At 34.7% G+C, this 72089-nt stretch overlaps 2 protein-coding genes and 1 long non-coding RNA gene across 8 annotated transcripts; all 3 read left to right on the plus strand.

Annotated features, from left to right (window-relative positions):
- The first annotated feature begins 18509 nt into the window (after window positions 1–18509).
- LOC139885963 (uncharacterized) lies at window positions 18510–21784 on the plus strand. Of its 6 annotated transcripts, none has more exons than XR_011772178.1 (9): window positions 18510–18751; window positions 18834–19458; window positions 19531–19618; window positions 19790–20595; window positions 20757–20821; window positions 21029–21105; window positions 21222–21264; window positions 21348–21461; window positions 21669–21784. It is a non-coding gene; the product is annotated as an uncharacterized lncRNA (long non-coding RNA). The 6 variants fall into 6 exon arrangements; XR_011772177.1 differs by lacking the exon at window positions 21669–21784 and having other exon boundaries at window positions 19790–19974; window positions 20048–20595; window positions 21348–21659; XR_011772180.1 differs by lacking the exon at window positions 21669–21784 and having other exon boundaries at window positions 19790–19974; window positions 20091–20595; window positions 21348–21659.
- Window positions 21785–24391: 2607 nt separating this feature from the next.
- Window positions 24392–25028, plus strand: LOC139851405 (transcription factor TGA2.1-like). The gene is made up of 3 exons (XM_071840438.1): window positions 24392–24424; window positions 24537–24782; window positions 24882–25028. Exons 1-3 carry the CDS (start codon window positions 24392–24394, stop codon window positions 25026–25028), a joined length of 426 nt encoding a protein of 141 aa, XP_071696539.1.
- A 4789-nt stretch (window positions 25029–29817) lies between these two features.
- On the plus strand, window positions 29818–31380 carry LOC139851415 (serine/threonine-protein phosphatase 7 long form homolog). Its single transcript, XM_071840447.1, has one exon. It carries the CDS (start codon window positions 29818–29820, stop codon window positions 31378–31380), a length of 1563 nt encoding a protein of 520 aa, XP_071696548.1.
- The last annotated feature ends 40709 nt before the right edge of the window (window positions 31381–72089 follow it).

A 72089-nucleotide genomic window follows, 5' to 3' on the forward strand; every position in this document is an offset into this window, starting at 1 on the left:
GGGTAAAACAAGATTGGATAATTTTTCTCATTTTAGCTACGTGAAAATTGGTAACAAATCTATTCCAACCATAACTTAATCAACTTGTATTGTATATTATGTAATCTTGAGATACCATAGACACGTATACAATGTTTCGACCTATCATGTCGACACATCTATATATATTTCGGAACAACCATAGACACTCTATATGTGAATGTTGGAGTTAGCTATACAGGGTTGAGGTTGATTCCAAAATATATATAGTTTGAGTTGTGATCAATACTGAGATACGTATACACTGGGTCGTGGATTGATTCAAGATAATATTTATTGATTTATTTCTATACATCTAACTGTGGACAACTAGTTGTAGGTTACTAACGAGGACAGCTGACTTAATAAACTTAAAACATCAAAATATATTAAAAGTGTTGTAAATATATTTTGAACATACTTTGATATATATGTATATATTGTTATAGGTTCGTGAATCAACCAGTGGCCAAGTCTTACTTCCCGACGAAGTAAAAATCTGTGAAAGTGAGTTATAGTCCCACTTTTAAAATCTAATATTTTTGGGATGAGAATACATGCAGGTTTTATAAATGATTTACAAAATAGACACAAGTACGTGAAACTACATTCTATGGTTGAATTATCGAAATCGAATATGCCCCTTTTTATTAAGTCTGGTAATCTAAGAATTAGGGAACAGACACCCTAATTGACGCGAATCCTAAAGATAGATCTATCGGGCCCAACAAGCCCCATCCAAAGTACCGGATGCTTTAGTACTTCGAAATTTATATCATATCCGAAGGGTGTCCCGGAATGATGGGGATATTCTTATATATGCATCTTGTTAATGTCGGTTACCAGGTGTTCACCATATGAATGATTTTTATCTCTATGTATGGGATGTGTATTGAAATATGAAATCTTGTGGTCTATTATTATGATTTGATATATATAGGTTAAACCTATAACTCACCAACATTTTTGTTGACGTTTTAAGCATGTTTATTCTCAGGTGATTATTAAGAGCTTCCGCTGTCGCATACTTAAATAAGGACGAGATTTGGAGTCCATACTTGTATGATATTGTGTAAAAACTGCATTCAAGAAACTTATTTTGTTGTAACATATTTGTATTGTAAACCATTATGTAATGGTCGTGTGTAAACAGGATATTTTAGATTATCATTATTTGATAATCTACGTAAAGCTTTTTAAAACCTTTATCTATGAAATAAAGGTTATGGTTTGTTTTAAAAATGAATGCAGTCTTTGAAAAACGTCTCATATAGAGGTCAAAACCTCGCAACGAAATCAATTAATATGGAACGTTTTTAATCAATAAGAACGGGACATTTCAGTTGGTATCCGAGCGTTGGTCTTAGAGAACCAGAAAATTTGCATTAGTGTGTCTTATCGAGTTTGTTAGGATGCATTAGTGAGTCTAGACTTCGACCGTGTTTACTTTAAAAATGATTGCTTAACATTTTTGTTGGAAACTATATATTTTTAACATATGAATATTATGTGATATATTAATCTCTTAACGTGTTTGATATTATGTGATAGATGTCTACCTCTAGAACAAGTCCCATTGACTCACCTAATAATAATGAAGAGTCAAATGTAAATTGGAATGATTTGTGGACTGATTCACAAGTTCCCGAAGAGGAACCGGAAGAAGAGTCGGAACCGGAAGAAGAATCGGAACCGGAAGAAGAATCGGAACCGGATGAAGAAATAGAACCGGTGGGGGAAATAATAAAACGGTTAAGTAAAAGAAAATCCTCAACCAACCGACCAAAGTTAATTATGGTCAATGGTGTTTCCGCCAAGGAAGCAAAATATTGGGAGGATTACCAATTCTCCGATGAATCGGATTCCGACGAGAATTCCGATGATGTTATAGAAATTACCCCAACTGAATTTAAAAAGGCAAAAGAAAATAATAAGGGAAAGGGCATAAAAATAGAGAAATCTAATTCCAACCCCGATGAACTTTATATGTATCGTCAACCCCCGAAGTCCTTACGTTGTAACAATGACCCGGGAACCTCTAAACCACCAGGTTTTTCTAAACCAATGTGGACAACGACGGCTCGTATTAGGGGAACATCATATATCCCTAGAAACTTGGCAAAACGAACCAAAACCGAAGAAGAAGAAACGAGCGAGTCGGAATAAGATAGTTGTATTCGTGTGGTGTAATATATGTAATATAGTGTTCTTATGCTTTATGATATATGTAAAAATTGCTTGTATTAATAAGTATTTTTTTATGAATCTAACTCTTGTCTATTTTACAGTTTAAAAACACAAAATGGATAGACAACCCAATATTTTAAGAGACCTACCCGAAGACATGATTGATGAAATCTTGTCTAGAGTCGGCCAGAATTCTTCGGCACAACTATTTAAGGCGAGATCAGTTTGTAAGACATTCGAAGAACGTTCCAAGAATGTCTTGGTTTATAAGAGACTTTCGTTTGAAAGATGGGGGATATCACATTGGGAAACCCATAAGTTACGATGTGTTTACTTTAACGCATATATTGCGGGGAACCCAAATGCTATTTTACGCAACGGGTTAAGAAATTATTTTGACTCAATATATCCGAATATTGGACTTCGTGATTTAGAAAAAGCGGCTAACATGCAACATAAAGAAGCATGTTATGCTTACGGATTAGTAATGTTCGCTTCTCACCAAAGTGAGAACAAGAACATCGGGCTACAACTATTAAACAAAACGTTCCCACAAGTGACGGAGTCGGTAATTGGGGTAAGAAATGAGGTTTTTAGATTGTTACGGGACTGTTGGACATTACGTAACCCTCGTCCCTTTGACGACGTTACAACACGCTGTCTTATCAACGGCCATAACGGTTATGTTCCACAAGACCAAGGATGGGAAGTAATCCTAGTAAAACCAGAATGCATGACTTGTTTCTGGACGTATGAATTACGTGTCTTTATTGCCTTTGCTGAACGACTTGTGTACTAGCTAGAATTATCTTCACAACCATCTTGTATCAAATTTATTGTGTGCTATATTTCATGCTATATGTAAAATAAGCGGTATTGTAAGTTTGTAAAATATTGTGTAAAAGTTTGAACGCAAAATATTATTATAATCAGTTTTTCATATAGAATTGTAGTAGTTGAATTGTATATTAGCTACTAAGTATGAACTTAACGGGTAGGTACTACCCGAATTTAAACTTATAAAACGCTAATATGAAGAAAAAGCTTTTATAAATGAGTTCATATTATGCTACGAAATACTATTAACTACTCTTAATATTCTGTATGATTAACTTGTTCCATTTAACTATTTTGAAGGAAATGGCACCGACTACTCGACACACCGTGAATATGAATGAAGAGGAATTCCGTACTTTTCTAGCTTCAAACATAGCCGCAGTACAGGCTGCGCTACATACCAACAATAACCTTGGAACTAGCAATACAGGAAATCGTGTAGGATGCACCTACAAAGAATTCACTGCCTGCAAACCTTTGGAATTTGATGGAATCGAAGGACCGATCGGATTGAAACGGTGGACCGAGAAGGTCGAATCGGTGTTTGCCATAAGTAAGTGTACTGAAGAGGACAAAGTGAAGTACGCTACGCATACCTTCACAGGTTCTGCGTTAACATGGTGGAATACCTATCTAGAGCAAGTGGGACAAGACGATGCGTACGCACTACCGTGGTCAGCATTCAAGCACTTGATGAACGAGAAGTACCGTCCCAGAACCGAGGTCAATAAGCTCAAGACAGAACTTAGAGGGTTACGAACCCAAGGATTTGATATTACCACGTATGAAAGACGATTCACAGAATTGTGCCTATTGTGTCCGGGAGCATTCGAAGATGAGGAAGAGAAGATCGACGCGTTCGTGAAAGGATTACCGGAAAGAATCCAAGAAGATATAAGTTCACACGAGCCCGCCTCCATACAACAGGCATGTAGAATGGCTCACAAACTAGTGAACCAGATTGAAGAAAGAATTAAAGAACAGACTGCTGAAGAGGCCAATGTGAAGCAAGTCAAAAGAAAGTGGGAGGAAAATGGTGATAAGAATCACCAATACAACAACAACAGCAATCGCAACAATTATCCCAACAATCGCAACATCAATCGCAACTACAACAAACGGCCCAACAACAACAACAACAACAACAACAACAACAACAACAGCAACTACAACAATCATCCCAACAACAATAATAACCGCAGCAACAACAATAATCAGAAGCAGCTATGCCAAAGGTGTGAAAAGTATCACTCGGGGTTCTGCACCAAATTTTGCAACAAGTGTAAAAGAAATGGTCATAGCGCGGCGAAGTGTGAGGTCTACGAACCAGGGGTTAATAGAACGAAAGGAACAAATGGTGTCGGAACGAGTAATGGCGGAGCAAGTAGTGTCGGAGCAAGCTATGCCAATGTAGTTTGTTATAAATGTGGAAAACCGGGCCACATTATTAGAAATTGCCCGAACCAGGAGAACACGAATGGACAAGGCCGCGGAAGAGTTTTCAATATTAATGCGGCAGAGGCACAGGAAGACCCGGAGCTTGTTACGGGTACGTTTCTTATTGACAATAAACCTGCTTACGTTTATTTGATTCGGGTGCGGATAGAAGCTATATGAGTAGAGATTTTTGTGCTAAATTAAGTTGCCCATTGACGCCTTTGGATAGTAAATTTTTACTCGAATTAGCAAATGGTAAATTAATTTCAGCAGATAATATATGTCGGAATCGAGAAATTAAACTGGTTAGCGAAACATTTAAGATTGATTTAATACCAGTAGAGTTAGGGAGTTTTGATGTGATAATCGGTATGGACTGGTTGAAAGAAGTGAAAGAAGAGATCGTTTGTTACAAAAATGCAATTCGCATTATACGAGAAAAAGGAAAACCCTTAATGGTGTACGGAGAAAAGGGCAACACGAAGCTACATCTTATTAGTAATTTGAAGGCACAAAAACTAATAAGAAAAGGTTGCTATGCTGTTCTAGCACACGTCGAGAAAGTACAAACTGAAGAAAAGAGCATCAATGATGTTCCCATTGCAAAAGAATTTCCCGATGTATTTCCGAAAGAATTACCGGGATTACCCCCACATCGATCCGTTGAATTTCAAATAGATCTTGTACCAGGAGCTGCACCAATAGCTCGTGCTCCTTACAGACTCGCACCCAGCGAGATGAAAGAACTGCAAAGCCAATTACAAGAACTTTTAGAGCGTGGTTTCATTCGACCAAGCACATCACCGTGGGGAGCTCCTGTTTTGTTTGTCAAGAAGAAAGATGGTACATTCAGGTTGTGTATCGACTACCGAGAGTTGAACAAACTTACCATCAAGAACCGCTACCCACTACCGAGAATCGACGACTTATTTGATCAACTACAAGGCTCGTCTGTTTATTCAAAGATTGACTTACGTTCCAGGTATCATCAAATGCGGGTGAAGGAAGATGATATTCCAAAGACTGCTTTCAGAACACGTTACGGTCATTACGAGTTTATGGTCATGCCGTTTGGTTTAACTAATGCACCAGCTGTGTTCATGGACCTTATGAACCGAGTGTGTGGACCATACCTTGACAAGTTTGTCATTGTTTTCATTGATGACATACTTATTTACTCAAAGAATGACCAAGAACACGGTGAACATTTGAGAAAGGTGTTAGAAGTATTGAGGAAAGAAGAATTGTACGCTAAGTTTTCAAAGTGTGCATTTTGGTTGGAAGAAGTTCAATTCCTCGGTCACATAGTGAACAAAGAAGGTATTAAGGTGGATCCGGCAAAGATAGAAACTGTTGAAAAGTGGAAAACCCCGAAAACTCCGAAACACATACGCCAGTTTTTAGGACTAGCCGGTTACTACAGAAGGTTCATCCAAGACTTTTCCAGAATAGCAAAACCCTTGACTGTATTAACGCATAAAGGGAAGAAATTTGAATGGAATGATGAACAAGAGAAAGCGTTTCAGTTATTGAAGAAAAAGCTAACTACGGCACCTATATTGTCATTGCCTGAAGGGAATGATGATTTTGTGATTTATTGTGACGCATCAAAGCAAGGTCTTGGTTGTGTATTAATGCAACGAACGAAGGTGATTGCTTATGCGTCTAGACAATTGAAGATTCACGAACAAAATTATACGACGCATGATTTGGAATTAGGCGCGGTTGTTTTTGCATTAAAGACTTGGAGGCACTACTTATATGGGGTCAAAAGTATTATATATACCGACCACAAAAGTCTTCAACACATATTTAATCAGAAACAACTGAATATGAGGCAGCGTAGGTGGATTGAATTATTGAATGATTACGACTTTGAGATTCGTTACCACCCGGGGAAGGCAAATGTGGTAGCCGATGCCTTGAGCAGGAAGGACAGAGAACCCATTCGAGTAAAATCTATAAATATAATGATTCATAATAACCTTACTACTCAAATAAAGGAGGCGCAACAAGGAGTTTTAAAAGAGGGAAATTTAAAGGATGAAATACCCAAAGGATCGGAGAAGCATCTTAATATTCGGGAAGATGGAACCCGGTATAGGGCTGAAAGGATTTGGGTACCAAAATTTGGAGATATGAGAGAAATGGTACTTAGAGAAGCTCATAAAACCAGATACTCAATACATCCTGGAACGGGGAATATGTACAAGGATCTCAAGAAACATTTTTGGTGGCCGGGTATGAAAGCCGATGTTGCTAAATACGTAGGAGAATGTTTGACGTGTTCTAAGGTCAAAGCTGAGCATCAGAAACCATCAGGTCTACTTCAATAACCCGAAATCCCAGAATGGAAATGGGAAAACATTACCATGGATTTCATCACTAAATTGCAAAGGACTACAAGTGGTTTTGATACTATTTGGGTAATAGTTGATCGTCTCACCAAATCAGCACACTTCCTGCCAATAAGAGAAGATGACAAGATGGAGAAGTTAGCACGACTGTATTTGAAGGAAGTCGTCTCCAGACATGGAATACCAATCTCTATTATCTCTGATAGGGATGGCAGATTTATTTCAAGATTCTGGCAGACATTACAGCAAGCATTAGGAACTCGTCTAGACATGAGTACTGCCTATCATCCACAAACTGATGGGCAGAGCGAAAGGACGATACAAACGCTTGAAGACATGCTACGAGCATGTGTTATTGATTTCGGAAACAGTTGGGATCGACGTCTACCGTTAGCAGAATTTTCCTACAAAAACAGCTACCATTCAAGCATTGAGATGGCGCCGTTTGAAGCACTTTATGGTAGAAAGTGCAGGTCTCCGATTTGTTGGAGTGAAGTGGGGGATAGACAGATTACGGGTCCGGAGATTATACAAGAAACTACCGAGAAGATCATCCAAATTCAACAACGGTTAAAAACCGCCCAAAGTCAATAAAAGAGCTACGCTGACATTAAAAGAAAAGATATAGAATTTGAAATTGGAGAGATGGTCATGCTTAAAGTTGCACCTTGGAAAGGCGTTGTTCGATTTGGTAAACGAGAGAAATTAAATCCAAGGTATATTGGACCATTCAAGATTATTGATCGTGTCGGACCAGTAGCTTACCGACTTGAGTTACCGCAACAACTCGCTGCTGTACATAACACTTTCCACGTCTCGAATTTGAAGAAATGTTTTGCTAAAGAAGATCTCACTATTCCGTTAGATGAAATCCAAATCAACGAAAAACTTCAATTCATCGAAGAACCCGTCGAAATAATGGATCGTGAGGTTAAAAGACTTAAGCAAAACAAGATACCAATTGTTAAGGTTCGATGTAATGCTCGTAGAGGACCCGAGTTCACCTGGGAGCGTGAAGATCAGATGAAGAAGAAATACCCGCATCTATTTCCAGAAGATTCGTCAACACCTTCAACAGCTTAAAATTTCGGGACGAAATTTATTTAACGGGTAGGTACTGTAGTGACCCGAACTTTTCCATGTTTATATATATTAATTAAGATTGATATTTACATGATTAAATGTTTCCAACATGTTAAGCAATCAAACTTATTAAGATTTGATTAATTGAAATATGTTTCATATAGAAAATTGACCACCCAAGTTGACCGGCGATTCACGAACGTTAAAACTTATAAAAACTATATGATGACATATATATGGTTATATATATAGTTAACATTATATTATGATAAGTAAACATATCATTAAGTATATTAACAATGAACTACATATGTAAAAACAAGACTACTAACTTAATGATTTTGAAGCGAGACATATATGTAACGATTATCGTTGTAACGACATTTAATGTATATATATCATATTAAGAGATATTTCTACATCATAATATCATGATAATATAATAATTTAAAATCTCTTTTGATATTATAAACATTGGGTTAACAACATTTAACAAGATCGTTAACCTAAAGGTTTCAAAACAACACTTACATGTAACGACTAACGATGACTTAACGACTCAGTTAAAATGTATATACATGTAGTGTTTTAATATGTATTTATACACTTTTGAAAGACTTCAATACACTTATCAAAATACTTCTACTTAACAAAAATGCTTACAATTACATCCTCGTTCAGTTTCATCAACAATTCTACTCGTATGCACCCGTATTCGTACTCGTACAATACACAGCTTTTAGATGTATGTACTATTGGTATATACACTCCAATTATCAGCTATTATCAGCCCATGTGAGTCACCTAACACATGTGGGAACCATCATTTGGCAACTAGCATGAAATATCTCATAAAATTACAAAAATATGAGTAATCATTCATGACTTATTTACATGAAAACAAAATTACATATCCTTTATATCTAATCCATACACCAACGACCAAAAACACCTACAAACACTTTCATTCTTCAATTTTCTTCATCTAATTGATCTCTCTCAAGTTCTATCTTCAAGTTCTAAGTGTTCTTCATAAATTCCAAAAGTTCTAGTTTCATAAAATCAAGAATACTTTCAAGTTTGCTAGCTCACTTCCAATCTTGTAAGGTGATCATCCAACCTCAAGAAATATTTGTTTCTTACAGTAGGTTATCATTCTAATACAAGGTAATAATCATATTCAAACTTTGGTTCAATTTCTATAACTATAACAATCTTATTTCAAGTGATGATCTTACTTGAACTTGTTTTCGTGTCATGATTCTGCTTCAAGAACTTCGAGCCATCCAAGGATCCATTGAAGCTAGATCCATTTTTCTCTTTTCCAGTAGGTTTATCCAAGGAAATTAAGGTAGTAATGATGTTCATAACATCATTCGATTCATACATATAAAGCTATCTTATTCGAAGGTTTAAACTTGTAATCACTAGAACATAGTTTAGTTAATTCTAAACTTGTTCGCAAACAAAAGTTAATCCTTCTAACTTGACTTTTAAAATCAACTAAACACATGTTCTATATCTATATGATATGCTAACTTAATGATTTAAAACCTGGAAACACGAAAAAACACCGTAAAACCGGATTTACGCCGTCATAGTAACACCGCGGGCTGTTTTGGGTTAGTTAATTAAAAACTATGATAAACTTTGATTTAAAAGTTGTTATTCAGAGAAAATGATTTTTATTATGAACATGAAACTATATCCAAAAATTATGGTTAAACTCAAAGTGGAAGTATGTTTTCTAAAATGGTCATCTAGACGTCGTTCTTTCGACTGAAATGACTACCTTTACAAAAACGACTTGTAACTTATTTTTCCGACTATAAACCTATATTTTTTCTGTTTAGATTCATAAAATAGAGTTCAATATGAAACCATAGCAATTTGATTCACTCAAAACGGATTTAAAATGAAGAAGTTATGGGTAAAACAAGATTGGATAATTTTTCTCATTTTAGCTACGTGAAAATTGGTAACAAATCTATTCCAACCATAACTTAATCAACTTGTATTGTATATTATGTAATCTTGAGATACCATAGACACGTATACAATGTTTCGACCTATCATGTCGACACATCTATATATATTTCGGAACAACCATAGACACTCTATATGTGAATGTTGGAGTTAGCTATACAGGGTTGAGGTTGATTCCAAAATATATATAGTTTGAGTTGTGATCAATACTGAGATACGTATACACTGGGTCGTGGATTGATTCAAGATAATATTTATCGATTTATTTCTATACATCTAACTGTGGACAACTAGTTGTAGGTTACTAACGAGGACAGCTGACTTAATAAACTTAAAACATCAAAATATATTAAAAGTGTTGTAAATATATTTTGAACATACTTTGATATATATGTATATATTGTTATAGGTTCGTGAATCAACCAGTGGCCAAGTCTTACTTCCCGACGAAGTAAAAATCTGTGAAAGTGAGTTATAGTCCCACTTTTAAAATCTAATATTTTTGGGATGAGAATACATGCAGGTTTTATAAATGATTTACAAAATAGACACAAGTACGTGAAACTACATTCTATGGTTGAATTATCGAAATCGAATATGCCCCTTTTTATTAAGTCTGGTAATCTAAGAATTAGGGAACAGACACCCTAATTGACGCGAATCCTAAAGATAGATCTATCGGGCCCAACAAGCCCCATCCAAAGTACCGGATGCTTTAGTACTTCGAAATTTATATCATATCCGAAGGGTGTCCCAGAATGATGGGGATATTCTTATATATGCATCTTGTTAATGTCGGTTACCAGGTGTTCACCATATGAATGATTTTTATCTCTATGTATGGGATGTGTATTGAAATATGAAATCTTGTGGTCTATTATTATGATTTGATATATATAGGTTAAACCTATAACTCACCAACATTTTTGTTGACGTTTTAAGCATGTTTATTCTCAGGTGATTATTAAGAGCTTCCGCTGTCGCATACTTAAATAAGGACGAGATTTGGAGTCCATACTTGTATGATATTGTGTAAAAACTGCATTCAAGAAACTTATTTTGTTGTAACATATTTGTATTGTAAACCATTATGTAATGGTCGTGTGTAAACAGGATATTTTAGATTATCATTATTTGATAATCTACGTAAAGCTTTTTAAAACCTTTATCTATGAAATAAAGGTTATGGTTTGTTTTAAAAATGAATGCAGTCTTTGAAAAACGTCTCATATAGAGGTCAAAACCTCGCAACGAAATCAATTAATATGGAACGTTTTTAATCAATAAGAACGGGACATTTCACAAAAGGTACTCAACATCCTATACAAGTACTATATGCATTAAGTGTATGATTTTCCTTAGTTGTATTCTTTTGATAGTGACTTGTCATAACCAAAGACAGAAGTCCAACATTCTTGGATACAAGTCTTGATAACCAATTGAGGTAATCTCAGATTTGTCATAACTTTTGTTTGTTTTTAACACACTTGCTTAATTCCTATTGGTTGGTCAACATGTCATTGATGACAAAAATCCAATTAATCACTAAGCATGTTATTATTCATCTTTTAAGCTTACAAATGGATTAATTAGATGTGTTAATGATGTCTTACCTAGTGAAACAAATAAGTTCAATTAAGCATGTTGTAAGACATCATGTTAATCAAGACTAAAGCATTCTTAGACATGTTACTAAACTTAAACATGTATCTTTAAATATCTCAATATGTGTGTTAATAATTCTTTAAGCACTTAAGACTATTTGATTATGACAAATCAATTGTTATCAACCAAGTTACACTTAATGCATTTGGGTAGGCTAAGTATACATTTGTAATTCCCTAACTTATGACTTATAGCAAGACAAAGTTCACACACACACACACACACACACACACACACACACACACACACACACACACACACACACACACACACATATATATATATATATATATATATATATATATATATATATATATATATATATATATATAAAGTAACTACTAGCAATTTGGCATTTAGCACATGGTCAAATAATACTCATATAATAATATCAAGTACTCAAATAATACTTATGTAATGACTAACAAGAGATCACGTAGTAATTAATCTAGAATTAAACACATAGTGATGACATAGCACTATACCAAGGCTATGTAAGTTTGCTTGCAATGTGACATTTGCAAGATTAATGTATAATAATCTCCAACACATGTACAAAGAATGAGCAACTCTTGGTTGGAACTTGATGACCATCCTAAGTATGTCTATATACACTTTAGGTGCACAAGTTATCATGTAACACTTATGTGTTATCCTTAATCAAGGCTAAAACGTCATTAAGGTGTCATTAGGTGTGATTAACCAAGATTAGCGTTCTAGCAACCAAAACTCTTTTGGATATGAAAAGGGCGACTTTTCTAAGCATGTTGAAACATGTTTCATGAATTATAGATGCCCCAAAGTAGTCAAACTTTATTTGATCAAGAGATTTGGACAGAACATTATGCGGTCGATCCACGATCAGCCTTGGAGTCCACCGTGTACTTGGTTTCATAAACCAAGGTACATGAATCCCACGGTCTGACATGCAGTCGACCGTGGACCAAATCGTGTGGCAACTGTTTTTATTTTAAGCTTCATTTGGTTTGGTATTTTGCTAGATTAAGTGTGGATTAGTGAACTTGTATATTTATGTCAAGATGTCTACCATCACTTTTGGTTATATGCATGTGTCATCATCAAAACACTTAGTATCGTTGGTTAAGATTAACAGTATCGTTAAGCATAAACCAACATCCTTCCCCAACAGAACAGTTTAGGCACTTACATGATTTGGTGGTTGTTAAATTAGATGGTTAAGTGTGCTTGTCACAAAATATTTAGGTAAACGAGGTTAGGTACTCTACGGACTTTCGTTTGATTGATGATTATTAAGGTTAAGGATTTTTTGATTTGTTGTAATGTCTCGGTATCACATATTAGTACTATGGCTTGTTTGGGTGTGTCGTAGTTTGTTCCGATTATGTGAGTTTTAATAGGATCTTGACGGTTGCAAACTGTGCGGATGAGTTTGTTTTGATTTCTCCTTTTGAAGGGCATGCCGAGTGTTTTTCTCGTTTTGTTTGGATTGAATTAAGGGGGCAAAGTTTGTCTCGGCTATGAACATTAATAAAGTGGCCGGTTTATTTGGGGAGGATCTTGCAGTGGCCAGTTCTTCCACTCACTTGGGCAACTTTAGATCCTTATTCGCGTTTATAAAATCTAATTGGGGGAAGCACCTACATGATCCGCACAACTTAAGGACCAACCACCACTTGAAAACCATACTGCTTAAGGAAACCCCAAACGGTATATTTCAAAATTTTTAAAAAAGTTAATAAAAAGTCAATATCGAATTATGCAAAGCGCCTTAAAAGACATGAGGCAACAAGTGAAGGAAAGGGTTGATCTATGAAAACCTATGGGAGAAAGGTTTTCCAGATATAGGCTTTCACAAAGAGGCACATTTTCATAACTAGAAAGTTTTAATTAACGATCTTTCAATAGAGTTCCCATATTTCACAAGCTATCAACTAGGAAAAAATGAATGATGCCCTAAATTAGGGAAGTTCATGTCAATGAGGGGGAGATTAATAGGCCTAAGATGTAGTACACTATTCATTACCATACAAAAGGTAACAAAAGTAATCATAAGTCAGCCACTTACACATACAGAAAAAATAAAATAAAGTAATGTAGTCGACAACCAAAATCATACCTACACTATATTTTTAAAGTGGAAAAAGTACTAATTAGAGAAAAAGAAAAGTTTCAATATTTAAAGTCTATTTCTTATATTACCCCCCATAGTGACATTCCTTTGCAAAATCATACCTAGTTCTTTACCTAGTCTAATTCATAACTGGTCCTGTGATAGATCGTGCAAAACAAACCTGAGAGCCAATCATTTGCCCAACTTGAAGACCAACCCCATATGGAACCTAAACGTTAATAAAAGTAAATATCGAATTATGCAAAGAAATTTTCAAAATATTAGACAACAGTTGAAGGAAATGGAAAATCTATGAAATGCTGTAACCGTACGCCATGATATAGAACTTATGCCCAACAATAATAGTTCACACATTGTGGATGCATCCTCCTCGTTAGAAGACTGAAAAAGATTTGTAACGCAACATGGTAAATACATCTTCGGGAACGTGAACGTGACAAGTGTTCAATACTAGTGTGATCCTCTCCAAACACTTCATAGTACCTTAAAACTTCGGGCTTAGATACAAAGCTTTGGAAGAAAACAGAGCAGATTGGCAAGCGGGCGGGTGGGGGGCGAATGACTGTCTCAAACAAAAACATGAACCAGAAAATAACCTCCACGTAGGTTTTAATATTTCTGCCATAACTATATCCCATGCATTATTTATATCTTTTATGTATTATCGTCAAGTGCACACTCCCATCAACTCTTGCGTAGTTCATACAACCCTCAATTGTTTGATCATTGCCAATAGCTATCAACAGTCAGAAAAACAAAGCTAACAGATTACAAATTATGCAACTAATCTGTTAGTAGTACAGTACATAAAGGTTTTGTAATAAGGTCTTCTCAGAAATCATGCTTAAATGACGCATCTTGTGACAAAATGGACAATTTAGTCTGATGTTGCAGTGATGGCATCTGATTGATACAAAAAAAAAAAAAATTGTAAGGGATAAAGAATGATATACATGATCTGTGACCTATTTGACACCCTATAGTACAGAAAAAAGTTAACGCAGTGTACAACCAAAATCATACCTAGTTCTTTACAATGTCAGTACTGTCCCCTGCACTATCATTTGAAGTGGAAAAAGCACCGATTAAAGAAAAAAAACCACCAGGTGTTGCTCACCTCTTGCTTCTACTTCAAGTAGCTCAAAATTTTTTTATCATAAAACCGCCAGGCTCAAAACAGTTATATAAATCTTCTGATATATATATATATATATATATATATATATATATATATATATATATATATATCAAAAAGAAGTGATGTAGTCTACAGCCAAAATCATACCAATTGGTTACGGCCTTCTTACTCCATTTGAAGTCCCACCATCCATCCATCCATATTCATATCGTAAGGAGACCTATAATCCCACTTCAAAACCAACAACTTTAAACAGATTTTGGAAAACCATCGTAGTAACCCACAAGGGACATTTTTTAAAAACCACAAAATTAACCCACATCAAAACTACCAATATCAAAAAAATTTGGGAAAACCCACATTGGAACCCACAAGGGGCGGTTTTTACAACTAACGAAGTAGAACGAAATATTAGATAGATTTTGGGAAACCAGTATATAAAAACCCACAAGGGACGTCTTTACAAGAAGCGAAATAGTTTTTGGGAAACCAACACTGAACCCCAAAACAGTATCTTCAAAATTTGGATAAATAAACGTGATTAATAGGCAATATAAAAAAAAGAGATATGAAAGCCTGTAGTAAAGGTGCAGTAGAGATATGACCAATGCTTCGAATAAAGAGGCACATATTCAAAACTAGGAAGTACATCATGAAAGAACAACTTTCCATTTTTCAGACCTGTCATCCACATGAATAACACTGCCCCCCCCCCCCCCCCCCCCCCCCCCCCCCCCACACACACACACACACACACCACCCCAGTTAGTGATGTTCATACATATAACAACCATTATTCGCTATAATGGTAACGGTCACTATTGATTACTAGAGTTTTGTCAAATACTTTAACAGTGAAAATATTATGTAGTCTACAGAGTCTAATTGTTACCTAGCCCCCCAGTGAAAGATCATGCATAACACAAACCTAAGAGACAAAAATCATTTACCCATTAAAACAAATATAGAGAAAAAGGTGTTGTTGGTCAACCCAAACTGATCCCGCCCATTAAAACTTATACCGGAACTACCCATTATGAATTTTTTAAAATACAGCATTAAAATAACATGAGTTACATAACAAAGAAAAATCTAGTAGTGAAGAAAGTATGAAACCATTGAATTAATGTTAATTTTAGCCCAAGCCACATGACCTATTTTTAGCCCTGTGCAACAAAAGCAGTGAATCATATCATTTGCATTATAAACACAAAAACGCAGTAACCATAAAAAGAAATTTACGTATTTTGGCTACGAGCGATGCAATGATCCATATGAACCCTTCGAGCAGTGAGTGATGCCAAAGATATGCAACTTTTAACCCCTGATGACTCGGTGAATTCCCTGATGACAGATGCAACTTTTAACCCCTGAGAAAATCCATGTTAACTTTTTAATATCCAGCATTAATTTAACACGAGTTACATAACAAAGAGAAATCTAATAGTGAAGAAAGTAAAAGACCATTAATTTTAATGTAGGATAGTCCAATCCACATGACCTATTTTTAGCCCTGTCCAACACAAAAACACAGTAACCATAAAATAAAGAAATTTACGTATTTTGGCAATGAGTGTGATGCAACGATCCATATGAACCCTACGAGCAGTGAGTGATGCCAAACACTAATTTTAACTGCTTCAGTCTGTTTATCCAACCTCAAATGAGCTAAACTTACACATTTATTGTAGCCACATGTCATATTGCTAATTCAAAACACACTTTAAAGACCATAAGCACCTAAAAGTACGGCCGTGTTTCAGCCTGTTTACCTTTGTATCTGATGATCTTCCCCAAAAGTAATAATGGGTATAAATAAGTTCTCTTCGTGCTTACCATAAACTTACTGATATAACTCAGATAATGATGACTTGAAAGCTTCCCTGCACAGATGAATGATAGAACAAAAAAAGCTGAACAAACTAAACCAAAATAATCATCACTTAATGTAGTGTATAAGAAAGACTCCAAACATACATAGTAATTGTTATGTCTTACCATAATGCATATTAAGTTTTTCATAACCATTAATAATAATGATTTCTTCTTGTATCTTGTTTCGATAACCCTGGTTTCTAATAATTTAACAAAATCAACCCAAAAACTAAATCCAATCTTTTAGAATAAAAAAAGAACCCTAAATTCAAAGATTATAACGAAAAAGAAAAGAAAAAAACCGTAACGTATGTAATTCATCGAAATTAAAGAAAAAAAATTACCCTCAATTCAAGAAACTTTAACGATATCCGGAAAAAAAAAAAAAAAAAAAAAAAACCCTGAATTCGAAGATCTTAACAATATCAGTATATCACAGAATAAAAAAACTAAATTTTTTATAATACTACTGAATACGACAATGAAGCCCTAATTTTAGAAAGATTAACGCGATTACCTTTTTTGAAGACTTCAAAAGGTGACGAATATTAGGACATACCGTGGAATGAACCCTAGAATCGAAGATCTTCACGAAATCAAAAGAGAAACCCTAAATTCGAACACTTTGAAGAATTAAACAGGCCCTGAATTCGATGATCTTAAGAAATCAAAGGAAGTTAAAAAAAAAAAAGAACCGGAGTAGAGAAGAGAAACAGGAAAAATGAAATGCCGAGTGAATGTGGAATGACGCGTATATATTTATAGATACGGGTTGCGTAACTCTAAAGCTGGATATAGTAATATATATCGGTCAAACAAAGTCAAATATCTAACGGTATAATTTTATACAGTTGTCTTTTCTTTTTTCTTTTTTTTTTTTTTTTGTTGTTGCGAAAAAACGAAAAACTTTTAACAAATTTTTTCTAAGAAAGAAAGAAATTGAAACAAGGTACAAGAATCGAACACGGACAAGGCTCGAAAACAAATACAATTGTCTTACTATATTAATAATATTAATATTAATATTAATTTTAATTTTAATTACTATTTAACTATACACATACATATACATATTAGGTATTAAATATGTATTAATATATCTTAAATATAATTTATATTATGTAATGTAAAGTTAATACTATAATAATTAAATATAATAATAATTATAAAGGTTTGACTATCTTATATTTTAAGAGCACAAAAATAAAACAATAAATGCACTAGAAATTTTTGCTTATAAAATCATAACTCTTTAGTTATCTATCTTTTTTGGACATCGATTGAGATCACCCGAGAGGAACTAAACCACCCGTTGCGATCATCTCCCGTTTCGACTATGCCGATGCAGCTATAATAACTCCGCCCACATCGCTGTCTAGGAGGAAACCTTGAGTAGCTCAAGATGATATAAGCAATGGCGAAGCCAATGCTTGTATTGTAGGGTCATGTGAGTCAGTTAACCTTGGTCAATATTTAATGCATCATGTGTTTTATTGTTTAGTTGGATTGAACTGTATACACATAGCATATGTCCATTTTATATATATAATCACTATATCACTATTCACTATATGTGTTTCTATTAGTCAATAAATTATTGTGAAACTCCCCTTAATTACCATTAGATTAAAAAATTACATAACAATACCTCTTAATCTAACGACCATTAATCATCATCTAAAATTATTAAGTAATAAATCCACCTCCTCAATTGTAAATTGTAAATTGTCAATACCACCCTCCAATTAAAAAAACACCGGATACATTCATTCAGATTACCTGTTTACGCAAGCCAAAAAAAAAAAAAACCTAGAATACTTTCTCCCAAAATCACGACACTGACAAAAACCACCCTACCATCCCTGATTATTTTATAGCTTAATTTTATAGCTTAAATTCATAGTTGGATGTAGAACGAAGATTCATTGGATTTCTCATCTGAATCAAAGCTATATAACGGAATTTTGCTGATGACAATCAATATTTGCTACAGGCTTTTGATTTTGATTGATCGATTTGGGAAGGTATACAATGGATTTCCTTGAATCAATCCACGTAAGTTATATGTTTTATCATCTTCGATTTTTTTCAATGAATCCAGTGATTTGCTTACAATTTTAGTTGTTTGTTTTATCAGAAAGCAAGGTCCCTATTGTGAATAACATTTTCAAGGTACGTTTCAATATTGATGATTTCATTTAGGGTTTTTGAAAGCCATTTGCGTTTTGAAATCCCTTTGCGTTTGCCATTGATTAACCAAGCGAATTCAACATTTGCAATTCGAATTTTTATTAGTTTGGCGTTTGTTGTTCCGTTGTTTACGTGTTGTCGATTGCTTCATCGATTCTCATTGCTTCGTGTTATACAGTTGTAAGTATTTGAATTGATGAATTTTCATTTTTTCTCTTTTTATGCTTAGCAGAGATTTTTGATTTCACAGATGATGTTATTTAGATGTTATCCGTTCCGATTATATGTTATTTGGATTATAATCTGTTAATTTTCTTGGGTATTATTTGATTGATTCATGCATGTTATAATCGGTGTATCACCAGTTTACTGTGATATAGGTGACTGCAAACAGATATGTGTTCACTGTGGTGCAACGTTTTGGTACGAAGAACGTTTAAGATCAACCAAAAAATCATGATCAGGTGTATGCCCGAGCATAAAGTTTTCCAGATCACTATTTTCAGTTTGCTTTCTAAAATCAGGTGTATGCTCGAGCAGAAAACAAGACTTCCATACTCACATAGTCACAGGTACCGCACACAAAAATGTTATAAACTTTTAAAAAATCGTATTTATTAATATTGGCTTCTTTATCGTGACAGGCTATATAGGATGCGTCCAGAATTTCGGGAACTTGAAGAGTTTCGGTGATTCAAAAATTAACCGAATTATCGAGATTATCAACCTGAAGTAAGTGTCAATTTGTCGTTATATACTAATAACCATTAATACTATTCAGATACCAGGAGGAGCTTCAAAATACATGTTCATGAAGTTTAGTATTTAAGAACTTTATATATAGCTTCATCATACATGTGTATTTTATATACTGCACATTCATACACAATTAACAACTTGCAGTAATCACCGTTTTGGATTCATATTGTGGAATGAAAGCACTTTGACATAGCAGTTAGCTCCTGCTGCTTCAACATCTACACAACTATCGGTACACATCAGTTGAAGGCAAACTTCAGTTAAAGGCGACACCAGCTGCGCACTACTACTTTAGCCCGAACATTGATTTGCACCATCAATCAATTAATGTATAAGTATAAAAACAGCAACATAACAAACAAGTACAAATATAATATCGAAACTAACTGATTTCTTTGATAGATTTAACAGCTGATTCCAGATCTTCCATTTGGGAAAATAACAGATCTATCTTCACATCATGGGAATCAATTTGTGCTTCTAAGTGAGTGATGATGGAGGCTTGATCTTGATTCACCATTGTTGGAGGTTTGGGGTAAGAGGCAATGGAACCAATTGATAAGAACTCAAAAGTACAGCAGCAGATCTAATTGAAAATGATTGAATTATAGCAACAACAGATCTAAATGAAGATTAATACTGAAGAACTGTAAATAGGAAATAGATGATGATTTTATTGAATGATAATTGAATTCATGAAAAGTAAATCAGAAGGATGATAATCCTCTGCCAAATCAGAGAAGATGCTCAAAGCAAACTTCCTGCCCAAGCTCACAGATCCGATTACAAAACACACACATAAAACTCTCAATAAAGAACCCTAAATGCCTAACTCTGGTATATAAAGACTTCCATTGGGCTTGGTCTTTCTATATCATTATTGGGCTTGGGCTTGTCATGTTCTCTATCAGATCTCGCATAACATTTTGCAGTTCTTCCCGACTGCCTAGGTGTGTATTGATTACTATAACCAAATAAAATGAGTTTATGAGAATCGACTGATTCTACCAAGCCAGATTGTCAGTTTACCTACTTCTGCACAACTTATATTATTAGTACTGTTTAGCATTGTATAATAGTAATTACTAACTAATAGTATTTCTTTTTCCAGTGTCATGTGAAATACTTCGAGCGCATCTTATCAGATTTCAATGGTGAAAGTCCCCCCGGCAGGAGGTAAAATCTCTTTATTCAATTATTGAGTTCATTCTATAATATAGATTCAAGTTAAAAATAGACTTTGGGAAACTTTCAATCCGTTTGACCCATTCCACCTTATAGCTATATTTTATGATCTTGCCTATTTGAGATGAACAACGTGAACCAGTAAAACGTGTCGTATTTTTTCACTTCTCTGTAATAGTTGCTGAAGTTTTATTTCAGGTGAATGCTGAGGGGATTCCAGCTACATGAACGCCCTTATTGGGTCAGACCTTCGATTACCATCTCTGATCGTAATGGTAATATAACATTTTTACTTTCATATATGATGTTTGTGCAACATAACATCTCTTGATAATTTTCTATGAATTCAGCCAAGAAATGTTTTAATTACTATACATTAATTTCATTATAGGAATCTTGTTTACAAGCAAGCATCCAAAACAAAGAATCTTATGGTATCATATATGCATTTTTTCCTGGATCTGTACCTAAGAAAACTGCTTCTTAAGCTCATAAGAATTGTGCCCAATATTTTCAGCCTGAAGATTTTTGGATTCGAGCTTCAACGAAAGGGATTGTGGTTTTTGCTCTACTTGGGGAGTGTGGCCTGATAGAGTTAACGGGCGACTTATCGCCAAGGAGATTTTTACTGGTTGGTTAATAATTACCTATCCATTATATTATTATTTCATGAAAAATTGACATCTTACCATAAATATATCTGAAATTGGCATGTTTTGGTGACAACACAAATTATTGGTTATATGTTTCATTGTCGACGAAAGATTCTACAACATGTTACTAACTTGGTTATTTATCTTTGAATACAACAATGATGGAAAACATGGTTACTCTGAAGTGTTCTGATTTTGATGATTTTGACAAGTTATGTAATGCACCATGTTGTCATACCTGAATTTTCGTATCTACTTTTAAATCTATTAATGTACACAAAATTGTAGCCATTTAGGATGCTAGGAACATCGATGCTTTAACTCTAAAGATATCATTTGGCTAGAGTGGCAAAATGGGTTGGTCAGTTACAAGCCCGAACAGGTTTGGGTCAGGACGAGCAACGTTATGTAGCCATTTGACGCGGGTGAAGTCGGGTCAGGTCGGGTTCGCCCACAAACATTTCTTGGTCTTTTTTCGTGAAACAACTATATATTTTGTAATATTATGATATCATTTATTAGACATTTAGGAGGTTTTATGAACTTTAGATGCACTTAGCGATTATTAACCCCTTTTGACATGTTTACGTTTTAGCTTAGGTAATTTGCGTTCTAATTATAAGACCTGTTAGGAAATAAATTTAACCCAAATTCACCCATGTACTCATGAACGGGTCATAATTGTCACCTCCACATTCAGGTTTTTGTCGTCTTGTTATTCTTTTCCTGTGGCTGACCAACCACCTTTTGTAGAGAAAATTACCCATCTTAGGATTCAAAGCTGAAATAGTGATGATCAAAATATGTTTTTCGTTTGTTTAATTATACTCTCATTCAAAGTCAATATAGTTTGCTTATTAATTGACTACTCATTTTCATTTTTATTTGTTTACAATTTAAATTTTAACATTTTATTATATCCGAGGAAAAATTTATCGTTTGATTCAACTACCACGCATCACATGGGTTCAAACCTTAGGTTTTGAGTTTTGAATTTCAATTTTTCCATCATACATCGTGATGACAACAAAAAATAAAAAATAATAATGATACATTACATTTGTCATGTAACATATACATCATATCATATTACGAAAATTAATCAATATGTATTTACTTCTTTCAATAAAATGAATACACAATCATTGCAGACATGCGTATTTGATTAAAAAAATGGATTAAAACCAATCATATTGGATGATAATGAGAATGATTCAAATACCACCAAGAATGTTGTTTATAAGAAAGTCTTGAGACGTATTTGACTGAGATGTAAATATTCTATGGTTATATATCCTTTAAATATTTTTTGTACATCTCTAATTATATATACTTATAGTACAAACTAAATTCATTTTGACAACTAATATAAGCTTAATGGATAAAAAAGATTAACGTTGAGATTTAATGGTTTAAGGTTTAGGAATTGCTATTTAGAGTTTACGGTTTATGGTTTACAGTTTAAGATTTAGGGTTTAGGGTTAAGATTTTAGAATTTATGCTTTAGGGTTTAGTGTATAGGGTTTACGGTTTAGTGATTAGGGTTTGAGGTTAAGGGTTTAGAGTTTAGAGTTTATGCTTTAGAGTTTAGGGTTTAGTTTTTAGAATTTACGGTATAGGGTTTAGTGTTTATGGTTTAGGGTTTAGTGTTTAGGGTCTAGATATAGGGTTTAGGGTTTGGTGTGTAGGGTTTAGTGTATAGGGTTTAGGTTTTAGAGTTTAGGGTTTAGATTTTAGAATTTATGGTTTAGGGTTTAGGGTTTAGGGTATAGGGTTTAGAGTTTAGGGTTTAGTGTGTAGGGTTAAGGGTTGGTAGTTTAGGGTTTAGGGTTTACAGGTTAGGGTTTAGAATTTAAAATTTATGGATTAGGGTTTAGGGTATAGAGTTTAGGGTTTAGGGTTTAGAGTTTATGGTTTAGTATGTTTAAGGTGTAAATTTAGGGTTTAGGTTTTAGGCAGCGAGATATGTTGATTGAATTGCCGGTAGAAAATTAAGATCGGTAGGAGGAGTATTGGTACATAATATGTAGGAGGCCATAGATATATGCACAAAATTTACTCTTGTAGAAGTTCTGAAAGGACAAAAACATTAATAATATGTTTTATTAACTTATAAAGTATGAGATTACAAAAATTGAAATAAGTTATTCTAACTACATTTACATGAGTCAAATATAAGTAATATATTTTTTTATTTTTATTTTTGAAAATTTGCAGAAAGAAAAGAAAAAAGCAAAGAATAGAGAATCAGTTATGAAACACCGCAAAAAAAAGGGTTCCAATTGTTATAATGACAATAGTAATTGTTAATTTCAAACTGTTATAATTAACGTACAATTATATTTTTCTATTGTAGCCGTACGTCACTAAGATGGAAGAAAACGTTATACAATTGAAAAGGGAAATACAACAAAAAAATGAAATACTACAAAATTTACTTTTTAATACATGTTCATCAAAAAATAGAAATTATACGAATTAATGACTTTCAATTCTCAATCCATTTACAATTATATTACTAAAATATTATATCACATTTACAGATTTCCAGGGACCATGACCTCAATTGTGGTACATCTTAATTTAATATAATTTATATTCTTCGATCTTTTATAAAACAATACTATGTATACCTTATAAGTTTGTGTTTAAATATTTCTTGAAGATTCGATTAACTTTATCAGAAAGTATAGTGATTGGCTTGCTGAACATCACCAACGTATATTACAACTACGTAGAAGATTGATTGAAGAATTTATTGAAGACGACATTCTTCCGATTATCGAAAACATATTATCACATTTCTATAGCTTATTTAATATGAAAAAATTTGCTACTAAATTTGATGTCTTTAGTATTACATATGGTACTTGGATGTGTCCTACTCAGCGGTGTATAATGTGGATTGATGGATTACGTCCAACTGATATGCTATAGGCAAGTACACGAAACTATTTCTTTACCTTATTTATTATTATTGGTTTTATATTAACTACTTTTTCATATTTCAATTTCGAGATTAACATACATTAACTTAATCTTGATTGTGACAGTTAATCAACAATCATATTGAAGTTTTTGGAACTAAACTTGAAAAAATGAAATCTTTAACAGCTGAAATTACGAACGAAGAGATTGCACTTACTACAAAATTTAGAGATTTAGAAGCCACAATATCAAATACTTTAACAGGGAAAGATTTTGTAAATAAAGGAGATGAAACAACAATGTCAAGTTATCACAATTCTATGTCATTTTTAGTTGGAAAGCTTATTATTATGCACAACTTTATGGATGAGGTATACTAAATCATAAACTTCATACGTCTTTTAAATAATTAAAAAAATATTACAATATTATGCATTTTATTTATAATATAATGTTTCAATTCATTATAGGCTGACGAATTACGACAGAAGACTTTCTCAGGGATGCACAGAGTACTAACAACAAGACAAAGAGTTATGACATTCTTCACAATTCATGATCATCTAACAAGAATAGCTACATTGGCGAATATGCAGAAAAATACAACGAAGATTTGAGATAACCATCCATAATTCTTAATTTAATCGCTCAAAACTACATAATGATATCTGAGATGATTATTTAATTTGAATCAAAATTTTGTGTTTTTATTTATTTGTTAGTACATTTTGAAACTTTAAAAATTTGAATCCCCTATAAAATACTTGGTTTAAGGTTCATCATAGACTTAATAATAGTTCGTTAGTACATTTTGAAACTTTAAATATTTAAGCCCCTAAAAAACATTTGATTTAATGTTCAAATAGACATAATAATAGTTTTTTTAATTTATATATTTAATTTTATAGCTTAAATGAATAGATCCTTTAAAAATTTCGCGAAACCGCGAGTCTTTAACTTTATATTTATATATAAAATTGCATAACAATCTATCTATATTCTATATTATATATAATAACAAAGTCAACTTTTACTAATCAATTTTAAAAAAATTTAAATGGAGAAAAAATAACCATTGGATCAAAAATGAACTTTCAATCTCAACCATTAAATTACGTGATCACTCAACAATTGTCTCTCTCATCTATTTCAACTTTTGAGTGCCAATACTACCCTAACCCGGTTCAAATATCAATAGCTTATATCGCTAAATAACAATACAAAAACCTTCATCACTTAAAAAAACCTTTAATCGACTCTTTCTGAAACCTTCAATCGACAAAATATCAAGGATCGAAATTTAAATCAATCTCCACCATTAAAAGGCTTGATTAGGCAACAAGTTTATTCAACGGGGTCGTCGTATTCTGCAGCGATATTTTTTTTTATGCTGTATTTAAGGTGGGGTTTCTGTTTTATATATAGAAGATGAAGAAACAAGGAAACGAAAATGTAAGGGTAATATCTTCTCCAGACGATTAATCTCATTAAGGTAAAAGTAAACATGCCAATGATACCCCATAGTCTTAAAATCGATTTAGAATATAAGTAGATTTGACATATTTCAACTTCATTGATCAAACTTATTACAAAATTTTGTATTGTATAATCCCGCGAAATTGCGGGTTATAAACTAATATTTTTTATTCGTATCCTTTCTAATTACCGTAATTGTTTCTTCTTTTTGATTGATTAATAAAGTGAGTTTTTACTGTAAAACCGAGTGTAATGATCCGCCCCGGCCCATATTGATGCTAATTGCAAATGATTTACTCAACCCATTTAAATATTATCCGTTTTATCTGGTCCATTAATGAGGTAGGTATTTTATCTACTTGACAATGTTACCTTAACATTAGATTACTTGGTTTAAATTTATAAACATGACATAAAATATAACAACAACAACAACAAAACCCGATACCACATGAGTTGTGTATGGGGAGGTGAGATGTAGACAATCCTTCCCCTATCCGAGAAATAAAGACAAGTCATTTCTCCACCCAGAGTGAAACACTCTCAAGAGTAGAGAAAGTCATCCCTCTCTTTATTCGACGGATAAAGAGATTGCTTCTGAGAGGACCTCCGACCTTTAAGTAGGTAAAAGTTTTTTTATTAAATAAAATAAAAATACAGAATAAAAATAATAATAGACGCCATGAAAATGGTAGAATCAAAATTTCCATGGGTTTTAATTTCCGTGACATAAAATATAAGTTTTAGTTTATTGAATTTTTACTATATAAATTCAGACACATACCATAATTGTAAAACTAACTAATTATTTCATTTTTTGATTGATTAATAAAGTCATCTTCTACACGGTTGAAACCGAGTGTAATGATTCGCCCCGGCTCATGTTGATGTTAATTGCAAATGGTTTACTCAGTCCATTTTAAATATTATAGGTCTAATCTGGTCCGTTAACTAGGTAAGTATATTATCTATTTGACATTGTTACCTTAACACTGTATATTAGATTTTATAAACATGACATAAATATATAAGCTTTAGTGAACTTTTAGCATATAAATTCAGATACATACTATAATTGTGAAATTAGCAATTTTCTTCAGGGGTTGTTTGGATGAAACTAGCTGGAGTTGGAGCGGAGCATGGACCGGGAGTTGTAGTTTATGGGCTAGAGCTAGAGCTTATTTTTGAAGCTGATAGCTGGAGCTTATTATTTTTTATTAGTGTTTGGTAAACTAGCTGAAATTTATTCTCCAATTCATAGTTCTACTTTTTTTCATAAGATACTATGAGAAGCTTCTTTTTATGAGCTCATGATTTTTATAAGCTCTACTTTTTATGTCTACCAAACGAAGCTTATGACTTAGAACTTATTAAAATCATAAGTTTATGCACATATAAGCTCCCATAAACTTGTGTAATTATCTCCAACTTCTGGAATAAATCACTAAGACCACCCTGCAGCGAAATGCGTGTGGCTATCCTCGTTATATGTACTCGCTTGTATGAGCTTCATCTGAACATTCTTTCGAAGACAAGAAAACAGTACCCAATTTTGAATTCAGCACAGATTCATAATGCTCCTTCTCTTTGTACCAGTCCATGCATCGGTCATAATCGAGCATCCCGTCAACTTCCACTCATCTTCGTATGTTTTCATCAAGTTCTTTGTTCTTTCAACCTCTTTTTTTAAAAACGGTTCCGACATCTCATATCTACTTGGAGTTGGAGCACCCATTCCAAATTGACCAAACGCCTCTGACATATGTTTGAAGCTATCCCTCTCAAATGCGTTAAACGGAATCGCACACTCATAAGCCCACCTACAAACATATTCTTTAGTTCGAATAACTTGTTCTTTTCTTATAACATTATCAAGATTAGTTTGCTTGCTATTTCCTTTATCACGAGAAGAAAACCTATCCATAGGACCAAAAGTGCGTGGTTTGTTTGCTCCAAAATGCTCTTCCATTTCATCATATTCATCGATGCTGTTCGTATTAATCCTCACTTCAGCTCTTAAAGCTTTTTCATCATCTTGTTTACTCTTCTTTTTAAATTTACTTTCTTCAATAGAATTTCTACATCTAACTTTATCATCTGCTGTCGCTCTAGGACATGCGGTGATGTATCCTGTTATGCCCGCTATGTGTTGTTTCAATCTATTGATACCCGAAGTGCCTGTACACCAACGAAATCATAAATAAATTGAAATTATAGATAACAAAATAGATACACATAAAATTCATTGTATGCGTGAGAGAAATAGATACACCAACGACTCGTACTCGTACCTGTATTGTTGTATGCGTGAGAGAAGTAAAGAAGGAAGACGTCACTGTCGTTGTTTGTTCGCTCAAAAAGAAGAAGAAAAAGTAGCGGCCTTTATCAACCCTAATCTCTATTTTAACGTTGTATTTATACTCAAAAAAATTTTGACCGTTTTTTATGGCTTTGACCGTTTTTTTCCATCTCACACGTTGTTGACCGTTTTTTAAGCGTTGACCGTCTTTTTTGCTGTTTCAAGCCCCGTTGCAACGACACTAAAGCAAATCCGTTGCGGCGCCCGTTTCGGCCGTTTTTTACAACCCTGATCAAAATTAAGATGTTCACATTTATTAGGCAATTCAAATTTTAGGGAAGAAAAAAGTACTTAATACTTTAACAGTGAAAAGTGAACATGGTGAATTTTACAATACGTTATGCATTATTAAAACGTTATGCATTATTAAAGTGGGCACTTAGTGAAATTACGATCATATTTGAAAATGAGAGCTTATTAATTTCAGTAATCTTTACGATTTTCACTAAATAAAGTATTTTACATAGAATAATGATTTCTATCTTGTGCCACCAACTATCAAATACTCTGGAATTTTCAGTGGATTGGTAGAATATGTACACAATTCTTTTACTTTTACTTTTTGTACTTCGTATTTTATATCTTGTAAATTATATATTTTTTGAGTATATATACGTAGTAAAAAATAGATTTTATCTAGTTTTTATTAGATTTTATGTATTGAACGCTAGGTGATTTAGTCCTCCCTGGGTGATCTCAAACTGATGTCCAGAAAAAATTTCTTACAACCTTTTAGACCACTCCTAACGGTGTGTGCTTGGAGCCGCCCTCATTCATACTTGGGAGGGCGCTGATGGCAATCCCCCCTCCCTAGGCCGCTCTCGAGCACTTGAACCAAATTTGCCCTCAAATTTTTCTTCCCCAAGCATAATCGAGGACGGGAGCATGAAATTTTTGTTAGCTTTTTGGATTTTATAATTAATTTTCTTTTTATTTTTAACTATGAACATAGGAGTCTCTAAAATAAAAAATGGAAGGAGATGGATTAAAGAAAAAAGAAAATGTAAGGGTAAAACTGAGAAGTAAACAGAAAGTACAGTACTTTTATGACATTTGTTTAAACTTTGTGTTTTTGTCTGTGGACTATTAATCTGTGACGGGGAGAGTATAAATTTAAATTAATAAATAATAAAATGTAAGAAAGTATATTATGGTTGGCAATGATATGCTATGAAGCTGATATGACGCTGATATTACATAAAGTATATCATGATTGGGAGTGAGTGATATATTATCACGTGAGTAAAATTTACCTTGCAACCATACCTCAACAACCTCACTCCACCGTAACTAGGGCTATAACTGCATACAGTATAATATAATTTTAAAAAATTTGAAAACAATATAAACTGACTCTATTTGTCAATTGTCAATTGTCACCACCCCATTTCCCTCCTCTGTCTCACTCTCACAGACTCACACTCGCAAACACAACCAGTTATGGCCAAAAAATACCACCACCACCACCACCACCACCACCACCATCATCATCATCATCATCATCATCATCATCATCATCATCATCATCATCATCGTCATCATCATCCGTCTATAAAGAAAAGATTGAGAACATGGGTTCGATCAAAACCAATTCTTTTTCACCAAGAATAGCAAGATTCCTAAACCCTGTTGCTAAAACTCTCGATCAACCTCCCCCCATGTTCAAACCAACCAATCGCTCAAACCCTGTTTTCAAAGGATGGGGCAACCCACCTAACCAATGGGCTGAATGGGTCAATCAAATGGCTGGAAAACACAGCTCTATTTGGATAAAAGCAGGTATCTTTGACCCTATTATGGCCTCTATTTATGAAATCACATTTAACCATGACATAATTTCCTCATTGTTACGTTTCTGGAACCCTAAAACCAACACATTTGTTTTCCCATGGGGTGAGGCTACTGTTACTTTAGAAGATGTAGTGATTCTTGGTGGGTACTCTGTTTTAGGGGATTCTGTTAGTGGGAGTGTTTTAAAAGCTGATTTAAGGGAAAAAATTGAAGTTATGAATCAGTTTCGGACAGAGTTAGTTAGGAGTAAATCAAAAAAAGCATCACATTATAAGTGGATACAGATGTTTATGGCCAATGAGGATGATGAACAGGAACATATTGGTTTTTTGTCGTTATGGTTGTCTAGGTTTGTTTTTCCTGCAACAAATCGTGATGCGGTAGGTAAGCATGTTTTCCCGATTGCAGTTAGATTGTCTCAAGGGGACAAGTTGGATCTTGCTACACCGATTTTAGCCGATATTTATAATAATCTGAGAATATTGAAAGAACAATGTGTAGAATCTTCCAGTTCTTGTATCAATCTGTTAGGTCCATTTCGACTGGTTCAGATTTGGGCGTATGAACGGTTAACAATTATAGCACCAAAACCTGCAAACGAGCTTCAACCCGCTGAGCCCAGGTTAGCCCGTTGGCATGGTCTGAATTCGAATGTAAGTCTACTTCAACTGCTTGCACATATGAACAACTTCGAGACTTTCATTTGGAGACCATATGCTGATGATTTAAAAAACTGGTCACGGCCACTATATTACCAAGATACCGAGCAGATTTTAACTGATTCGTTGAGCTTAGATGATGATTTACAAACTTTTGCTCGTTTTTTACAACCTTGTAAGATTAACTGGCTGAATTGTAAGGAAAAGTATCTGCCTCATCGCGTTGCTATGCAATTCGGTTATGATCAAGACATCCCTGGTGATGTATGTAGCTACAAAGTGAGAAACTGTGTGAAGTTCGTGATTCCATCAAGATCTTTTCAGCCACAAGTTACAAAGAGGTACGCTGATTGGTTGAAGATTGTGGATTTTAAAGATCGCGTAAATTATCAAGATTTATCATCGGGTGAAGAAATGAATGATTCTGATGAAAATTGTGACGAAAATAGTGATCCGGAGTGTGTGTTTTTGGGAAAGATTGATGTTGAAGGCAAACTTGATAAAATGTGTAGTGATGATGAAACTGAAAATGTTGCCAAAGATGTATCAAGAGGATCGAAAGATTGTATGGATATTGATGAGCTTATTAAACTGGGATTGGAACTTGAAGCGCGAATTAGTAAGCTCGAAGAAGTATTTGAATCTCTCAAAGCTAAAGATCGAAACGGTGTAATGTTAATGTAGATTGGTTAACAATCATAAGTATGATAATTTGTGTTTTTTTTTTTTTTTTTTTTTTGAAGGGTCAAATATTTTGGAGTCTGTTTAGTGTGTTGAATTCTTTTGATGTTACAGATGATATCGTCAAGAAAATAATTTGTGAACCTTGTGAATGGAATTGAAGACCGTTAATATATGCAGCTTTAAAATATTGATTGTTAGAACATGATTTTTTGAATTTACTTTGTGAATGCATCTAAATATTTTTAATCCTGCACCCTAAAAGTGAACGATATTAATTGGTATTCTAGTGGGGCAGGTTTAAATCAAACTTGTATTATGTTAATCTCACCATTTTTATTATTTTTTTAAACCATAAATATTTTATTAAAAAATTACCGAAGATTTACAATATATACAACTACAAACTCGAATATTATACCACTAATTCCTGGAGCTCGAACCTAGAACAACCAAAGATTAATTGTGTAGCTTGCAGTCTCCTTCGACGGGTGACAACGATAACGAAAAGGTTAGTCAATGATGTATAAAGAACAGCCAAAAGATTATACAGATTTAACGAGGTTAGTATATTTAGGTTGGAACTTGAGGCCCAATTATTAAGTTAAGAAGAAATATTTGAATATATGAAAGCTAAAGAAATGAATACTTGAAGTAGTGAAGTAGATTGATTTACAGTCATTATTATGGTATGTTTCATAATAATCTTACAAGGAAATTTTTATTAGTTCGCTAACAAATTGCACTTATATTCCTGAAATATCATCAATGTTGGAGTATGATACAAATTCAAAGCGAGCGGAATCATTTTTAAAACTTTACAAAATCATACTCTTCCACGGATCATTGTACAAAACTTTAGCAAACAAAACAAAATTAACGAAATTAAACAAGAGAAGATTAGAATACAACCTTTGTAGCCTTTTGAAGATCGAATCTGAAAAACCCAAAGAAGAGTTCCTCTAAACGGTAGACACCCAAAGTTCCAACCTTGTTTCAATCTATACCTTCTACTTAACAGATCTTTTCTTTTTCCTTATTTCCACCAAAACCGAACCCAATTATAGATCTCACGTATTTTGGTTACTTGAAAAAGAGAAAGAGAAATATCATATTTTATAAGATTTGATTTGATGTAAATAAGATTTGATTTGATTTGTAAATCTTATTTTATATAAAGATTTGTACTATAATCATATTTTATATTTTATATAATATATAAGATTTGATTTGATATAAATAAGATTTGATTTGATTTGTAAATCTTATTTTATATAAAGATTTGATTTTGCAAATCTTTTAAAATCTTTCCAAATCTTTATATTTGTATTATATGTATCAATTTTATTCTATATAATACCAAGTCTTGGTATTGAAAATATATAGAAACTTGAGATACAAAAACACACATACAAAATGATATTTCTCTTTCTCTTTTTCAAGTAACCAAAATACTTGAGATCTATAATTGGGTTCGGTTTTGGTGGAAATAAGGAAAAAGAAAAGATCCGTTAAGTAGAAGGTATAGATTGAAACAAGGTTGGAACTTTGGGTGTCTATCGTTTAGAGGAACTCTTCTTTGGATTTTTCAGATTCGATCTTTAAAAGGCTACAAAGGTTGTATTCTAATCTTCTCTTGTTTAATTTCGTTAATTTTGTTTTGTTTGCTAAAGTTTTGTACAATGATCCGTGGAAGAGTATGATTTTGTAAAGTTTTAAAAATGCTTCCGCTCGCTTTGAATTTGTATCATACTCAAACAGTGGTATCAGAGCCATCTTGTACAAGTTTTAACAAACTTTTCTTATGATATTTAGTTTTGATGGATGCGTTGTGCATGCTTCTTGAAGATGATCATGCATAACAAACATGCAAAACAAGTATCATGATTTATGTTTTATGTTTCCTAAATACTAATTTGAATCTTGGATTTTGGCAAAATGTAAAATGGGTTAAATTCATTTTTTTTTTTCATTTAAGAGATTTTTTTCAGCCTGGACAGTCCGTATTTGATGGACTGTTTCGGGGCTTTAAACTCAATATTATTGTATGAGACCAATTGCATTTGAAAGCTAACTGAAAGAACTTAAATTTGAAAAAAAAATTCATCGAAAACGAATTAGAAATGAGTAAGATATGACCATTTAAAGTTACATGTATGAATCTGCCAAAATCCGAAAATTTTAATGGTAACTTGCATGTTGACTATTAAAGATTCAATGTTTAGGAAAATAAAGTACATGAATTCTTTTCATGTTTTACATGAAATGAGAAAATTAAAATTATTAATTTTAGACTTTATGCTTTGGTAAGGTGAATAAATCTCCAACATGTTTTGATTCACTTAATATGTTTATTTGGATAGTTTTGGCATGAAAACCATACTTACAAAATATGAAGTGGGTTTACATACATATGTTATGTAAACAAGGATTGTATATTATAAGTGCCATTAAGTGTTGTTTAAATCAATCCTTATCGAAACATGTTATATGAAAATGGACGGTTGGCACTCCATTTGTTATGTATGCGATTGTTGTATGAAATCGGTAGTATTTGCCTCAATAAGACCCTTGTGTGGATGTTTGGTTGTATGATTTAATTTATTATTTATTCGGGATGAATGTAATAATTTATTAAACGACTTGCATGTCGTCTTTCTATTTATATTGTATTTGTAATAGTATAGAAAATATAATAGTTATTTTGTAAGATAATACAACCAAGATTGAAATCAAGAAGACGATGTTCACAAGGCGGCCCATCCGAGCATATAATGGAGATGGCGGTTTTAGTGGGAGCCAATTCTCACACAAGGTTATGTCCCTAGTTGACCATGTTTTTCCGTGTGTTGGCTCACCGGAAAAACGCATAGGACTCGAGGCATACTACCGATAATTGCGTGTCATGATTATTATTGTTTTATTATTTGTCTATGCCATGCTAGCTAGAAAATGTTTAAAAAAAAAAACAAAAGGGACAATAATCATATAAAACGGTTTGGTTAAAATTAGTTTAACAAACGCAACACGCAATACATAATTAGCAAATGTTTTAAAATGGTGTAAACTACTTTTGCTAAAAGAAAACAAAAACCCGTTTTAAATGTAAACTTAACGCTATCCATGAGTAGTACACACATCCGAACCTTCTACCTGTTAGAGTTCGCGATACCCGAGAGTCTTGGGCCGGACTTTAATTGGGTGTTGGGAAGGGTGAGGTGAATTTCGCGATACCCGAGAGTCTTGGGCCGAATTTCACGTGTATATATCACGGACGGTTTACAATCTGAAATCGTGGTTTGCGGCAAACCCGCCACGAGGAAGGATTAGCGTAGAAGGGATTAAACATGCCAAGTGAAATAATTGATTATTACTAAATCCCGCAGAACCTAAGAATTTCATAATTGATGAAATTGGTAATATAGTTACCTACCTAAATAGCTTATGGTTGGCGATCCGCGGACCCGTCGTTAACATAAGTGAAATATGGATCTTAGCCTTGTTAATTATAATTGTTTGAATATTAAACACACTTGGGTAATTATCTTAACAAGGTTTAAACATATCAAACTAACTAATACAATTTACTTTAAAAATAAAATATGACAGATGTCTGCAACAAACACAAATCCTACTCCGTCATCAATCACTAATTTCTGCCTTAAAGGGCTCCTCGAAAAGGACAAGCTTACGGGCTTGAACTACATGGACTGGCTTCGCAACCTAAGAATTGCTCTTAGGATGGAAGGAAAGATCAGGGCAATTGAGGAACCCTTACCGGCAGAACCCGGATCGAGAGCTACTCAAGCGGCTAGGGACGAGTTTGAAAAACGGCATTCCGAGTCTAATGAGGTAGCATGCTTGATGTTGGCGACCATGTCTCCAGAGCTCCAAAAGGGCATGGAGAGCTTAGGGTCGTATGACATGCTTAACCAACTCAAGGACATGTTCCAACAACAAGCAAAGCAAGAAAGGTTTGACACCGTGAAAGCTCTCGTATCTTGCAAAATGGCAACGGGAAGTAGCGTTAGTGTCCATGTACTACAAATGAAAGGGTACATAGACCGGTTGGAGCGCCTTGGTTTTTCCATAAGTCAGGAGCTTGCAACGGATTTTATCCTGAACTCGCTGACTAGTGCATATGAAGGATTCATTATGAACTATAATATGAACAATATGGAGAAAACAATCATGGAGCTCCATGGCATGTTGAAAAACGCTGAGGCTAACATGGCCAAAGCTAAACCCGCAACTACCGTTCTAGCCATTCGTGAAGGTGGGATTAAGAAGAAGAAAAACAAAGCAAAGGGTAAGAACAAGGGCAAGGGTAAGGTTGGCACGTCCAACTTCAAACCTAAACCTAAGGACATTGCTAACTCTTCTACTTCAAAGATCCCGCAAACCAAGTCTCCTGAAGAAGCAATATGCTTTCATTGTGGGGATAAAGGACATTGGAGGAGCAATTGTACTAAGTACTTGAAGGAACTTAATGAACTACGGGCTAAGGGAGTCGCCGTACCTTCAGGTTTGTTCATGATTGAACTAAACAATACTACTATTTCTAATTCCCGGGTATTGGACACGGGATGTGGTACTCACATTTGTACAAATGTGCAGGGACTCACAAGAAGTAGGAAGCTGAAGACCGGGGAGCTTAATCTAATCATGGGGAATAAGAATGTTGCCTCTGTTGACATGATTAGAGAATACAAGCTTTCTTTTGATTCTGGTTTATGTATTGTTTTATCTAATGTTTGCTACAGTGCCGAAATGGCAAGAAACATTATATCTTCTGATGCTTTATTTAATGATGGTTTTAATTTTAGTTTTGATAATGGATCAATACTTGTTCACAAAAATGGGATGTTTTATTTCAAGGCTAGTCCTTGTAAAGGCATCTTAGAAACCACAGCAAAGCTAAATGATAGTTCAATCTACAATGTTGATTCATCCAAAGATGTTTTGGATAAAATGTATCTATGGCATTGTCGTTTAGGCCACATAAACAAGAAACGCATAGCCAAACTCCTGTCAGATGGAATTTGTGACGACCCCGTCAAAACACTTAACGGATCCGTCAGTTGGTCCCACAGCTTGATCGGACTTAAATGAATTAAATAAACAAAGTTGCATTCTTTTATTTCAAAATGTTACCCAAAAAGGGAACAACCCAATTAAGTAGTTTAAATCAACCAACCATAGTAATGAACCAAAAGTTGACACAAAACATTGCCAACAAACCCACAATTTAAATTATTCAAAATAGAATGCAAACTTAAGTTTCATTAATAGTTTCATAAAATCTGCCCAAATGCATGCAGACTCTTCTAACGACAGCGGAAGCATCAAATAACTCAAGTACCTGTGAAAACATGCAAGTAAACTGTCAACACAAAGGTTGAGTGAATTATAGGTTTAAATAAATAAGTAAACTTTAGACCACAAGATTTAAAAATGTTAGAAAACATTAAACATTATTCCATTATCAATGAGCCACCTGGTAACCACTTAACCCTTTATTTACCCTTGCCAAACACAATAAAAATATACACTTGGACAGTGTATCTACAACAAATTACGAAGTACTAAACATTCCGATTATAAATTGCTAGCGCGACTAGCTCGAAATGGGGTTGTCAAACCCGATAGATCTATCCGTAGGATTCGCGTTCACCGGTAGAAACCAATGATTACAGTTACCAGACTAGGAAATATTTTTGTCCAACTCACAATGAATAATTAAATTTAACCGTTACTTGTGTCTAAACGTAAATAAAAATCTGCATGTAATCACATCCCAAAAATATACTTTGAAAAGTATGTAAAAACGGGACTATAACTCACCTTAAATAGCAACTGAAGAAATCTCACAAACAAGCGAACAGCACGTAAAGTAAAGTGATCAAGAAAGATCACAACGCCGACCTATAAATAAAGCAGGTCGAAATAAATAACTAACTTAGGCCAAGTCTTAGTATGATAGCTATTGTACATGTTACAAGTAGACATAGAACATTACTCAGCAAGCATCGGTTTGATTGGAACAGCATAAGGACACACACTTTCTATTTTTAGAAAGTTTCTATTTTTAGCAGGTTTCCATTTTTGGAAAGTTTTCTATTTTAGGAAAGTTTCTATTTTTGGAAAGTTTCTATTTTTGGAAAGTTTCTATTTTTGGAAAGTTTCTATTTTTGGAAAGTTTCTATTTTTGGAAAGTTTCCAAATTTAGAAAGTTCTATTTTTAGAAAGTTTTGAAGTTAGGAAAGTTTCCTTATTTAGAAAGTCAACAGAAGTCAACTGAAAGTCAAAGTCAACCGAAAGTCAGCTCAAAAGTCAACCTTGGTCAAACCTAGTCAACATTAATTTTAAAAGTGTAAGTTATAATAATAACATAGGTTATAATGTTATTTAAAGTCAAAAGTGTATAATAATGTCTTAACATAAGTTTAATTAAATAAAATGAATTATTAAAGTTAATATAAGTTGAAATGTTATAATTAGTATAACATAAGTATTTAATTAATTAATTAAATATCAATCATAATATAAATATTATTAATTTATAATAATTTTTAAATCATATCATAAGTATTATTAATTAATAATGAATTATGAATCATATCATAAGTTTCTAATTAAAATTATTAAATCATAAGTATTTAATAATTAAGTCATAATTAAATAATAATTAAGTCTTATAATAATTAAATAATTATTTAATATTTATTATAAGTCTTTTAATAATTTCTCAAAAACAAAATTAATACTTATCATAAGTATTTTCCTTTAATAATAAAAGTATTACTAATCATAAGTTTAATTAAAATGTTAATTAAATTATAATTAATAATTAAATGATATAATAAATATTTATATCATATGTTTTAAATAATAATAATTACTTCTTTTATCTTAAGTAATTAATTAATAATAAATTCCATAAATTTTATCATAAGTTTAATCATTAACCATAAGTTTTAAGTTTAAAAGTTCGCCGGGTCGTATCTTGAGCCCCGGGTGTCGGTTTCGGGCAAGCCACATATGTAACTTCACCTACTCAAACCACCCGACACATTTATGAACTCAAGAACACTCCAAGAACAGTCCCTAAGTCGTGCATATCAGCCATGACTTCAATTGGGAAATCATTTTACTCAAAACAGTAATTCGGGCAAAACGGGTGAACCGTGGCTCGGATTTAGGTGACCCGAACATGAATATTCGTCTCACCATCAGTCCTAACCAAATGAGGCACCCTAAAGACACCAAGGATGGTCACAAAGTCGGACCCAACCTTGTTCATGCCAAGAACACCTTTCAATCATTCACAAAAACCAAATTAAGCATATCTAGGGCTCCGGGAATCGAAACGACATGAATCCGGAGTCTAAAATTAATGTCTTGATGAGAGGAACTCATTTATGTACTTTATTTTAACATTCATATCAGTTATATAGTCAGAAAACACGAATCAAACTGCTGTCCAAAATTTACAAACCGAAATCATACGCAAACGAGTAATTCTACGCATTCAAACAACATTACAACAACTTATACATATCATACAAATCATATAACATCAAAATACAGAAATATAAATAAATATGGAAAGTTCTAGGGTTAGGGTTTATACCCTAATCGAGAAACAAAGTATATGATCGCGTAGAGAACGAAGAGAGGAACGCGTGTATGCTATTCAATCCTTGATCCAAGCTACAATTTTAGATGATGATGGTGATGTTGGTGGTGGATGGTGACGGCACAAAGGGAGAGGGGGGAGAAGAGGAGAGCAAAAATATTAAATTAGGTTTTGTGATAATGAGATAAAATTAGCAAAAGAGGAAACAAGGAGCCAACACTCCCTCCCCTTGGGAGTGTTCGGACGATTTGGTGAGGGGGTGGGCCCCTTAGTGGGCCAACTTGTCCAACATTGAAAAACGTGCATTTCCTGATGGCCCGAAAGCCCGAACGAATCCCGAAACGCGAAAACACGCTTACGCGATTAAAAATCCGGAAAGATAACAAACGCGCGACGAAAAATAAATATAAATACACCTACTAATAATATGACCTTAAAATATCATATTTAAAATATTTAGGATTTAAAAATCCCGAAAGCTCGACCGTTGGTTTAAAAACCGAAAAGATTCGCCGGATGGAAATCCGCGGAACGTAGAAACGTATAAATTAAAATATGAATACATATATCCACATAACACATAATAATTATTATATATATATTATTACAAAAATAATAATATAGGTCATGGAAATGACGTGGCACACTAACAGTTAACGGTCGTTAAATAATTAACGGAAAAAGATAACGGAAAAAGTAGGGTCGTGACAGTACCTCCCCGTTATGGAAATTTCGTCCCGAAATTTAAGCAGGCGCAGGGGTTGACTCGGCATCTGAGAACAAATGCGGATACTTCTGCTTCATTTGGTCTTCACGCTCCCAAGTGAACTCGGGACCGCGTCTAGCGTTCCATCGGACCCGAACAATAGGAATTCTGCTCTGTTTAAGAGTCTTAACCTCTCGGTCCATGATCTCAACTGGCTCCTCAATAAAATGCAATTGCTTGTCAACCTGAAGTTCCTCCAAAGGAATAGTCTGATCAAATTCAGCCAAACACTTCTTTAAGTTCGAAATATGGAAAACATCGTGAACAGCACTGAGTTCTTGTGGCAACTTCTAACGATAAGCCACCGGTCCAACTCTTTCAATGATCTCAAACGGTCCCACAAAACGAGGGCTTAACTTCCCTCTTTTACCAAAACGAATAACACCCTTCCAAGGCGAAACTTTTAACATAACACGATCACCAACTTGAAATTCAACATCTTTCCTTCCTTTGTCAGCATAACTCTTTTGCCGACTTCTAGCAGTTCTCAACCTTTCTTTAATTTGAACAATCTTCTCAGTAGTCTCGTGAATAATCTCTGGACCTGTAAGTTGAGCATCCCCAACCTCATTCCAACAAATAGGAGATCTACACTTCCTACCGTACAAAGCTTCAAACGGTGCGGCTTTAATACTTGCGTGATAACTGTTGTTATAAGAAAACTCAGCTAACGGCAAATACTTATCCCACCCATTTCCAAAATCAATCACACAAGCTCGCAACATATCTTCTAATGTCTGAATGGTCCTCTCACTTTGACCATCCGTTTGAGGATGATAAGCGGTGCTCATATCCAATCTAGTGCCCAAGGCTTCTTGCAACGATTGCCAAAATCTCGATACAAATCGACTATCTCTGTCGGAAATTATAGAAACGGGAACACCATGCCTCGAAACAATCTCTTTCAAATACAAACGGGTGAGTTTTTCCATGGAATCGGTTTCCCTAATAGGCAAAAAGTGAGCCGACTTAGTGAGTCGATCTACAATCACCCAAATCGCATCGTAGCCACCCGAAACTCTTGGTAACTTAGTGATAAAATCCATAGTGATACCTTCCCACTTCCACTCGGGAATTTCTGGTTGTACCAACAATCCGGACGGTTTTTGATGTTCAGCTTTGACCTTAGAACAGGTCAAACACTTAGCCACATACGTAGCCACATCACCTTTCAAATTTGGCCACCAATACAGCTCCTTAAGATCATGGTACATCTTCCCTGAACCAGGATGAATAGAGTACCTAGACTTATGAGCCTCATCCAAAACAAGTTGTCGCAGTTCGCCAAACTTCGGAACCCAAAGACGTCCTACAAAGTACCTAGTACCATCTGCTCGAATCTCAAATTTCTTAGCCATACCTCTTACGTTCTCTTTCACAAAATTCTCTTCCTTTAAGGCTTCTTGTTGTGCCTCAAGAATCTGCCTTGCGAGGTTTGATCTAACTGTCATATTCAAGGCCCTAACCCTGCGAGGTTCAGTCCTTTCTTTACGACTCAATGCATCAGCCACAACATTGGCCTTACCCGGGTGATACAAAAGGTCACAATCGTAATCATTCAACGTCTCAATCCATCTTCGTTGTCTCATGTTCAACTGTTTCTGATCGAGGATATGTTGAAGACTTTTGTGATCTGTGTACACAGTACTCTTGACCCCATACAAATAATGTCTCCAAATCTTAAGTGCAAAAACAACAGCCCCCAACTCTAAATCATGAGTTGTATAGTTCTGCTCGTGAATCTTCAACTGACGTGATGCGTACGCAATAACCTTCTTTCGTTGCATCAAAACGCAACCATAGCCTTGTCGTGATGCGTCACAATAAACAACAAAATCATCATTACCCTCCGGTAAAGACAATATCGGAGCGGTAGTCAGTTTCTTCTTCAAAATCTGAAAAGCATTCTCCTGTTCATCCTTCCACTCATACTTTTTCCCTTTATGCGTTAAAGCAGTCAGAGGTTTCGCTATACGAGAGAAATCCTGGATGAACCTTCGATAGTAACCTGCCAATCCTAAGAACTGACGAATTTGAGTAGGAGTTTTCGGGGTTTCCCACTTTTCAATCGCCTCAATTTTAGCAGGATCAACTTGTATTCCTTGTTTGCTAACAATGTGACCAAGGAACTGAACTTCTCTTAACCAAAAAGCACACTTAGAGAACTTAGCGTACAACTCTTCTTTCTTTAACAAATCAAGCACTAACCTCAAGTGTTCTTCGTGCTCTTCATCACTCTTAGAATAGATAAGAATGTCGTCGATGAAAACAATAACGAACTTGTCCAGATAGGGTCTACACACACGGTTCATGAGGTCCATGAACACAGCAGGTGCATTTGTCAATCCGAACAGCATAACAAGAAATTCAAAGTGACCGTAACGGGTGCGAAAAGCAGTTTTTGAAACATCAGATTCTTTAACACGCAACTGATGATAGCCAGAACGAAGATCAATTTTTGAATAAACAGAAGAACCCTGAAGCTGATCGAACAGATCATCAATTCTCGGAAGAGGATAACGATTTTTAACAGTGAGCTTATTCAGTTCACGATAATCAATGCATAAACGAAAAGAACCATCCTTCTTCTTAACAAACAGAACAGGAGCTCCCCAAGGGGACGAACTAGGACGAATAAAACCTTTGTCTATCAACTCACGGAGTTGACTTGACAATTCTTGAAGTTCAGAAGGCGCAAGACGATAAGGAGCACGTGCTACAGGAGCAGCGCCGGGAACAAGATCAATTTGAAATTCTACCGCGCGTTGCGGCGGAAGGCCAGGTAAGTCATCGGGAAACACCTCGGGAAAATCCCTAACAATATGAACGTCATCAACGTTCTTTACCTCCTTACTAGGATCAACAACATGAGCAAGGATAGCATGACAGCCCTTACGGAGATGTTTACGAACTTTCATACAGCTAATATGGTTTAACTGTGTGCATTTCTTATCTCCAAAGACCATCAGTGGCTCTCCAATCACATCAGTAATACGAATAGCCTTATCATAACAGACGATCTCGGCACGGTTCGCGGACAACCAATCCATACCAATAACAATATCAAAACTACCAAGTTCAATCGGTATCAAATCTATCTCGAAATCCCTACCACCCAGATTAATGTTACACTTACGATGTACAGTCTTAGCAGTAAGTTCCTTACCATTAGCTACTTCAACAACATAAGTATTGTCTAAGAGAGTTAACGGCGTTTTGATTCTCGGACTTAATTTACTCGACACAAAACTTAAATCAGCCCCTGAATCAAATAACACATAAACTGATAAATCGTTGACTGAGAACGTACCAGTAACAAGCTTAGGATCTTCCTCCGCATCCTTAGCATTAATGTTGAACGCTCGGCCGCGTGCAGTCTCTGCAGTCTTCTTGTTGGGACAAGCATCTCGAAAATGCCCCGGCTTCCCACACTCATAACAAACCCTCGAATTACCTCCATTATTCGATTTCCCATTACCGTTACCGTTACCACCTCTATTACCAACATTATTATTATTACCACCAGTCGCGGGAGTAGCAGACCCCGGCAAAAGCACTGTACAATCTTTAGCAATGTGCCCTTGCTTAGAGCACCTCTTACAAGTAACTGTGCAGTAACCATCATGAACTTTATAGCAACGAGGACACACACGCTGATTTCTGTGGTTAGCACCTGAGGTATCCTGTTTCTTCTGCTGATTTTGGTTTTGATTGCGGTTGTTATCCCACTTTCGTTTCCCATTATCAGCCTTCTTGACAACCTCCTCACTACTTTCAACAACTGTAGTCTTGCTTCTTCTCAACACCTTGTCATTAAGTTTGTGGGCCATAGACATAGCTGCCTCAATAGTCTGGGGTTCACTGGACTCAACCCCGTGTTCAATCTTCTCGGACAAACCATCAATGTAAGCCTCAATTTTGCGGTCCTCATCCGCATAAACCCTAGGACACAGCAAAGTTAACTCGAAAAACCTTCGTTCATAGGCATCTAACTCGGTGCCATGCATTTTCAAATTCTTGAGCTCAACCTCTAGCTTCTTAAGCTCACCCCGAGGTCTATAGCGGGTGATCAATCTTTCCTTAAAATCATTCCAGGCCAAACCATAAGCTACATCGCTTCCCAAACTACTAACCAGATTGTTCCACCATGTCAAGGCACTATCCTTGAGAGTGCAACTAGCGAAACTAACTTTGTCCTCTTCACGGACCCGACTGACCCTGAAAATAGATTCGATTTTCTCGAACCAACGAGTAAGCCCTATTGGTCCTTCCGTACCACTGAATTCTTGAGGTCGACCAGCCATAAAAGTTTTGTGGGAGCATCCCACGTTGTTGTTCACATTGGCGTTAACATCAGCATTTGCTGCCATAGCAGCAGCAATTCCTTCATTGATCAGGCGTTGCATACGCGCTTCAGTGGACTCTCTTGGAGGCATGATCTTCAAAATAGAATAACACATCCGTTAGTACCAAGAATAATACTAGTGTCATAAAGGAATAGATCAAAACACGAAAAGACTAACCATTAAGATATTAGTCAACTAACACTATGAGTAATAACATGACAGTTATGATTGTTATAGAAATAACCATCACATGCATACATATTTTATGATAACATCATACAACATACATAGCACCTAACATACATGAACATATATTACGCATAATATAACATGCCAAGAGCCACAACATCAGAAATAAAACATGATAATGATAATAGATGTCATAAAAATAACCATCCATACATAATGAAAAATATCCCATAACAAAATCTTAATAAAATCCTCGGCAAAACGCCGTACATAACCCAAAATGTATGTATAAAAAGGACATTAAGTCTGATGAAATAGATAATCAATATGAATAATCACATCACATTCGCTTAGAGCGGGTGTGATAAGCTGGTCCAGCATGAGTCTCAGCAGGATCCTCATACTTACGCAACTTCCCTTTCACATCATCCAACTCTTCCTTCAACACACGAACAGTGCTCTCGAGAGCCTCGAACTTAGCATTAACTTCTCGATCACGCTTGCGGTTCGCATCCTCAACCCTATGCTTGAAAGTGACAAAGTTACGCATGTCGGCACGGATCTCGTCCATAACTTCATTATGTGGCAAGGTGCGCAAACAATCACTAAGGGCGTTAATACGTGTCACCTTATTATAAGCCCGGTTCATATGAGTAATGGTAGAAAAATAGTAATGAACAGGATCATCGATCTCCGGTTGATTAGCACGACGCCTAGCAGGAGACGGTGGAGCAGGAGCAGCAACAGAGTTATCGCTCGAAGTCGACATCTGCAAACAGCAAAACCGCAAACCACATACCAAAAGATATGATAGCTAATAATATAACTTATACGAAATGAAATGCATAATAATGCTATAGCAAAATGGTCGGGCTGTAGACTAGACTCTAATGCACCCTAATAACCACGGGTTGACCACATTAAGACCGCCTAGTTCCCTACAACCAGAGCTCTGATACCACATGTGACGACCCCGTCAAAACACTTAACGGATCCGTCAGTTGGTCCCACAGCTTGATCGGACTTAAATGAATTAAATAAACAAAGTTGCATTCTTTTATTTCAAAATGTTACCCAAAAAGGGAACAACCCAATTAAGTAGTTTAAATCAACCAACCATAGTAATGAACCAAAAGTTGACACAAAACATTGCCAACAAACCCACAATTTAAATTATTCAAAATAGAATGCAAACTTAAGTTTCATTAATAGTTTCATAAAATCTGCCCAAATGCATGCAGACTCTTCTAACGACAGCGGAAGCATCAAATAACTCAAGTACCTGTGAAAACATGCAAGTAAACTGTCAACACAAAGGTTGAGTGAATTATAGGTTTAAATAAATAAGTAAACTTTAGACCACAAGATTTAAAAATGTTAGAAAACATTAAACATTATTCCATTATCAATGAGCCACCTGGTAACCACTTAACCCTTTATTTACCCTTGCCAAACACAATAAAAATATACACTTGGACAGTGTATCTACAACAAATTACGAAGTACTAAACATTCCGATTATAAATTGCTAGCGCGACTAGCTCGAAATGGGGTTGTCAAACCCGATAGATCTATCCGTAGGATTCGCGTTCACCGGTAGAAACCAATGATTACAGTTACCAGACTAGGGAATATTTTTGTCCAACTCACAATGAATAATTAAATTTAACCGTTACTTGTGTCTAAACGTAAATAAAAATCTGCATGTAATCACATCCCAAAAATATACTTTGAAAAGTATGTAAAAACGGGACTATAACTCACCTTAAATAGCAACTGAAGAAATCTCACAAACAAGCGAACAGCACGTAAAGTAAAGTGATCAAGAAAGATCACAACGCCGACCTATAAATAAAGCAGGTCGAAATAAATAACTAACTTAGGCCAAGTCTTAGTATGATAGCTATTGTACATGTTGCAAGTAGACATAGAACATTACTCAGCAAGCATCGGTTTGATTGGAACAGCATAAGGACACACACTTTCTATTTTTAGAAAGTTTCTATTTTTAGCAGGTTTCCATTTTTGGAAAGTTTTCTATTTTAGGAAAGTTTCTATTTTTGGAAAGTTTCTATTTTTGGAAAGTTTCTATTTTTGGAAAGTTTCTATTTTTGGAAAGTTTCTATTTTTGGAAAGTTTCCAAATTTAGAAAGTTCTATTTTTAGAAAGTTTTGAAGTTAGGAAAGTTTCCTTATTTAGAAAGTCAACAGAAGTCAACTGAAAGTCAAAGTCAACCGAAAGTCAGCTCAAAAGTCAACCTTGGTCAAACCTAGTCAACATTAATTTTAAAAGTGTAAGTTATAATAATAACATAGGTTATAATGTTATTTAAAGTCAAAAGTGTATAATAATGTCTTAACATAAGTTTAATTAAATAAAATGAATTATTAAAGTTAATATAAGTTGAAATGTTATAATTAGTATAACATAAGTATTTAATTAATTAATTAAATATCAATCATAATATAAATATTATTAATTTATAATAATTTTTAAATCATATCATAAGTATTATTAATTAATAATGAATTATGAATCATATCATAAGTTTCTAATTAAAATTATTAAATCATAAGTATTTAATAATTAAGTCATAATTAAATAATAATTAAGTCTTATAATAATTAAATAATTATTTAATATTTATTATAAGTCTTTTAATAATTTCTCAAAAACAAAATTAATACTTATCATAAGTATTTTCCTTTAATAATAAAAGTATTACTAATCATAAGTTTAATTAAAATGTTAATTAAATTATAATTAATAATTAAATGATATAATAAATATTTATATCATATGTTTTAAATAATAATAATTACTTCTTTTATCTTAAGTAATTAATTAATAATAAATTCCATAAATTTTATCATAAGTTTAATCATTAACCATAAGTTTTAAGTTTAAAAGTTCGCCGGGTCGTATCTTGAGCCCCGGGTGTCGGTTTCGGGCAAGCCACATATGTAACTTCACCTACTCAAACCACCCGACACATTTATGAACTCAAGAACACTCCAAGAACAGTCCCTAAGTCGTGCATATCAGCCATGACTTCAATTGGGAAATCATTTTACTCAAAACAGTAATTCGGGCAAAACGGGTGAACCGTGGCTCGGATTTAGGTGACCCGAACATGAATATTCGTCTCACCATCAGTCCTAACCAAATGAGGCACCCTAAAGACACCAAGGATGGTCACAAAGTCGGACCCAACCTTGTTCATGCCAAGAACACCTTTCAATCATTCACAAAAACCAAATTAAGCATATCTAGGGCTCCGGGAATCGAAACGACATGAATCCGGAGTCTAAAATTAATGTCTTGATGAGAGGAACTCATTTATGTACTTTATTTTAACATTCATATCAGTTATATAGTCAGAAAACACGAATCAAACTGCTGTCCAAAATTTACAAACCGAAATCATACGCAAACGAGTAATTCTACGCATTCAAACAACATTACAACAACTTATACATATCATACAAATCATATAACATCAAAATACAGAAATATAAATAAATATGGAAAGTTCTAGGGTTAGGGTTTATACCCTAATCGAGAAACAAAGTATATGATCGCGTAGAGAACGAAGAGAGGAACGCGTGTATGCTATTCAATCCTTGATCCAAGCTACAATTTTAGATGATGATGGTGATGTTGGTGGTGGATGGTGACGGCACAAAGGGAGAGGGGGGAGAAGAGGAGAGCAAAAATATTAAATTAGGTTTTGTGATAATGAGATAAAATTAGCAAAAGAGGAAACAAGGAGCCAACACTCCCTCCCCTTGGGAGTGTTCGGCCGATTTGGTGAGGGGGTGGGCCCCTTAGTGGGCCAACTTGTCCAACATTGAAAAACGTGCATTTCCTGATGGCCCGAAAGCCCGAACGAATCCCGAAACGCGAAAACACGCTTACGCGATTAAAAATCCGGAAAGATAACAAACGCGCGACGAAAAATAAATATAAATACACCTACTAATAATATGACCTTAAAATATCATATTTAAAATATTTAGGATTTAAAAATCCCGAAAGCTCGACCGTTGGTTTAAAAACCGAAAAGATTCGCCGGATGGAAATCCGCGGAACGTAGAAACGTATAAATTAAAATATGAATACATATATCCACATAACACATAATAATTATTATATATATATTATTACAAAAATAATAATATAGGTCATGGAAATGACGTGGCACACTAACAGTTAACGGTCGTTAAATAATTAACGGAAAAAGATAACGGAAAAAGTAGGGTCGTGACAGAATTCTAGAATCATTTGATATAATATCGTATGATGAATGCGAATCTTGCTTATCAGGAAAAATGACAAAGGCACCTTTCACAGGAAGCTGTGAACGGGTAAAGGATCTGTTGGGGTTGGTACACACTGATGTGTGCGGTCCGTTCAGATCACCTACTAGACACAAGGAACGATACTTCGTTACATTTACTGATGACTTCAGTAGATATGGCTATGTTTATTTAATTAAACAAAAGTCTGAAACTTTTGGAGTGTTCAAGGCATACCAAAACGAAGTAGAAAATCAACTGAACAAAAGAATTAAGATTCTCCGATCTGATAGAGGTGGTGAATATCTTAATAATGAATTTCGTGATCATCTACGGGGTTGTGGGATAATCTCACAATTAGCTCCTCCTAGAACACCACAACATAATGGTGTGGCTGAAAGGAGGAATCGAACATTACTTGATATGGTTCGATCCATGATGAGCCGCACAATGCTTCCAATCAGTTTTTTGGGTTACGCCCTACAAACTGTCGCAAGGATCCTTAACCTCATCCCAACCAAGAAAGTTTCCAAAACACCTTATGAGATATGGCATGGTAAAGCTGTGTCTCTCTCATATCTAAGAATCTGGGGTTGTGAGGCTTACGTTCGTCGTGAAGCTCAAGATAAACTTGAACCCAGATCTGAAAAGTGTTTATTTGTTGGTTACCCGACTGATTCTTTTGGATATTTGTTTTACAACCCTACTGAGAACAAAGTCTTTGTGTCTCGAAGGGGAGTCTTCCTTGAAAAGGATCTCATATCGAAAGGAACCAGTGGGAGCAAAATTGACCTTGAAGAAATTCAAGAATCAACTGACATGGAAACCGATATTAGAACTGATTCTCCTCAAGAGGTCGACGAGCCTGCAATTGAAAGAGAAACTGATCTACAGCCACCACCCATACGTAGATCTGATAGAGTGCGTCGAACACCAAAGAAATATAGTTTACACATATTTGAGGGTGATGATGTAAATATAGATTTTGATGAACCTATTACCTATCAGGAAGCGATGACAGGCCCCGAGTCTGCCAAATGGAAGGAGGCTATGGACAACGAGATCCAATCCATGCATGATAATCAAGTCTGGATCTTGGTTGATCATATACCATGTATTAAAACTATTGGTTGTAAGTGGGTCTTCAAGAAGAAGACCGATATGGATGGAAATGTACACACATTCAAAGCCAGACTGGTGGCTAAGGGTTACACGCAACAATATGGTGTAGACTATGATGAAACTTTTTCACCAGTAGCTATGTTGAAATCTATTAGAATACTTCTTGCCATAGCTGCATTTTATGACTATGAGATATGGCAAATGGATGTAAAAACAGCTTTCCTTAATGGTAAACTAACAGAGGATGTGTTTATGACACAACCTGAGGGTTATGTACATCCTAAGTATCCTAATAGTGTGTGCAAGCTTCAAAGGTCCATTTATGGACTTAAACAAGCTTCTCGTACCTGGAATCTTTGCTTTAATGAGAAGATTAAAGAATTTGGTTTTATTAGAGGCGAAGATGAGCCATGTGTCTATGTTAGGTCTAGTGGGAGTGTTGTAGTCTTCCTTGTACTATATTTCGATGACATATTACTCATGGGAAACGATATCCCGACATTGAAAGATGTCAAAGCTTGGCTAGGGAAATGTTTCTCCATGAAAGACATAGGAGATGCATCATATATTTTGGGTATAAAGATCTATCGAGATAGGTCAAGGAGATTAATTGGGCTAAACCAAAGTGCATATATAGATAAGATACTGAAGAAATTCGGTATGCATAACTCCAAGAAAGGGTGCGTTCCTATGAACCCTGGAATGATATTGAGCAAGTCTCAATGTCCTAATTCTGACTTGGAATCGGCTACCATGAGTCGGACTCCATATGCTTCAGCTATAGGATCGATCATGTATGCGATGATATGCGCTAGGCCTGACGTGTCGTATGCACTAAGCATGACTAGTCGTTATCAGGCCAATCCGGGTGAAGCTCATTGGATAGCAGTCAAGAACATTCTAAAGTATCTTAGGAGGACTAAAGAGATGTTCTTGGTCTATGGTGGGAATGACGAGCTGAGCGTCAAAGGATACTCAGACGCTAGTTTCCAATCAGATAGAGATGATTTCTCTTCACAATCAGGATTTGTATTTATGTTGAACGGTAGAGCCGTCACATGGAGAAGTGGCAAGCAAAGTACTATTGCTGATTCTACGACAGAAGCCGAGTATATAGCGGTAAATGAAGCTGCTAAAGAGACCATATGGATAAAGAAATTCATCGGGGATCTAGGAGTGGTTCCTACAATCCATGATCCTGTTGAAATTTTCTGCGACAATGTGAGTGCGGTTGTCTTGGCTCAAGAACCGAGGTCACAAAAGCGCACACGGCAGATACTCAGAAAGTACCATTACATCCGTCAACTTGTAGCAGAAAATGACATATTATTAAGTAGAGTAGACACGACTAAGAACTTGGCTGATCCTTTCACCAAGCCTTTGCCACAGACTAAGCATGATGCTCATAGCATGTCTATTGGCATTCGTGTCATCGATGATAAAGTTTGATTGTATTTATTATGTTAAGTTTGAAACTTTAAACATTGGGCAATAATATATGTTGCAATTGATCTGATGATTAATATATTAAGATTATATTATACGCACGATGAGATCATTTCATTGTATATTGCCATGTTTCATTTTGCATGTTTTAACTTCCAATGAATATTATTTCATAAACTTTCACAGTCGATCATTCTCTAAGGAAGAGAGAATTGAATTAAGGCTGCTATGAAGTGTAGTAATATAGGCTTATATGAAACTACATTAATGAGGAACTTGATAGTTGATTCAAGGTTCTGGAATGACCACACTTAGACATTACTTCATGGTTTTAAGTCACAAGTAAGCTCTAAGATGGCAATATCATTTATCCTAGAGTGGATATGTATGAGGAATCCTGACACAAACTATATTCTACTTTGACCTGTATTTAACGCTGTGCGTAAATGCCAGTCATAAGGGTGCAGATCAGGTACAATATGGGATGTGGTGGATGTCTATACAGTTGAAGCAATTTGTTCCTTCTTCTCATAGCAAGTTGAAGCGATATCTCTGGGCCCCTCGTTGATTTGTGCTGCATTAAATGCATGGCCATGCTACGACTGAATTGATGCAATAGCAGTCTATTTGATCACCACAAATCTCTATCGGGAAACATAATCTTGAATGATGATGATTGACACTTAACCATGTCACACGTTCATATAGATATCTTGAACAAAAGGATGACTGATATAAATCAAAATATAGGAGTGTAACGTAGCAGACTAGTTGTTATACACGGTGTGTCTTTTAAGACATGCCAATATTATTAATGTCAGTGCAAGTGGGAGTCTGTTAGAAATATGTTCTCGGGTTGGCTACGGTTCGATCGTGGTTTGACCGTGGTACATATATTCCGAAGATATGCCCATGACATTAAATAATAAAAGTCCATTTATCCTATTCGGTCACACACAAAGGCCAATCGTAAATTGTTTGATATACCTTCTAATCGGAAATTAATTTATTAATCATTAGTTAATGGTTTAATAAATTAAGTTTTTTTTATGTGTGTACATATACTTACAAATCTAAATATATAAGATTTGATTTGATATAAATAAGATTTGATTTGATTTGTAAATCTTATTTTATATAAAGATTTGTACTATAATCATATTTTATATAATATATAAGATTTGATTTGATATAAATAAGATTTGATTTGATTTGTAAATCTTATTTTATATAAAGATTTGATTTTGCAAATCTTTTAAAATCTTTCCAAATCTTTATATTTGTATTATATGTATCAATTTTATTTTATATAATACCAAGTCTTGGTATTGAAAATATATAGAAACTTGAGATACAAAAACACACATACAAAAAAAACTTACTTAATTTATTAAACCATTAACTAATGATTAATAAATTAATTTCCGATTAGAAGGTATATCAAACAATTTACGATTGGCCTTTGTGTGTGACCGAATAGGATAAATGGACTTTTATTATTTAATGTCATGGGCATATCTTCGGAATATATGTACCACGGTCAAATCACGATCGAACCGTAGCCAACCCGAGAACATATTTCTAACAATCAAAACTACAACGAATCAGATGTAAGAAAATGTCAACATTCCAATTACCTCGACGAGGATAAAAAATATGAAACTTAATTGATGAAGATCGTATGTCTTGGATTTTTGTTTCCAACCATCATGTTATTTCACCTGGGCTTACTGTTTTGGCTAGTGCCAGAAATTACTAAATTTACTTTATATTTATCGGCTTGATGAATGTTTTTTGTTTGAGTACCTTCTTCAAATGCAGGACAAGATATTTTGACAGACAATAATCTATCATAAGAACTTTTTAAGAGTGCTAATATGCCTATTTTGATGCATATCGCCAAAGGAAAACATTGAAAAATGAAAACTTCACATAACAACTATGTGGAACAATCGGTTTCTTAATATGACACAACATTGGCGGCTACGGTTCCATCTTGTTCTCTCCTAGCTCTCCATCCCTAAAATGGTTGGCGGATAATAAGCTTAAAACTGCTTCATGGAGAGTTGTCTCCTAACTCCCTATTGTATCAACAGAGTTATATCTCAGTTATGCTAATTTTGAATTTGACTAGTACCAAGCCTATCTTTTGTTGTTTTATTATTTTTTTTTTTTTGAAAAAACATGTTATTTAATATATTAATAAATTAGTACAAATTAACAAAAAGCTATCCAATACATTGAAATTAATACATAAACAACAACCTGCACTACCAACACACTCAGACCATTTGTATCGCACCGCTGCCAACCCCGTTGTTGCCGACGTGTCTAGCCGAAAACGCCAACTCGCCGCCGTATCGCGGCGTTGGCAACCGGCGTTGGGCCGGCGTTGGTGAGACTCCAATGGAGCTTCCAATGGACGTTTTGTCCACGTGTTTCGTTTTGGTTGGCCAGCAAAAATAGATCCATTGATGAGGGAGGGAGCCGTTGGGATTAAAAAAAAATTTAATTATTTTTACTATTATATATATCCTCATTTTACTCAACAAAAATACACATAATTTACTTCAAACACTCCCAATTTCATCTTTATTTACAAAAAATGGCTAACACTCCAAGCAATTCACAAAAACGCAAATGTTGATGATCACGATGCACCATTCTCAAGTACCCGTCCGTTATCAAATCTTTTGGCTTTCGGGACTCCTAATAGTCCCGGGTTAAACCGACCTCTTCATACACCAAGTCCACAACAATTGTTATCCGTCACTAAAAATTTATTTGGGTTCAACCAACCGCCACAAATTGTCCCGCCGTTAACTCATGAACAACAACAATGGACATTTTTACAACACCAACAAATGATGCAAAATCAACAAATGTTCCAAAATCAATCTGTTAAAATATATATCTAATCTAGCATGGAATATGAATTTCCTTGTTACTTATTGTGTTGGTGTGTTTCAGGTTTATTAGAGTTGATCAAATTCTTTTGCTTATGGTGTTTTTATCTTCTGGAATATGAGTGATTATTTGAAGATCTTAGTGTCAAGTTGTAGCAGATTGGGCTTGGATCAATTTAATTTATCTTCATGGACTGCTGGACAAGACTTCTTTTTATTGGCATATTGGCTCATTGTTGGTGTTAGGCCCATCTCTATGAGCCTTATTATAAAAGGCTATGTTTGTGAGGAAAGGATCAATATTCAGTTGATTCTCAAACTGATACACACACACACACACACACGTTTTCTCTCTCAAATATTAGGGTTTTCTCTCAATTCATTATTCGGCTGTTTCGATTGTTAGAGATTATTAACTTGAACATATTGTTCAAGTTGTTCTGTAATAGTTAGTGTGTACTGTTTTTGTGTGTGAGATTTCTAAGTATTCATGTATTCTGAATGATTTGATTTGATTCGATTATTGATATTGTGATTGAATCTTCATCTATTATAATTCTTGAAATGGTATCAGAGCTTTACGGCTTGTGTTTGTGATCGATCTTCGTTTTCTGGTTTTCGTTCGAAGATTTGGGGTTTTTTTTCATGAGATTTGGGTTTCATCTAATTTTATCTGATTCTGTTTTCTAGATCTATTGATCTGCGTTATTCTCTTTCATCTGGTGGGTATGATTTCAGATTGTGGTGTTTTGGATTCAATTTCTGAATCTGAAAACCCTAATTTTTCAATTAGGGTTTGGGTACTACTGTTTTTCGATTGAAGACTCACATCTGGTGATTCTTGTGTTCTTCCGCTACTATTCTTCTTGTTTTTACTTCTCGAAAGAGGTTGTAAGTCTTCTTTCATTCTTCTTAATCTGAGTCTATTCTTGGATCTCGAGGTGGATAACTATACTTGACCTGTCAACTAGATTGGCGTGGAATCCTGTCCCTGGTTATCTAATACCTATTTTCCATTGGCATATGAGTTGTTTGTGTAGGATTAATCTTAACAGACATTATAACTCAGTTCTGTAAGAGTCTTATTTCAATTTTTTATTATTATATTTGTTTGTGTTTTTCTAAAAACAATTTCAGGTTGCTTGGTTTTTTAACCAATTGCTTGCTGGAGTTGTGTAAGTTGTTTCTTCTTCTGGCAGCCATTGGTGCTGTTTGTGTGATTCTGTGTTTATAGGCTTATCTAGGGTTATTTGTTATCTGCTATCTGTTTTCTTGTTTGTTTCTTTATCTGCTATCTGCTAATTGCTTATTTCTTTCTCTTGTTTTTGTTATTATGGCTGATGAGGGTGCTTTAACTTTGATCTCCAAAATGATTTTGGAGATCCTCTTTATTTACATGCTAGTGACACCACTGGGACACCTATTGTTTCTATAAAGCTAAAAGGAACAGAAAATTATACTATTTGGAGTAAATCTATTCAACTTGCTTTAACAACTAAAAACAAACTTGGTTTTATAGATCAAACTTGTGTTAGAAGTACAACTGATCCTATTCTTGCAAATCAATGGGATAGGTGTAATTCAGTGGTGTTATCTTGGATTCTTGGATCTGTGTCTGAAGATCTTTATTCTAGTCAAATTTTTTTCTAGTCTTGCTTCTGTTGTTTGGAATGAACTGAAAGAAACTTATGATAAGGTGGATGGATCCAATATTTTTAATTTGCATACTAGAATCAATTGCTACAAACAAAATGGCATGTATGTGTCTGATTATTATCATGGGTTGAATACACTTTGGAAACAATATGATTCTATGGTGAAACTGCACAAGTTGTACTTGTGCAGCTGCACCTGAATTTCAAAATCATAATAAGATTTTAAAACATAATCAGTTTCTTATGGGACTTGATGATGGGTACATGCATATTAGAAGTAATTTACTTCTAAGGGATCCAATTCCTGATGTTAAGACTGCTTTTGCAGTCATATCTAGGGAAGAATCTCATAGAAGTATTACTTATGATCAAAGCTCATCAAAAGGTCAAAACTCTGCTTTTGTGTCTCAAGTTGGAAATATTGGATCTAATCAATCTAATAAAAATAATAATAACAGAAACAGATATAATAGGGGACCTAATCCAAATTTGAAGTGTACAAAGTGTAATAAAATTGGTCACACTATTGATAGATGTTATGAACTTGTGGGATATCCATCTTATTATAAAAAACCTGGAAATCAAAACAACGGAAATTTTAATTCAAATAATGTTTCTACTAACATTTCTTCTGCTAGTACCTCTTGTTCTAGTGAAACACCTTCATTATAATCTCTTACAAATGAACAAATGGCAAAGCTCTTAAATCTTCTAAAAGAGCCTCCTGCTCAATCTTCAAATTCTTGTACTAACATGGAAGGTATAATATATAATATGAATACCTATTTTAATGAAAACTTTAAAAAGATTCTTTAATTGTCATTCTAGTATAAATGAAAGTCAAGGATGGATAATAGATTCAGGTGCAAATCAGCACATGACTGTAAGTGAAGAAAATTTGGTTAATGTTGTTGATATTACAGATTTCAATCTTAAAATTTCTCATCCAAATGGTACTGTTGCTAAGGTTAAGAAAATTGGAAATCTTAAACTAAGTAATGATATTATTTTATATGATGTGCTGGTAGTACCTGGATACTGTGTATCCTTGTTATCTGTGAGTAAAATGACAACTGATAGTAATTTGTTTGTGGGATTTGATAATCAAAAGTGTTATATTCAGGATTTGAAGTTAAGAAACATCATGGGGACTGGTAGTATTCATAAAGGATTATATATTTTTGATAATAAAGAAGGTGAATTTTTAAGCTATAATTCTAAATCTTATGAATCTGCAATGCTTTGGCATTGCAGACTTGGTCATCCATCAAGTCGTGTTTTACACATTTTTCAAAACAAATTAAACATTGACAAAAAGGATATTGAAATTCCTTGTGAAATATGTTTGAAAGCTAAACAAACTAGGGATCCTTTTTCATTAAGTGAACATAAAACTACTGAGTTGGGAGATTTACTTCATATGGATTTGTGGGGTCCTTATAGGGTTACAAGTAAGGAAGGGTATACATTTTTTCTAACTGTTGTTGATGATTTCACTAGAGGTGTGTGGGTATTCTTGTTAAAAGCTAAGAATGAAATGGTAGATAACATAACAAATCTGTTTAACCTAATCATTATACAATTTAATAAAAAGGTTAAGATCATAAGAACTGATAATGGTACAGAATTTATTAATTTTCAAATGACTAATTTGATCAATTCCTTAGGAATTATTCATCAGACTACTATTCCTTACACACCTCAACAAAATGGGGTGGCTGAAAGGAAACACAGACACCTGCTTAATGTTGCTAGGTCTCTTATGTTTCAGGGAAGATTCCTCTAAGTTTATGGACTGAATATGTACTAACTGCAACTTATCTTATCAACAGACTCCATCCAAGGTTCTAGCAGGCAAAACTCCTTTTGAAATGGTTCATGGCTTTGAACCAAACCTCTCTCACTTAAAAAACTTTGGTTGTCTTGTTTTTGCAAAGTTTTTGAATGAAAATGATAAGTTTGCTTCAAAATCTGAAAAATATGTTTTTATTGGTTATTCAAGTGCTAAAAAAGGTTACAAATTGTGGAGTCTTGAAAGAAATCTTATGTTTTACTCAAGAGATGTTAAATTTTTTGAAGAAGTTTTTCCTTTCAAACTTGTTAAGTCAAAAGTTTCTGAAAATGATTTTGGTAGTTTAAATACTCTAAACTTTTTTGATTTATATTTTAATGAAAAGGATACCAAGGTTAATGAAAGACCCAATGATGAAGGGAGAGGACTATCAGATGAAGATTGTCAGGTGTCAGCCCCTACTGTTGGTAATCCCAATATAGGTGGAGGTAACCTTGGTGACTCCAGTTGTAACATCCCGCATTTTTGCGACAAATTATTTTAACGCCCGTCTTTTTATTTTATATAATACTCTTCGTATCTAAATTCGTATCTTTCATTAACTAGCGTTCCTAATATTTCCGTTATTTAATTATAACATCTCTCGTTAATTTGCGGTTTTAAAATAATTCGTTTGGTTAATTCACGCACCCGCTTTTAAACTCGAGGGACTAATGTTGTCAAGTGAGTAAAATGGTGACTAGTGAACTAGTCAAACCCACCTCCCACCATTTATTCACCTCCCACCCTCATCTTCATACTTCCACTTTTTCTCTCAAACCCCAACTACAAAGAATCAACATCTAAATTCGATCTAGGAAGCTTGCAACAAAACAAATTACATATTTGGAATCCTCTCTTCTTCCTCTACAACTTGATACCAATTTCATCTCGTTTGGGTAACTTTTCTAAAACTCTAGATTTCTATAAATTCGTTTTGTAGACTTGAAATGGTGTTAGTTAGTGTCTATGGCTCGAGTCTAACATGAATATGTGATTTATTTTCTTGGACGCCATCCAGGCCTTCACATCTGGATGCTGTCCAGCCAATCTGGACGCCGTCCAGATGAACTACCAGGTTCTGATTTGGTTGGCCGTTTACTATTTAATTCTAACTATGCTACGCACCTCCGATTAACATGTAACTTGTTCTAACATGCTTATATATGAATAATTAGCTCAGAAAAATAGTTCGAGACCCGACCCGAACGTGTTGACGTTTTCGTTGACTTTAACTCGACCAAAGTTGACTTTTATTCAAACTTAACCGGATACTTATGCAATCGTTCTAACATGCCTTTATACTCGTATCTTGCATGAAACTTGACAATTTGATTCACATGCTATATTAAATGAGTCGTAACGAGCCATAGGACTAATTGAACACATTTGGACCGACCTCGTGTCGTAACCGGTAATTGATATGACTTATTTGTTTAGGTCAAGGCTAAGCAACTTTCATTGCACAAGTTTAATTACAAGTACTTTGGCATGCAACTACGATGACATCATAGTCCCACCTTTTCAATAACTTTTATACTTTTAAATCGTGGACTGAGAAACATATACTTTGTATACATTTTATACGGTCTATACTCTTATACTTGAGCACAAATACGAAATCAAAGATACGTACGAGTTAGAACAAAAATCCTCAAGTCCAATTATCATTAGTTACACTTGTAGGGTGTAAGCGAGAACTTATGTTGTGTGGCCATACTGGTTTAACGAACCCTCATTCGGACGGTTCGCTACCGTTAGCGGGTGAAATATAATTTTATCGAAATAGTGTAGGTTCTAACACTATATGCAGAGGTAAGATTCAGTTAAGCTTTGATAATTGGATGCTCGTGATACAAACACATCTTTTGAGATGTATACGCTTGAGATTCGGTTTATACTAAATCTTGTGGTTCAAAAACATACTTTTACAAATACATCTATGATTTCACCAGCGTTTTTCGTTGACAGTTTTCTATATGTTTTCTCAGGTTCATACTTGGCTACTTGATACATGCTTCCGCGTACACTTATACTTGCTTGGGGTCAAGCATGCATGCATACACTTTGATTACTTGCTTGGGGTCAAGCATACATACATACATACATACATACATACATACATACATACATACATACATACGAAATTGATAGCATTCGAGATTTACAACTTATACTATGTCGCAAATTATTTCATTTATACTTATCAACTTTTGTAAACTTAACTCGTTGTCGAACTGTTTGGAAACTCAAAACTTTGCAAGTCTTACACGTTTCAAATGAATGCGACATAATTTTAGTCAAACGCTTCTCATTTAGGGACTATGACCACGTAACGAGACCTAAGTTAGCGACGCCGACAATGACGATTTTGTCCGGTCGCTACAGATGGTATCAGAGCATTGGTTATAGGGATCTAGGATGTGCATTAGTATGTCTGACAGATTCGTTAGGACGCATTAGTGAATCTAGACTACAATCGGATAGTTAGCCATTGCATTCTGACATACATTTGCTATAGATAGCGCTTACTTGACTACTTGTGCATTAATACTTGAAACTTTCTACGGTGAACTTCTTAATTGTACCCAAGTCTCATGCGAATCCGTATTATGCCATTTTCTGGTAACAAACATAAACTTAAGATTCATACGCGTAAGGATGACGCGACTTCATTCGCTACCCCAGTTTCGAAATTCTGCCTTCCCATGTTATTCGTCGCCGCCCCGGCTCACAACTATTGCAGTCACCACTCACTACTCACTACTGATATTACACTAATGCTCCTCACTATATAGCTGATGTTATGCGAGGTGTATATGAAATAGCTTATATTTTACTAGGATAAACTATTAAATACAATACAATTTTACACAAGATATTTATTTATTTATAGAATGGATATACTTAAACCTTGCTACAACACTTATAGGCAGTGTACCTAATTGTACAGTAGTGTAGTTTTTAGTACGTCCGGTTCGTTCCACAGGGAAAAATCTTTAAACAAAGCTTAACGCTATATTAGTTTTAATTTATAAAAATACAAATATATATAAGTAATATTATTATTATAAAAGGGGGGTTTTTACCGTTTAATGACCGGTTTGTCGATTTTAAAACTTAGTCGCAGTTAAAACCTAATGTAAAATATTAAATAAATAAAAGACCTAATTTAAAGTGTAAAGTAAATAACGATAATGAAATTGCGATAAATAAAAGTGAGATAAAATAAAATTGCGATAATTAAAAAGTACGATAATTAAAAGTGCAATTAAATACAATGACAATAAATAAAAGTGCGATAATTAGAAGTGAAATTAAATTAAAAATAAAGAAAATTAAATATGAAATAAAAGAATTATGCTTATTTAAACTTCCGTAATCATGATGTTTGACGTGTTGATTTTAGTTTTATGCCCATGGGTTAATTGTCCTTTGTCCTGGATTATTTAATATGTCCGTCTGGTTTTTGTCCATAACAGTCCATCAGTCATAAATATAAAGTGCGAGTATCCTCGTCAAATTATCCTTATACCCGAAGTCAAATATTCCAACTAATTGGGGACTTAAACTGTACATTTTAATACTTTATTTAATAATTACACCAGGTTATCGACTGCGTGTAACCCAATGTTTTAATACTTTGTTATCAATTATGCCAAGTGTCCTTGTACATAATTTCACCCCTGTTTTAATAATTCTAGTGACTATTAATCCATTCCCGTATCCGGTTAAATGAACGATTATTCGTACATATAAATACCCCTCCCATCGTGTCCGATCGAGTGTATATGGTTATTTATAGGGACGTCCAATTGTAAATCTTTATATTAAAATTGACAAACTATCATTTAGTTAAACAAATATAAAGCCCATTAATAGCCCATATGTAGTGACCCGAACTTTTCCATGTTTATATATATTAATTGAGATTGATGTTTACATGATTAAATGTTTCCAACATGTTAAGCAATCAAACTTGTTAAGACTTGATTAATTGAAATAGGTTTCATATAGACAATTGACCACCCAAGTTGACCGGTGATTCACGAACGTTAAAACTTGTAAAAAAACTATATGATGACATATATATGGTTATATATATAGTTAACATGATATTATGATAAGTAAACATATCATTAATTATATTAACAATGAACTACATATGTAAAAACAAGACTACTAACTTAATGATTTTGAAACGAGACATATATGTAACGTTTATCGTTGTAACGACATTTAATGTATATATATCATATTAAGAGATATTCGTACATCATAATATCATGATAATATAATAATTTAAAATCTCTTTTGTTATTATAAACATTGGGTTAACAACATTTAACAAGATCGTTAACCTAAAGGTTTCAAAACAACACTTACATGTAACGACTAACGATGACTTAACGACTCAGTTAAAATGTATATACATGTAGTGTTTTAATATGTATTTATACACTTTTGAAAGACTTCAATACACTTATCAAAATACTTCTACTTAACAAAAATGCTTACAATTACATTCTCGTTCAGTTTCATCAACAATTCTACTCGTATGCACCCGTATTCGTACTCGTACAATACACAGCTTTTAGATGTATGTACTATTGGTATATACACTCCAATGATCAGCTCTTAGCAGCCCATGTGAGTCACCTAACACATGTGGGAACCATCATTTGGCAACTAGCATGAAATATCTCATAAGATTACAAAAATATGAGTAATCATTCATGACTTATTTACATGAAAACAAAATTACATATCCTTTATATCTAATCCATACACCAACGACCAAAAACACCTACAAACACTTTCATTCTTCAATTTTCTTCATCTAATTGAACTCTCTCAAGTTCTATCTTCAAGTTCTAAGTGTTCTTCATAAATTCCAAAAGTTCTAGTTTCATAAAATCAAGAATACTTTCAAGTTTGCTAGCTCACTTCCAATCTTGTAAGGTGATCATCCAACCTCAAGAAATCTTTGTTTCTTACAGTAGGTTATCATTCTAATACAAGGTAATAATCATATTCAAACTTTGGTTCAATTTCTATAACTATAACAATCTTATTTCAAGTGATGATCTTACTTGAACTTGTTTTCGTGTCATGATTTTGCTTCAAGAACTTTGAGCCATCCAAGGATCCATTGAAGCTAGATCCATTTTTCTCTTTTCCAGTAGGTTCATCCAAGGAACTTAAGGTAGTAATGATGTTCATAACATCATTCGATTCATACATATAAAGCTATCTTATTCGAAGGTTTAAACTTGTAATCACTAGAACATAGTTTAGTTAATTCTAAACTTGTTCGCAAACAAAAGTTAATCCTTCTAACTTGACTTTTAAAATCAACTAAACACATGTTCTATATCTATATGATATGCTAACTTAATGATTTAAAACCTGGAAACACGAAAAACACCGTAAAACCGGATTTACGCCGTCGTAGTAACACCGCGGGCTGTTTTGGGTTAGTTAATTAAAAACTATGATAAACTTTGATTTAAAAGTTGTTATTCTGAGAAAATGATTTTTATTATGAACATGAAACTATATCCAAAAATTATGGTTAAACTCAAAGTGGAAGTATGTTTTCTAAAATGGTCATCTAGACGTCGTTCTTTCGACTGAAATGACTACCTTTACAAAAACGACTTGTAACTTATTTTTCCGACTAGAAACCTATACTTTTTTTGTTTAGATTCATAAAATAGAGTTCAATATGAAACCATAGCAATTTGATTCACTCAAAACGGATTTAAAATGAAGAAGTTATGGGTAAAACAAGATTGGATAATTTTTCTCATTTTAGCTACGTGAAAATTGGTAACAAATCTATTCCAACCATAACTTAATCAACTTGTATTATATATTATGTAATCTTGAGATACCATAGACACGTATACAATGTTTCGACCTATCATGTCGACACATCTATATATATTTCGGAACAACCATAGACACTCTATATGTGAATGTTGGAGTTAGCTATACAGGGTTGAGGTTGATTCCAAAATATATATAGTTTGAGTTGTGATCAATACTGAGATACGTATACACTGGGTCGTGGATTGATTCAAGATAATATTTATCGATTTATTTCTGTACATCTAACTGTGGACAACTAGTTGTAGGTTACTAACGAGGACAGCTGACTTAATAAACTTAAAACATCAAAATATATTAAAAGTGTTGTAAATATATTTTGAACATACTTTGATATATATGTATATATTGTTATAGGTTCGTGAATCAACCAGTGGCCAAGTCTTACTTCCCGACGAAGTAAAAATCTGTGAAAGTGAGTTATAGTCCCACTTTTAAAATCTAATATTTTTGGGATGAGAATACATGCAGGTTTTATAAATGATTTACAAAATAGACACAAGTACGTGAAACTACATTCTATGGTTGAATTATCGAAATCGAATATGCCCCTTTTTATTGAGTCTGGTAATCTAAGAATTAGGGAACAGACACCCTAATTGACGCGAATCCTAAAGATAGATCTATTGGGCCTAACAAACCCCATCCAAAGTACCGGATGCTTTAGTACTTCGAAATTTATATCATATCCGAAGGGTGTCCCGGAATGATGGGGATATTCTTATATATGCATCTTGTTATTGTCGGTTACCAGGTGTTCACCATATGAATGATTTTTATCTCTATGTATGGGATGTGTATTGAAATATGAAATCTTGTGGTCTATTGTTACGATTTGATATATATAGGTTAAACCTATAACTCACCAACATTTTTGTTGACGTTTTAAGCATGTTTATTCTCAGGTGATTATTAAGAGCTTCCGCTGTCGCATACTTAAATAAGGACAAGATTTGGAGTCCATGCTTGTATGATATTGTGTAAAAACTGCATTCAAGAAACTTATTTTGTTGTAACATATTTCTATTGTAAACCATTATGTAATGGTCGTGTGTAAACAGGATATTATAGATTATCATTATTTGATAATCTACGTAAAGCTTTTTAAACCTTTATTGATGAAATAAAGGTTATGGTTTGTTTAAAAATGAATGCAGTCTTTGAAAAACGTCTCATATAGAGGTCAAAACCTCGCAACGAAATCAATTAATATGGAACGTTTTTAATCAATAAGAACGGGACATTTCAGTTGGTATCCGAGCGTTGGTCTTAGAGAACCAGAAAATTTGCATTAGTGTGTCTTATCGAGTTTGTTAGGATGCATTAGTGAGTCTGGACTTCGACCGTGTTTTCTTTAAAAATGATTGCTTAACATTTTTGTTGGAAACTATATATTTTTATCATATGAATATTATGTGATATATTAATCTCTTAACGTGTTTGATATTATGTGATAGATGTCTACCTCTAGAACAAGTCCCATTGACTCACCTAATAATAATGAAGAGTCAAATGTAAATTGGAATGATTTGTGGACTGATTCACAAGTTCCCGAAGAGGAACCGGAAGAAGAGTCGGAACCGGAAGAAGAATCGGAACCGGAAGAAGAATCGGAACCGGATGAAGAAATAGAACCGGTGGGGGAAATAATAAAACGGTTAAGTAAAAGAAAATCCTCAACCAACCGACCAAAGTTAATTATGGTCAATGGTGTTTCCGCCAAGGAAGCAAAATATTGGGAGGATTACCAATTCTCCGATGAATCGGATTCCGACGAGAATTCCGATGATGTTATAGAAATTACCCCAACTGAATTTAAAAAGGCAAAAGAAAATAATAAGGGAAAGGGCATAAAAATAGAGAAATCTAATTCCAACCCCAATGAACTTTATATGTATCGTCAACCCCCGAAGTCCTTAAGTTGTAACAATGACCCGGGAACCTCTAAACCACCAGGTTTTTCTAAACCAATGTGGACAACGACGGCTCGTATTAGGGGAACATCATATATCCCTAGAAACTTGGCAAAACGAACCAAAACCGAAGAAGAAGAAACGAGCGAGTCGGAATAAGATAGTTGTATTCGTGTGGTGTAATATATGGAATATAGTGTTCTTATGCTTTATGATATATGTAAAAATTGTTTGTATTAATAAGTATTTTTTTTTATGAATCTAACTCTTGTCTATTTTACAGTTTAAAAACACAAAATGGATAGACAACCCAATATTTTAAGAGACCTACCCGGAGACATGATTGATGAAATCTTGTCTAGAGTCGGTCAGAATTCTTCGGCACAACTATTTAAGGCGAGATCAGTTTGTAAGACATTCGAAGAACGTTCCAAGAATGTCTTGGTTTATAAGAGACTTTCGTTTGAAAGATGGGGGATATCACATTGGGAAACCCATAAGTTACGATGTGTTTACTTTGACGCATATATTGCGGGGAACCCAAATGCTATTTTACGCAACGGGTTAAGAAATTATTTTGACTCAATATATCCGAATATTGGACTTCGTGATTTAGAAAAAGCGGCTAACATGCAACATAAAGAAGCATGTTATGCTTACGGATTAGTAATGTTCGCTTCTCACCAAAGTGAGAACAAGAACATCGGGCTACAACTATTAAACAAAACGTTTCCACAAGTGACGGAGTCGATAATTGGGGTAAGAAATGAGGTTTTTAGATTATTACGGGACTGTTGGACATTACGTAACCCTCGTCCCTTTGATGACGTTACAACACGCTGTCTTATCAACGGCCATAACGGTTATGTTGCACAAGACCAAGGATGGGAAGTAGTCCTAGTAAAACCAGAATGCATGACTTGTTTCTGGACGTATGAATTACGTGTCTTTATTGCCTTTGCTGAACGACTTGTGTACTAGCTAGAATTGTCTTCACAACTATCTTGTATCAAAGTTATTGTGTGCTATATTTCATGCTTTATGTAAAATAAGCGGTATTGTAAGTTTGTAAAATATTGTATAAAAGTTTGAACGCGAAATATTATTATAATCAGTTTTTCATATAGAATTGTAGTAGTTGAATTGTATATTAGCTACTAAGTATGAACTTAACGGGTAGGTACTACCCGAATTTAAACTTATAAAACGCTAATATGAAGAAAAAGCTTTTATAAATGAGTTCATATTATGCTACGAAATACTATTAACTACTCTTAATATTCTGTATGATTAACTTGTTCCATTTAACTATTTTGAAGGAAATGGCACCGACTACTCGACACACCGTGAATATGAATGAAGAGGAATTCCGTACTTTTCTAGCTTCAAACATAGCCGCAGTACAGGCTGCGCTACATACCAACAATAACCTTGGATCTAGCAGTACAGGAAATCGTGTAGGATGCACCTACAAAGAATTCACTGCCTGCAAACCTTTGGAATTTGATGGAACCGAAGGACCGATCGGATTGAAACGGTGGACCGAGAAGGTTGAATCGGTGTTTGCCATAAGTAAGTGTACTGAAGAGGACAAAGTGAAGTATGCTACGCATACCTTCACAGGTTCTGCGTTAACATGGTGGAATACCTATCTAGAGCAAGTGGGACAAGATGATGCGTACGCACTACCGTGGTCAGCATTCAAGCACTTGATGAACGAGAAGTACCGTCCCAGAACCGAGGTCAATAAGCTCAAGACAGAACTTAGAGGGTTACGAACCCAAGGATTTGATATTACCACGTACGAAAGACGATTCACAGAATTGTGCCTATTGTGTCCGGGAGCATTCGAAGATGAGGAAGAGAAGATCGACGCGTTTGTGAAAGGATTACCGGAAAGAATCCAAGAAGATATAAGTTCACACGAGCCCGCCTCCATACAACAGGCATGTAGAATGGCTCACAAACTAGTGAACCAGATTGAAGAAAGAATTAAAGAACAGACTGCTGAAGAGGCCAATGTGAAGCAAGTCAAAAGAAAGTGGGAGGAAAACGGTGATAAGAATCACCAATACAACAACAACAGCAATTACAACAATAATCGCAACAATTATCCCAACAATCGCAACATCAATCGCAACTACAACAAACGGCCCAACAACAACAACAACAACAACAACAACAGCAACTACAACAATCATCCCAACAACAATAATAACCGCAACAACAACAACAATCAGAAGCAACTATGCCAAAGGTGTGAAAAGAATCACTCGGGGTTCTGCACCAAATTTTGCAACAAGTGTAAAAGAAATGGTCATAGCGCGACGAAGTGTGAGGTCTACGGACCAGGGGTTAATAGAACGAAAGGAACAAATGGTGTCGGAACGAGTAATGGCGGAGCAAGTAGTGTCGGAGCAAGTTATGCTAATGTAGTTTGTTATAAATGTGGAAAACCAGGCCACATTATTAGAAATTGCCCGAACCAGGAGAACACGAATGGACAAGGCCGTGGAAGAGTTTTCAATATTAATGCGGTAGAGGCACAGGAAGACCCGGAACTTGTTACGGGTACGTTTCTTATTGACAATAAATCTGCTTACGTTTTATTTGATTCGGGTGCGGATAGAAGCTATATGAGTAGAGATTTTTGTGCTAAATTAAGTTGTCCATTGACGCCTTTGGATAGTAAATTTTTACTCGAATTAGCAAATGGTAAATTAATTTCAGCAGATAATATATGTCGGAATCGAGAAATTAAACTGGTTAGCGAAACATTTAAGATTGATTTGATACCAGTAGAGTTAGGGAGTTTTGATGTGATAATCGGTATGGACTGGTTGAAAGAAGTGAAAGCGGAGATCGTTTGTTACAAAAATGCAATTCGCATTATACGAGAAAAAGGAAAACCCTTAATGGTGTACGGAGAAAAGGGCAACACGAAGCTACATCTTATTAGTAATTTGAAGGCACAAAAACTAATAAGAAAAGGTTGCTATGCTGTTCTAGCACACGTCGAGAAAGTACAAACTGAAGAAAAGAGCATCAATGATGTTCCCATTGCAAAAGAATTTCCCGATGTATTTCCGAAAGAATTACCGGGATTACCCCCACATCGATCCGTTGAATTTCAAATAGATCTTGTACCAGGAGCTGCACCAATAGCTCGTGCTCCTTACAGACTCGCACCCAGCGAGATGAAAGAACTGCAAAGCCAATTACAAAAACTTTTAGAGCGTGGTTTCATTCGACCAAGCACATCACCGTGGGGAGCTCCTGTTTTGTTTGTCAAGAAGAAAGATGGTACATTCAGGTTGTGTATCGACTACCGAGAGTTGAACAAACTTACCATCAAGAACCGCTACCCACTACCGAGAATCGACGACTTATTTGATCAACTACAAGGCTCGTCTGTTTATTCAAAGATTGACTTACGTTCCGGGTATCATCAAATGCGGGTGAAAGAAGATGATATTCCAAAGACTGCTTTCAGAACACGTTACGGTCATTACGAGTTTATGGTCATGCCGTTTGGTTTAACTAATGCACCAGCTGTATTCATGGACCTTATGCACCGAGTGTGTGGACCATACCTTGACAAGTTTGTCATTGTTTTCATTGATGACATACTTATTTACTCAAAGAATGACCAAGAACACGGTGAACATTTGAGAAAAGTGTTAGAAGTATTGAGGAAGGAAGAATTATACGTTAAGTTTTCAAAGTGTGCATTTTGGTTGGAAGAAGTTCAATTCCTCGGTCACATAGTGAACAAAGAAGGTATTAAGGTGGATCCGGCAAAGATAGAAACTGTTGAAAAGTGGGAAACCCCGAAAACTCCGAAACACATACGCCAGTTTTTAGGACTAGCTGGTTACTACAGAAGGTTCATCCAAGACTTTTCCAGAATAGCAAAACCCTTGACTGCATTAACGCATAAAGGGAAGAAATTTGAATGGAATGATGAACAAGAGAAAGCGTTTCAGTTATTGAAGAAAAAGCTAACTACGGCACCTATATTGTCATTGCCTGAAGGGAATGATGATTTTGTGATTTATTGTGACGCATCAAAGCAAGGTCTCGGTTGTGTATTAATGCAACGAACGAAGGTGATTGCTTATGCGTCTAGACAATTGAAGATTCACGAACAAAATTATACGACGCATGATTTGGAATTAGGCGCGGTTGTTTTTGCATTAAAGACTTGGAGGCACTACTTATATGGGGTCAAAAGTATTATATATACCGACCACAAAAGTCTTCAACACATATTTAATCAGAAACAACTGAATATGAGGCAGCGTAGGTGGATTGAATTATTGAATGATTACGATTTTGAGATTCGTTACCACCCGGGGAAGGCAAATGTGGTAGCCGATGCCTTGAGCAGGAAGGATAGAGAACCCATTCGAGTAAAATCTATGAATATAATGATTCATAATAACATTACTACTCAAATAAAGGAGGCGCAACAAGGAGTTTTAAAAGAGGGAAATTTAAAGGATGAAATACCCAAAGGATCGGAGAAGCATCTTAATATTCGGGAAGACGGAACCCGGTATAGGGCTGAAAGGATTTGGGTACCAAAATTTGGAGATATGAGAGAAATGGTACTTAGAGAAGCTCATAAAACCAGATACTCAATACATCCTGGAACGGGGAAGATGTACAAGGATCTCAAGAAACATTTTTGGTGGCCGGGTATGAAAGCCGATGTTGCTAAATACGTAGGAGAATGTTTGACGTGTTCTAAGGTCAAAGCTGAGCATCAGAAACCATCAGGTCTACTTCAACAACCCGAAATCCCGGAATGGAAATGGGAAAACATTACCATGGATTTCATCACTAAATTGCCAAGGACTGCAAGTGGTTTTGATACTATTTGGGTAATAGTTGATCGTCTCACCAAATCAGCACACTTCCTACCAATAAGAGAAGATGACAAGATGGAGAAGTTAGCACGACTGTATTTGAAGGAAGTCGTCTCCAGACATGGAATACCAATCTCTATTATCTCTGATAGGGATGGCAGATTTATTTCAAGATTCTGGCAGACATTACAGCAAGCATTAGGAACTCGTCTAGACATGAGTACTGCCTATCATCCACAAACTGATGGGCAGAGCGAAAGGACGATACAAACGCTTGAAGACATGCTACGAGCATGTGTTATTGATTTCGAAAACAGTTGGGATCGACATCTACCGTTAGCAGAATTTTCCTACAACAACAGCTACCATTCAAGCATTGAGATGGCGCCGTTTGAAGCACTTTATGGTAGAAAGTGCAGGTCTCCGATTTGTTGGAGTGAGGTGGGGGATAGACAGATTACGGGTCCAGAGATTATACAAGAAACTACCGAGAAGATCATCCAAATTCAACAACGGTTGAAAACCGCCCAAAGTCGACAAAAGAGCTACGCTGACATTAAAAGAAAAGATATAGAATTTGAAATTGGAGAGATGGTCATGCTTAAAGTTTCACCTTGGAAAGGCGTTGTTCGATTTGGTAAACGAGGGAAATTAAATCCAAGGTATATTGGACCATTCAAGATTATTGATCGTGTCGGACTAGTAGCTTACCGACTTGAGTTACCTCAACAACTCGCGGCTGTACATAACACTTTCCACGTCTCGAATTTGAAGAAATGTTTTGCTAAAGAAGATCTCACTATTCCGTTAGATGAAATCCAAATCAACGAAAAACTCCAATTCATCGAAGAACCCGTCGAAATAATGGATCGTGAGGTTAAAAGACTTAAGCAAAACAAGATACCAATTGTTAAGGTTCGATGGAATGCTCGTAGAGGACCCGAGTTCACCTGGGAGCGTGAAGATCAGATGAAGAAGAAATACCCGCATCTATTTCCAGAAGATTCGTCAACACCTTCAACAGCTTAAAATTTCGGGACGAAATTTATTTAACGGGTAGGTACTGTAGTGACCCGAACTTTTCCATGTTTATATATATTAATTGAGATTGATGTTTACATGATTAAATGTTTCCAACATGTTAAGCAATCAAACTTGTTAAGACTTGATTAATTGAAATAGGTTTCATATAGACAATTGACCACCCAAGTTGACCGGTGATTCACGAACGTTAAAACTTGTAAAAAAACTATATGATGACATATATATGGTTATATATATAGTTAACATGATATTATGATAAGTAAACATATCATTAATTATATTAACAATGAACTACATATGTAAAAACAAGACTACTAACTTAATGATTTTGAAACGAGACATATATGTAACGTTTATCGTTGTAACGACATTTAATGTATATATATCATATTAAGAGATATTCGTACATCATAATATCATGATAATATAATAATTTAAAATCTCTTTTGTTATTATAAACATTGGGTTAACAACATTTAACAAGATCGTTAACCTAAAGGTTTCAAAACAACACTTACATGTAACGACTAACGATGACTTAACGACTCAGTTAAAATGTATATACATGTAGTGTTTTAATATGTATTTATACACTTTTGAAAGACTTCAATACACTTATCAAAATACTTCTACTTAACAAAAATGCTTACAATTACATTCTCGTTCAGTTTCATCAACAATTCTACTCGTATGCACCCGTATTCGTACTCGTACAATACACAGCTTTTAGATGTATGTACTATTGGTATATACACTCCAATGATCAGCTCTTAGCAGCCCATGTGAGTCACCTA

The sequence above is a fragment of the Rutidosis leptorrhynchoides genome, chromosome 1 (genome assembly GCF_046630445.1).
Source record: "Rutidosis leptorrhynchoides isolate AG116_Rl617_1_P2 chromosome 1, CSIRO_AGI_Rlap_v1, whole genome shotgun sequence".
Taxonomy (NCBI): Eukaryota; Viridiplantae; Streptophyta; class Magnoliopsida; order Asterales; family Asteraceae; genus Rutidosis; species Rutidosis leptorrhynchoides.

Excerpts from the sequence above, each read along its gene's own strand:
- LOC139851405 (XM_071840438.1), top strand. The coding sequence starts at position 24,392 with ATGGATTACGTCCAACTGATATGCTATAGGCAA. Across the intron at positions 24,425-24,536 it reads AACTGATATGCTATAGGCAA|TTAATCAACAATCATATTGA; the intron begins GTACACGAAACT and ends TGATTGTGACAG. Across the intron at positions 24,783-24,881 it reads TGCACAACTTTATGGATGAG|GCTGACGAATTACGACAGAA; the intron begins GTATACTAAATC and ends AATTCATTATAG.
- LOC139851415 (XM_071840447.1), top strand. The coding sequence starts at position 29,818 with ATGGGTTCGATCAAAACCAATTCTTTTTCACCAAGAATAGCAAGATTC.